This window comes from Petromyzon marinus, chromosome 44 (genome assembly GCF_048934315.1).
Source record: "Petromyzon marinus isolate PM22_M1 ecotype Great Lakes invasive population chromosome 44, UKy_Petmar_22M1.pri1.0, whole genome shotgun sequence".
NCBI classification, from domain to species: Eukaryota; Metazoa; Chordata; class Hyperoartia; order Petromyzontiformes; family Petromyzontidae; genus Petromyzon; species Petromyzon marinus.
The window spans coordinates 6,116,929-6,170,666 of NC_133710.1; the positions used below are offsets into that span (position 1 = coordinate 6,116,929).

The 53,738-nt window shown below is 49.9% G+C and overlaps 3 protein-coding genes and 1 long non-coding RNA gene across 6 annotated transcripts; 3 read left to right on the forward strand and 1 right to left on the reverse strand.

The window, feature by feature from the left end:
- Positions 1-466: 466 nt before the first annotated feature.
- LOC116951915 (uncharacterized) lies at positions 467-16,096 on the reverse strand. 2 transcript variants are annotated; one of them, XM_032970760.2, is made up of 5 exons: positions 15,975-16,096; positions 9,474-10,288; positions 7,864-8,013; positions 7,075-7,233; positions 467-5,931 (listed from the first exon to the last, which is right to left on the reverse strand). In XM_032970760.2, the coding sequence occupies exons 2-5, from the start codon at positions 9,979-9,981 to the stop codon at positions 5,219-5,221; spliced, it is 1,530 nt and encodes a 509-aa protein (XP_032826651.1). In that variant the 5' UTR covers positions 9,982-10,288; positions 15,975-16,096; the 3' UTR covers positions 467-5,218. The 2 variants fall into 2 exon arrangements, with proteins under 2 accessions (XP_032826651.1, XP_075930087.1); XM_076073972.1 differs by lacking the exon at positions 15,975-16,096 and adding an exon at positions 14,914-15,968.
- Positions 16,097-16,151: 55 nt separating this feature from the next.
- LOC116951911 (uncharacterized) lies at positions 16,152-25,153 on the forward strand. The gene is made up of 2 exons (XR_004404359.2): positions 16,152-18,736; positions 20,056-25,153. It is a non-coding gene; the product is annotated as an uncharacterized LOC116951911 (long non-coding RNA).
- Positions 25,154-28,430: 3,277 nt separating this feature from the next.
- LOC116951962 (uncharacterized) lies at positions 28,431-45,256 on the forward strand. 2 transcript variants are annotated; one of them, XM_032970893.2, is made up of 7 exons: positions 28,431-29,202; positions 31,288-31,767; positions 33,242-33,361; positions 34,417-34,542; positions 35,121-35,258; positions 35,971-36,120; positions 37,063-45,256. In XM_032970893.2, exons 2-7 carry the CDS (start codon positions 31,311-31,313, stop codon positions 37,839-37,841), a joined length of 1,770 nt encoding a protein of 589 aa, XP_032826784.1. In that variant the 5' UTR covers positions 28,431-29,202; positions 31,288-31,310; the 3' UTR covers positions 37,842-45,256. The 2 variants fall into 2 exon arrangements, with proteins under 2 accessions (XP_032826784.1, XP_032826785.1); XM_032970894.2 differs by lacking the exon at positions 28,431-29,202 and adding an exon at positions 29,209-29,337.
- Positions 45,257-45,387: 131 nt separating this feature from the next.
- Positions 45,388-53,092, forward strand: LOC142930890 (uncharacterized). Its single transcript, XM_076073977.1, has one exon. It carries the CDS (start codon positions 48,437-48,439, stop codon positions 49,148-49,150), a length of 714 nt encoding a protein of 237 aa, XP_075930092.1. The 5' UTR covers positions 45,388-48,436; the 3' UTR covers positions 49,151-53,092.
- The last annotated feature ends 646 nt before the right edge of the window (positions 53,093-53,738 follow it).

The window sequence follows — 53,738 nt, forward strand, 5'->3', positions numbered from 1 at the left end:
ATTTATAGCAGCAGCCAAATACTCTAAAACGCGTTTACATTTTAATTGTGGCGGGGAAAAACCAGAAGGCATGGAGAAAAATCCACGCGACTGCAGAGAGATACTAAAACTCCAAATATAGAGGCGTTATGGTCGGAATTGAACCCACAACCTCCTGTATAGCAGGCGAGGTAGTTAAGATCTCGCTACAATGGCCAACACCACGCACGCCCGGCCGCCTTTGTCTCCCCAGTGCTAATATTTTATACAGACCGCACCAGGTACTCTCTTGCAAGGCCGAGTAGACCTAGGGGAGGCCCCCAGGACCGGTTCAGATATTCATCGCCGATGTTGTTGGCCGTGAGCTGGAAACCCACCACTGGTCAGCGCCGGGTTTTGTCGCGCAGTTTCGCTAACCGCTGCGCCACTGTTCCTCCAAAACCAACGAAAGCGACACAAACACTCGCGCACCAAACGCCGGCCGAAGTCTTGAAGTGTTATCATTTAATTACAGGAAATGCATAACATCGTCGTTTTCACCCAGAGGCGACGGCGCCCGTACAGATCCTCCTATGCGCTGCATCAAATGTTCGGCACACATGCAGGAAAAACAACGTAATCATACAAAACAAAATAAAAACACAAAACGTGACATTCGCTCGACACTTCATCATCGTCGTCATTAGTAGTAGTAGTAAACAGACTCTAGACGGACTAACTTGACATAAAGTCCGTGCCAATCTTAGCATTGTCTTCATCAAGTCATTCAAAAACGTGTGCTAATTATTAAAGATCGTGATTAGCATTACATGATCGTCAATGAATAACATTTTCGAGTGAGCAGAGCGACTTTGTGTCAATTCGCTAACACCGTATAAAACACAACAGGCCCAGTAGTTCGTAACTTATTAGTGACAAAACTTCAGTGACATCATTAACACAAACCAACTCCCCCCAAATACTGTAGACTGAAAAACCAACAAACTCAAAACGCAAAGGAACAGCCGGCGAATATTTAACGAAACTCAAAACCAGTGTTAGACAATTCACAGACACGGTAACCAAAACGTTCGTTTCAGCGATTGCCAAATAGACACACAAAAAAGAAACCCCCACAATTCAATGCAAGCGCCGACCACAAAAGCATCACCAGCCCCATCCAAACCAGCCGGCGTAACCGAACTGCACGGCCCTCCCGGTACAGTACCACGTGACCACGTGCACCGCTCCACGTCCTCCTCGCTTTCAGAAAAGTCTCCAGGCACGCGCAGCGAAACGTCGGCACGCGCCGCGTCCCCCACACAACGTGGCGGCGGCGGCAGAACCGCCAACGCCGCAACAACGCAACCACCTACGCAGTTATTTATTGCAGTTCGATCGCTTCACTACAACCGGGACTTTCATAAATAACAGTTGTGACCATTTGTTCCGGTGTCGCGCGCTGGCAATACTGGAGCAAGGCTACGCGACTATCGGTAGCCACACGGCCATTGGCGAGGTATACTTGGGAGTGCCGGGTCTGGGAAATACCTCATCGACAACCACCGCGGGACAGACCCGGCACAAATAAATGCAGAAGCCCTTGCCGTCACAACAGTCTCGTGGCCCCCTCCTTCACCGCGGCACTAAAAACTCATCGGCGCTCACGGTAAAACGGCTCTATTATTGGTCCTGCGTGAGACGAACTTTTAGCCCCAGAGGGCAAAAAAAATTTCTATGATTTTTTTTGGTAACAGCTTTTTGTCGAAAGTTAACAGAAGATTACGGTACTTTCCAGAAAACGCACGTGGGCCCCCACCCCCCTCCCCGCTCCCCCGCCCCCGTTGCATACAGCCGATCGTGGGAGGAGGTGAGAGTCGCGGCAGATTGGGACTTGGGTAGAAGGCGGCGAGCCCGTGGGGTTGGTGGATCATGCAGAGATGCCCGCACCCCCGCCGAAAAGCAAGGGCCGGATCACGTGGCAGTACGGCAAGTGGGTTGCTTGCTCGTTCCACTCCTGTCGGATCCGCGTGATGGGGTTTCTTCGGGTACTCTGCCTCCCACACGCAGCCAACGACTCGTACATTTCAAATCGCCAAACATACCAATGTGTAGCAGCAGGACCTCCCTGCAAACATATTCTTGAGGCTCACTGAGGCTTTCCTGCGTAAGGAAATATGAAATTATTATAGCTCCAGTGGGGTGCAGTGCCGGCACAGTCGTTAGCGGACTGCACTATGAACCCAGTGACCCGAGTTCGATTCCCGGCCATGGCTAACATCGGTGATCCCAGCGGGTCTCGGACCGTGGCACCCTGCATCGAGTCACATTGACCACCGTCATGAAGTATGGTCAAACATTCACTCCCACGACCGACATGGGGTGGTGCGAGGCCTCCATCCAGCAGTGGAGTGACAAAGGTCTATAAATTATTACCATTGTAAGGCTACAGTATTCACACTGGCCAGAAGATTCACGCACACGAGATAAACTTCACCGATCACACGGCATGCGGCGACTCACCGACTCGATTCATGGTCACGATTCGGAGTTTGCCGATCGATTCGTGAAACCGATTTGGCCCGGTTGCTCACAGAGTGTAGTCAGGGCCACTTGAGTCGGAACAACCGAGACCTGGGTTCGACTCCAGGTTTTCGCGGATGAAACAGGGATCTCCAGCGCCCTGAGTCGATGGGGGCTATCAGCCCGGTCACCAATGACCACACGTTAATAAAAACATGAGCTTAGTTTCTCAACGAATTTCCCCGAATTGTGGCTCTGGGAATTAAACGTCGTTTTTATCGGCAAGTGAAGAGATGGATGGATAAAGAGGTCCCCCCCCCCCTACTGAAGTGACTTCAGAAGTAGTTCTACGACATCAACTTCTCGGGCCGTTCCCTAAACAAAGAGGGTGGGAAAGATTTAAACAAAAATTAAAATCGACAGAAGAGAAATGCTTTTTAGTCCGGCCTTAATTGTCACGACTGAGCAGACTTCAGAATCGGCAGTCTACAGACTTCCGAATGGGAATTTATATCTCCCGACATGCCGGTCGGATACAATTGGCAGAGGGTAGTGGGGGGGGAAGGATCGATTGTAATTATTGTCTCACCCACAAACGTCCAAACTAACTGCTGCCTCTGCTGGCCAACATTGTTTCGGCACACTGATTAGGCCGATTCGACAGATTAGACCAAAATAAATCTCTCTCCGATGTGCTTTCGGGGAAAGTAGGGGGTTATACCTTGTGTTGTTCGGCACAACTGTCCAACATTCTACTCCTGGCCCGTAAACTTCCTAATGGTGGTGAAGGGGTCGTTGTGGGGGGGTGGGGGGCAACAGGACAGAACGAGAGACCTCTTCCACCAAGCGGAGGTCAACCGAATATTCGGTTGCCGAACGAGCAGCACGTGGAGCGTTTCCGTTGGATGCTGTGCCGAGCTAGGTATGGCATGGCACAGCGTCTCCCCAGCATCGCGTCGGAGTTCCACGCAATGGCACGCCGCTGCTACAAAACCCCCGCCAAAGTCGTGGCGAAAGTCGGAGGCGTTGAGGGCCTCCGCCCGCGTCCGGTGAATCGGCGCGCCCGGTGAATCGGCGCGCCCGGTGAATCGGCGCGCCCGGTCAATCGGCGCGTGCCGAGCGGTGGCGGCAGAGGCCACGAATCCCAACGAGCATCGCCGCTCCAGCCGCCGGCGCACACCACCCACAATTCAAACGGGGAAAAGTAACCAACATAAAAAAAACACACTTCATATCCACGCTTGAAAACGAAAAAGCACTTAAATTTCGATTTAAAGCTTTCATGACTGCAGTAATTCATATTCTTAGCTCTTTAGGTAAAGTCACGTTGAAGGGAAACAATAAAATAAATATAAAACAATAAAAATTCTCACGACGTTTCGACCATAACACAAACGGTCACCAAAAAGATGGATTCTGGCTTAGCAATCATTGGAAGGATTTGATAAACCATTTCAGGTCTTAATTGATTGTTCACGCTTACGGTGGTTTTCAGACAGCATACATTAATTTTTCGTCTCCCCCTCCTCTTTTCAGAACATAGATGGACTCATCCTTCTAAACAAACTGCCAAATCGCTGCCTGTGGTGCTAACGTTTTTCAAAAATAAATGAATACAAACACCGTTTGAAAATAAATAAATGCAAACCGCCACTTCTTTCAAATGTTTCTTGCCGTTGGTTTTCACACCTGATGATGACCGTTTGTGTTATGGTCGAAACGTCATGAGAATTTTTATTGTTTTATACATACTTTATTATTTTATTGTTTCCCTTCAACGTGACTTTACCTAAAGAGCTAAGAATATAAAAAAGCACTTGCGATGATTTCCTTCATCCTCCTGTCGCTGTCGTGTCTGTGTCCTTGGACACGAAGTGTGCACACAGTGATGCTCAGTCGGTTTGTACTGGCTTCGTAATGAGGCTGCTCCGGATATCCGCGCGGGCGCAATATCCCGCGCCTCCGGTTAGCACGGTTGGCTAGGTACGGGGCGAAAGAAGTTAAACACACACATCCACAGCGGACCCGCCACGGACAACCGCCACGCCTTGCTAGCGGATCGCGCAGCGGTGACGAAACCGCGGTGGGGTCGGGATCGACGAGCTGCCTGGTGGTGACAGTACAGCAAGTAGGCTGTGACGTCTACACGCCCACCCCCCACACCGCCCCATCTCATCTCGCTGTCTCACTCTACTCCCCTCCTCTGCTGCACTCCAATTACCAAGGCTTTCCGTCGAAGCCAGCTGTGGCTCGGTGGGCGGTCGCTCATTCTCCTCTGCTGCCGCCACAGTCTAGAACTTCCTTTCCCCAGCCATCCATGCTGTCGATTCCCTGCCACTTTTCATGTACAGGCTCAAGAGATCTTTCTCTTGGGCCATCAAATATGCCCGGTCGTCCTGTGCAACGTCTCAAGCTATGGTGCCATCCATCGTATTTCGTCCCAAAAGGCTCCTGCTTTTTAGACATTCAACCACTCCTGCACAGCGCACGCAAGCCTAACAACCTACTTGCTGTAGTACCGCCTTTAAACTGCGCTCACACCACCTCGCCAGCTTGCCGTACCCGATCGATCGACCGTCCGCACGTGCGTAACGTACGGCGATCGTCAAGAAGAGCGCGGCTTCCCTCTCCATCCCGGCGGTGGCATTGCCATCGCAGCCCCACCACTGTTACCACCACCGCGACCACCACCACTGCCACCATCGCAACCAACCACTGCTACCACCACCGCCGGCACTCAGAAGTGCGAGCGCCGGTGCTTAATGAAGTTGCTGGAGACCGTGAACTTGCGTCCGCACACGTCGCAGGTGTACGGCTTCTCGCCCGTGTGCGTGCGCATGTGGTACACCAGGCTCGAGTTCTGGCAGAAGGCCTTGCCGCACACCTTGCACGTGAAGGGCTTCTCGCCCGTGTGGCGTCTCCGGTGGCTGGTGAGCACCGCCAGGTGCCCGAACGAGCGCCCGCAGAACTCGCAGTTGTACGGCCGCTCGCCCGTGTGCGTGCGCCGGTGGATCGTCAGGTACGACGGCGTCGAAAACTCCTTGCCGCACTCCTCGCAGCGGCTCGCGTTGCGGCCGAACACGCCGGCGCCGCCGTCTCCGCTGCCGTCGCCGTAGCCGCCGCCTTCGCCGGGCGCCAGCGCGAGCTGCCCGTTCCACTCGTCGGTGGCGGCGGCGGCGGAGGTCGGGGCGTCGTCCGGCGCGCCGGGGCGCGCGGCGATTACAGGGCGGTGGTGGTGGTGATGGGTGCCGCCGGTCTCGCCGAGTTCGCGCGCCGACAGCGGGTAGGGATGCGACAGCGGGCGGTCGCCACTGCGAGCCGGGTTCCTTGCCGGCGCCGGGATGCGGCGAACGCTTGCGACCGGCTTGATGTCTGCCACCACCTGCTGCTGCTGAACATAAAGGGCGCTGGCGGGGTTCCAGATTCTTTCGGGTTCCCTGCCCCAGCCGCCTGTAACGAACAACAACAACGGCATCAACCGGCGGCATCGACCAGGAGAAAGGAGAGGAAACGTAATTTGTTTGTAGAGGATAACGGGTGGCTTAGAAGTCAGAGTGCTGTACTGGCCCCTCTGAGATCCTGGGTTCTGATCCAGGCTACAACCGGGCTTTCGCAAGTGTGGGGGGGGGGGGTTAATGGCCTGAGCCCAGTCTCCAGTCATTCACACATCAGGTTTGGTCTTGAACTTCATTTTGGGCTGACTTTTAACCGTCATGTCAAGAACACGGCTCTCTGAGTTAATCACAACTTCGTCAACCACCGCACTCTTTTCACAATCGCGATTGCAGGCAATCCTCGGTTTACGTGCTTTTGCGGTACGCCAATTTTGGAATAACGCGGCACGCTTTGTATTTAGACCTTTCATTTACATACAGCGAGGCAATTTTGGGATTAACGCCATCCTAGCCTGGCACCGCGACCCAATGACGATGCCAGCAGCCAGTGCGGTACAATAATCGGTGTGCTGTGCCGTACAGCATCACGCCGCGTGTACATCGGCACTCTTCCCTTTGTCTCTCGTTGTGATCGCACGATGTAAAGTTGATTCCGCCACTCTCCCTCTCTCGTTCTCTCCTTTACTCAACTTCTCTCTTGCGCTTTCTCTCTCTCTCCCACCTTCCCTCCAGCAACTCCACCCACTCTTTATCCACGCACGTGCGGCTCCTCAACTCCAAGTCTGTCTCCCTCCTCGTCGTCTCCATCCATCCTCTCCACATCGCAACTCCGGCGTAGTTACAAGTAAAACTGTTTTTCTTTTTTGAATTTACTAGGAAGTATATCGGAGTTTACACGATTTTCCTTTTTAATTTCAAGTATTATATCGTGTGTAGTTGTATTGTATTGACATAGGCTCAGATAATATAGGCGATTATGTCTGCGAGTGGGAGTGAAATCCCCGAACCTCCCTCCTTGACCATAAATTTCTTATGAGAAAATTGCTTTTCACGTAACGCGATTTTGAGATACGCGCGCTTTTCCGGGAACGAATCTATCGCGTACGTCGAGGAGTGCCTGTACATCCGTGTCACCGGGGGCCCAGTGGCGCCGCGTGTAAACGCCGATCGATTGGCAACCTCCGGGGTGGAAACTCACCTTCGTCCAAAGCCTCCGCCTTCACCACGACCTGGCCGGTCTCCAGCTCCGAACCGCCAACCTCCACCACCGGGGGAGAGGTTGCCGAGGTCGCCGAGGTCGCCGAGGTCGCCGAGGTCAGCATCTCGCTCATCCTCAGCAGGGGCCCTTGCGCGGAATCTGTAACCAATCAGTGACGCCCGTTATTAGTCTGCCCGCCCACCCGCTCGCTCACACTTAACTCTTTCCCATTCCGAGACGTTCACCGCTGACTCTCGGAATGCGCAAGCAGCTCAGCGTTATTTTATTTAGAGAGGCGTAGTGCCGTTGTTTTTAAAGACACCATGCTCCCCGCAGGCGCCAAACTGTGCCAAACACCCTCCCGCATGGCCTTGTGGGAGCCTCGTTACCCATAAAGTTATTGTATTTTTGCTTTTTTTCCGGTTTCCTTTTGATGACATACACGTACGTCATCGGAACAGGAAATGGATAAAATCGAAATCAGCCTCCCGGTCTCTGTCAGACCTCGAAAGCTAAGCAGGTGTGAAATGGGGAGGGGGCCAACACTCCCGTGAAGAAGGAACAGATGGAGATTACTCAACACTTCGCCGAACCGCCTTCTTCCTGGCAAGCCAGGGTAGGGCACATCCACGATGCCCACGGTGGGGGAGGGGGGGGGTGAAGCAGTTTCACGACATCTGCGCGATCCACCAACCCTCTCGCTGCTGCCCGCACAGCGGTGGACTACAGGCAGCCAGCGTACAGCAGCGTGGCCGCCACCACCACCGCCCGGCGTCGCCCTAACGTTACCTGCAGGGAGCTTGGGGTAGGTCTCGGCCACCTGGTTGACTCTCCATCCCGAAGGCACTTCCACATCCTCCTCCTCTTCGCCGTCGTCGTGGTCGTCCACCTCCTCGGCTGGCATCTCGCACACTTCCTCGGTGCCGTGGTCGGCAACATCTGGGCACGGGCGTCCATTAACTCATTATAATCCCTCGACCGTTCCGATGACGTACGCGTACATCATCCGTTTCATCACGAATCATAGGAAAAACTAAAATAAAATAATTTTATTGGTACGTCTTCACGTCGCAAGATGTACCGAGGCTCCCACAAGGCCACGCGGAAGGGCGCGTGGCACAGTTTGGCGCCAGCTATCATTGAGTGCGGTCATGTCGCTACGGTTCTCTGCGGTGAGTGCCATGTCTTTAAATAAATCGGCGCTACGCCTCTCTAAATCAAATTAACGAGGAGCCGCTTGCACGTTCCGAGATCCAGTGGTGAACGGGACCCACACCCTGCCACTTGCAGACGCCTCGGAATGGGCAAGGGTTAACGTGTTTGTTTTCCCCTCTACCCCACCCCACCTACCCCCCCACCCCAAAATGTTATCCCAAAGGTGGCTATCAGCATCGCGTCGCTCTAAGCGGTGGGGGTTTTCTCCGAGCTCGCCAGTTTACTCCCACGCGGAAGCCAAACTCTCGTGAACCGAATTCATTCGTGGCCAAACATTATCCCGATGTTGCGGGACCCCCCCGAAGAAGAGAAAAGAAAAAAAGGACGGCCCTGTGGGAAGTCAACAGGAGGCTGTCCTACACAACGACTGCCTCCAACGATAGGAATGTGGAATTTCCACTGCGAGCTCGGAAACCACAAAATGAGCACGACGCCATCACACTGCTTGTTCCAGCGCCAACGACAGTGACCCTTAATCCTTGCCCGGTCCTCAAAGACTTCGGAACTAGGAGAGCTAGTGGGGCAGCGGTTAGCTCACAGCACTATAAACCCAGCGACCGTCGATTCCCGGCTCCGGCTAACATCGGTGGTGCAGTGATATATTAACCGGTTTCGGTCTCCCGTCATGCCTTCACCATTCCTGACTGACCAGTATGGTCAGTGAGGTCTTAACTATTTTTTATTTTACCAGGTAAGGACCATTGAGCTATATAGCTCATTTTCAGAAGAAACCTGGCCACAATGATAGCTCAATGAAGTGGCTTATCACGTGGACATTTACAGCAGCCATATACCCTAAACGCATGTTGATTCCTAAATGTGGAGGGAAAAACTGGAGGATCCCAGAGAAAAATCCATGCGGCCACGGGGAGAGAGAAGCAAACTCCAAATATACAGCCGTCAGGGTTGGGATCGAACCCACGACTTCCTGTATACCTGGCGAGGTAGTTTACGTCCTCGCCACCATGGCAGCCAAACAACCTCTACGACTGACACACCGTGGGGAGGCCTTCCACCAGCAGCGGACTGAAAAATGCCCTCAAATGACCGACAGCAAGCTGAGGGAAGATGTCACCTGAACCGCTTCATTAACAACCCTCCACTGCTCTCCACATTCCAAGCGTTCCAAAATGCAGTCGCCCGTTTCCACGCGACGAGGATCCTCACCCCACCCCCATGCTCACCTGAATAGCGGTGCGTGCCGCTACGACGCTGGCGCTGCCGTTGCCTCTGCTCCGACGCTTCTCCGTCGCCGCTGCCGGCGCCTCCGGAATCGGCAACTCCGTCTCCGTCCCGGGGCGTGCCCACGTCCAGCGCGCTCAGCTTGTCGGCCGAGCGGAGGAGCTCGCGGCTCAGGCTGCTCAGCGTGTTCACGAGCGCCTCCAGCAGCGAGCCAAGGCCGGGGCACGATCGGCCCGACGCGGCGGCGCCGCAGTCGCCGACGCGCTCCGCTGGGAACGCCGCCACCACGCGGCGCAGCACGGCGTAGAAGCCGAAGGGCAGGCGCTCGCGGGCGACGCAGAAGAGCTCGGAGCGAACCTGCAGGTCCTCGGCGCAGGCGAGCAGCACCTCGTAGTCCCGGATCCCCAGCTCGGTGTCCATGGCGAGCGCGATCTCGGGGCTGAGCCCGCGCGTGCCAAGCCACGCCGGGAAGCCCCGGTGCGGCGAATGCAGCCGCTCCTCCACGGCCATAGTAACCGCCGAATGCTGCGGTCTCCTCCTTACGCTCCTGCCGTGTTAACGATCCCTCCTCCGGTATTCCTAATGCCCTTCCGCCCTCACTTTCTCCTCTGCCTCTCTTCCTGTGTTCCCACTTCCTTCTTCTCCCGCGTTCCTAATCCTCCTCCTCCCGTGTTTACCGCCTCCTCTTCGCCCCGTGTCGCTCCTTCCACCTCTTCTCCTTCTGGGTTTCCACTCTCTGCACTTCTTTCTTCTTGTCTGTGCCTTTGGAAAGGTCTCGTCCTCAAGGCTCGGCTTCTTGTCGCGAACAGTGCGACACCTGCTCACACATGCATGCACAGAGTGGACACGGTGACTCTCAATTGCCCGCGGGCGAGCGGCCAGCCCGAGTCACCCACCGTGCAGATTAAACCTGGATTTCGATTCGCACTTCTGCTTTGATCGTCCGCTGCTCCTCAATCGTTGGAGGGCCGGCGGCCCAGTGGCCCATTGCGACCGACCGATCGCTTTAAGCAGCGGTAGGAACGGACGACGGCATTCTATGTTATCACCACCCCCCCCCCACCTCCCCATTCCACGTAGGTAGACGATGGATGTGGTCTTATACGTGGGCTTTAACCGCCAATATTCTAATTCACAATTAGTTTGTTTTGACAGACACGGGCGTTTTCCTGACCTAATATTAACACGGTTTGCGTTATCCGTGGTTTTGCTTGATCTTGGTCGCTGCAAAGATGACCTTAGCATGGAGTAATCGGCATTTGAATTTTCAATTAATTCTAGAAGTCAATAGGTGGATCATCGCATGTGGATCCTCGGACCCATGGGAACAGTGGGTTTTATTATTGTACGGGACGTAATGGTTGGCCTAATGTGATTGATGTGATTAAAGCCTTTGTATTGAATGGGGCTGCTTGGAAGGGTGAATGAGCCTTTTGAATACAATACAAAAGGTTGGATCAGCGTGTCCCGCATTCCGCCGTGTTTGAATGGGGGCCATGCGGAACTCCAACTGATGATTTAAAAAAATACGTGTTCTTTCGCCAAATGTGCAGCCTATGAGCAGATCACTCGGAATTCGCCCCATCTCCATCAGATCTCAGAAACCAAGCAGGTCCGTGCCTGGAGGGTTGCTTTGATGGGAAAGGTGCTCATGAATAAAATTCACATTCATCAACAACAACGTGCAGCCTTCGAAGGGGGAAAAGAAATGTACATGACAGGCGACATTCTCGGCAATGGCAGATGAATAAAAACAGGTTGGTATAGGCGTTGGGGCAGCAGAGGACAGTGTGGCCAAGTTAATAATAATTGTACCACATCTACGCATCTCGCTTTCACCAATCCGAACTGACCCAAGAATGGCCAAATAACCCCCAAGCCCACACGGGGGGAGGGTGGGAGGGAGGCCCTCATCCGGCAGCGGCTGACAATACCACAGCACACGCACCGTCCAGCAATGTGGGGCAAGGCTCGCTGTGAAGATCTGACGCGCGCAAACACCGCCGTGGACACGTTTCGCGAGTTGCTCGTCAGAATGTCGACGATGGTTGAGACCCAAAAAAGGACAGTGGAGGAGTCCCTCCATCCAGCAGTGGATTGAGGAAATGAGCTGCACACGTGCAAGTGCAGACACAGCTCCTGCACTGGCAGCACACGAATCAGCGTCGACACCTTCCCAGTAAGCATGCCATTGGGTCAATGTTGGACCAACGTTGGCCCAGCATTGGAACAAACGTTCCATATTTACGCTTCCTCAAGTCAAGAAACGCGCCTGCTCACATCCATTACACCTTTCATCCCAAACAGTGCCGTTTGTTACTGCCCACTCGGCGTTTTGGACCTGTGCTCGGCCAACTGAGAGTTTGAAACAATCACCACACCCCAGGACAAAGCCTCCGTGGCCGTGACTACACATGGCTCGGTTGTCCAACTCCAGCAAATTCAATTTCGCTCTGGCACGCGGGGGCAAGACTCGGCTTGAGACTCAAAGTTATTCATTCGCCAGTAATAGACAGGTGAACATTTGGCACATGAATCACACCACCACTACCATCACCACCGCATTACTCACCAATGTAGAGTACCATGCCCAGACAACATCGTGAATTCGCGACGTTGTCAGTTGCAAGCGTCACTCGTGAACACGAGCCGTGGCCTATCCTCTGCTGGATGAAGGCCTCGCCAAGACCCGTCGCCATCTCGCGATGCCACGATACCTCAAGTTCCCACGCAAGAGACGGATCTCATGGTTCCATCTCCGCGGTGGCCATCTGCTCGGGTTTGATTCCCTCCTTTGGCAGCCAGTCCATCACTGGTCTCGCCCAAAATTCAGTTGTACAAATGCACTCCACCCTGCGGTCGTCCACCTTTGTATCATCGTTTCTGATCCGACCCCGATAAAAACACAGAATTTTAATCTGCATCAACCACCCTCTGTAAAGGATTGCTGTGCCAAGAAATGTTTTTTACGTAATCACTGACCAGGGTTTCGTCCAATCACAAACCTTCCTTAGGACTGAGTTGATTAATTATGAATGCCGTCTTTGTCCATGGTTCAGGGGTTAAGGATCGGGGGTTTAGGGTTAATGGTTCGAGTTGACGATTTAGAGTTTGCATTTAGTTGTTATGGATAAAATGATGGTCTAGAGTTCAGGTTTTTGGTCAGGGGTTAATGATAGGGTTGAGAGATAGGGTGTTTGGGGTCTAGGATTAGGAGTTAGGGGTTGGCGAGAGGTTTAGAGTTTAGGATTATGGTTAGGGTTGAGGATTGGGGTTAGGGAAAATGTTAGGGGTTAGGGAAAATGTTAGGGATTAGGCGTAAGGGTTGGGGTCTGGTACAGCAGTAGTGCCTCGGATAAACTTTTATCGCCACGATTTTGCGAGGACAGCACTCTCAGCCATCTGTACCACTCTAGGATTAGGCATTAAAAAACATATAGCGCTTCAAAGTTTAAGATTTTGCATTACAGACTCAACCCATACCTGCTAATGATCCACTACCTGAGATCATTAATATACTCAACTCAAGCGACAAAGCGGGTGTGGACGGTGGCGCAATGGTTAGCGCAATGCGTTATGAGCCCGGAGGGGCTAGGTTCTATTCCCAGCCACGGCTAACATCAGTGGCGAGTGATGTCTAAACCGGTCGTGGCTCTACCCCCCCACCCCCCAAACCGCCTTTAACCAACCCGCACTGACCAGCGTGGTGAAGTATGGTCAAAGAAGGACCATGACTAATACACTGCTTGAGCATTACGGAGACCCTTAGTCTCGAATTTGTTTTATAATTGTTGTAGTAAGGTTCTTACCTGCCCCGACTGGACATCTATGAAAGAGAGCATTACAGCTCATCGGATTCTGTAAATAAATATTCCGATTCTGACAAATCGCTCGAAATCACTGTTATCATCACAAACAGATCGTCTTAAACAGCGCCTAAGAATTAACAGCGGTTCGAGACAATGACTGCTTGGTTATATATGAATAGCCCTCGATATTAAACCACGAACCACCAAACATCAACACCAGTCAAAAAAACGTGCCCCGCGACAATGTTTACCAGTCGAAGGGGAACTCCTCTAATCCGCGGGGTTATCACAGATTTTACCCCCCACCCCCCTCTTTAATCCGCGGTCGGGGATAACAATTCTCAGATAACCCTGCGGAAAAATTGATTTCATATGTGGCCAAAACCATCGCGGATGCTAGATCGAGGATATGCCATCCCCGCAAATTCGACAAAGTCACGGTCAATCGCGGATAACAGGAAGAATAGGACCAGTGGACAACATTCTGTGTTTCGCGTAACCCACGTTTGCCGAGGGAGGATATTGTGGCCACGGTCAAGAGTTCTCGTCTGTCGGTTATTCACAATATACATACCTCTCAAACCCTTGTCAGTGCCCTACCTGATTACAGACCAATTCAGACCACCTTATTGCTCACCCCGTGCCCATTATAAATCTCAACGTTCATCCTACAAAGTCTCCATCACGAGGGAGAAACACAGACAGACACAATTTGCCGTTGCCCGTTATTGAAACGGCTGTTAACGCCGTATGGACCCGAGTACTCAATTTCCCTGTACAAGAATACGGGTGGGTACACCGTATGGGTTGACAAGTTATGGATAAGCCAAACCAAAGTTACTTTCACGGTACGCGCGTGCACGTTCGCTGTTGTCGATCCACTGCTGGACGAGGGCCACTCCACGCCAACGTGCGTCGAGGAGGTTATTGGGCTGTGACCATACTTCACCACTGTTGGTCAGTTCGGGTTGGTGAAGGCGGGCAAGCATAGATGACTTGGGCAGCAGCATAGCACAGTGCAGTACAACAGCAGCAGCATAGCACAGTGCAGTACAAAAGCAGCATAGAACAGTGCAATACAACAGCAGCATAGAAGTGCAGTACGTCGTATTTTTTTAAATGTGCACTACGTCGGCCCTCAGCAGCACAGCCTATAACACCCCCACCCACCCCGTTGTGTGTAGTGGCAGCCCATTCAAACAAAACTAGACACCACAAAGGAACAACAACAACAACAACCACCAACACCCGGGTTTAGCTTGCCGAAGATTGTCGCAAGCCGGCGCGGATTGATCACAGGCGGTCACGCCACCACCACCAACAACAACAACCCAAACACCACCACCACAACCAACAACAACAACCCAAACACCACCACCACAACCAACAACAACAACCCAAACACCACCACCACAACCAACAACAACCCAAACACCACCACCGCCACCACCAGCAGCCCAAACACCACCACGCACGAGACAAGACGCGCGTGTGTACGTGTGTCCGCACACTTGTAAACGTAACAACAATGCAACGACGTCTTCAGTTCAAAACTGAACGAACATTCAAAACCCCGTGGGCGCCATTCAGGGGGACGACCACGACGACGACGACGACGCGGGGTTTTGGTTACCTTTTGGGGGCTTGGCCCACGGGCTCCCTCGCACACTGGGGCCTGGCCTCACGGCCGCCTCACGGCCGCCTGTCCACCACCACCACCACCCCCAACAACAACAAACACGGCCACCACAGCTTCACGAACCCAACTCCACCACCCACTCACGAAAAAAAAACCCACGACCGCTCTGCTGCCGCTCCTACTGCCTTCCTTTTGTCGCCCTCACCTGCCTCACAGCAAACCCCCCCCCCACCAGCCCGCCTTTGCGAATTATTCACGCGGAGCGAGTAACTTTAGACGTTACCATGGCCCGTTCGTTCTATCCGCTCCTGAGAGAGCGTGTGTCGTGGTGTAGTAGTAGTAGGAGGGAGCGGGGGGGGGGGGTAACAAGCGAGCGTTAACAGAAACCGCGGGGTTACTATTCGCGTTAGGGGGGCTCGACCACCACCAACCAACCAGCACCACCACCCACCACCACCCACCACGTTCAAATCCTGCCCCTGGGTTTAGTGTTCAACAGTTCAATTGGGAGCGCTTTGTCCGCGCCCCTGTGCGCATGTGTGGGCGGCTTTAATTGTTTATTTAGTTCGTCTTTCGCGAGGGGTTTATTTTATTATTATTTGTTCGCGACACACCAAAGATCCCCCGTGTAGCCTCAGCAGACTGTTGGGGGAGTGGGGGAGGGGGCAAGTGCTGTTAGCGAGCTCCTATAAAGGTCGGCACGGCACACGAGGGGGTGGGTGGCCAGCACCACGCCCGGCCGCCTTTGTCTCCCCAGTGGCGATGTTTACACAACGCGCCTAGGTACTCATTTGAGTCTACCTAGGGGAGGCCCAGGACACACCACACACTATAGATAACACACCACACATAAAACAAACACACTACACACATAACACCCCACACTAAACACACCACACACACAACACCCCACACACACAACACCCCACACACAAAACACCCCACACACACACAACACCCCACACACACAACACCCCACACACACAACACACATAAAACACACAACACAGTGTGGGGTGTTGTGTGTGTGTGTAGGAGTAAGAAGCGTCTCGTACCGAACGGGAACCCGGCCTCCGAACCGCACGTGGTGCCCCCAAACGCACACAGTCGCCGGAAGCCGAGCCTCGTCACGTGGGCGGCACGGATTCCAGGGGACCAATCACGGGGGGCTTGGGCGCGGAAACGCTCCGCCGCCCGGAAGTGAAGTGGATGGGGGGGGGCGTTGTGGGGGAGGGGGTGAAGCGGTGAAGCGGTGCCGACGATGTTAAAGTTTAACACACAGAGAGTAGTCGTAGTCGTAAGTAGGGCCTTCGCGACCAATGTCATACGTGATATATGTTTTTTTTTGTTTAATTAGACCGCGTACATATACACACACGTGTCGATAAATCCACCACCAGCCGACACAGCCGGTCAGCAAGGGGGTTTGTCACGTAAACAGAACGTGCCGATTCGTTGCGAGCACAGCGCTACACCGCTTGTTGTCGGAGCTGCAAGTCGTTCAACAACTTGCCTGATGAAGCTCGTTGTAATTACTGGCGAAACGTCGGACTCTGATTGTAAATGTTGTGGATTTGCTCCCCAACACTGTACTACAGGGGTCGGGAACCTATGGCTCGCGAGCCAGATGTGGCTCTTTTGATGATTGCATATGGCTCGCAGATAAAACAAAATATTCTCACTTGTTTTAATCCATCCATCGATTTTTCACTGCGCATGTCCTGTTCAGGGCTGCAGGAGCAATTGTCCATTATTTTAATTGGATGATACTGGCCTACGTTTGCCGTTGCTGGGTAAAACAGGTAAACGCCCCCTTTTGAATCAGTCTGAGACTGCGTCTGCTCGGTCATTAGCTCAAAGCTAACCCTTCGACGAAGAAGATGGCGAAAAGAAAAAAAGACGACGAGTATCGTACATTTCAGGACGAATGGACCGAAGAATTCGCCTTTGTGGAGAGAGCGGGTTCTGCGGTGTGTCTAATTTGCAATGACAAAATTACATCGTTGAAACGGTCGAATGTAAAGCGGCACTTCGACACGCGCCACGCTACCTTTGCATCAAAATACCCTGCGGGAGACAGCAGAAAGAAAGCGTGCCAAGAGCTGAGCAGGGTGCAAGCTAGCCAGCAGCAACTCCGCGTATGGACCCGGCAAGGTGACTATAATTCGGCTAGCTTTGCTGGTTCTTTAGCAATAGTGAGGAACGGAAAACCATTCACAGATGGCGAGTATGCTAAAACGTTCATGCTGGATGTAGCCAATGAACTTTTTGATGATCTTCCGAACAAAGACAAGATAATCAAACGGATACAAGACATGCCTCTGTCGGCAAGAACTGTTCATGATCGTACCATCGTGATGGCAAACAAAGTGGAGGAAACGCAAGTGAAGGACATAAATGCAGCGCCGTTCTTTTCTCTGGCTTTGGATGAGTCAACAGACGTGAGCCATTTGTCGCAGTTCAGCGTGATTGCAAGATATGCTGTTGGTGACACACTGCGCGAAGAAAGTCTTGCTGTTCTGCCATTAAAAGGGTCCACAAGAGGTGAGGATTTATTCAAGTCTTTCATGGAGTTTGCTCAAGAAAAAAGTCTACCTATGGATAAACTTCTCTCAGTGTGTACTGATGGTGCTCCGTGTATGGTGGGGAAAAACAAAGCATTTGTGGCGCTTCTCCGTGAACATGAAAATAGACCCATCCTAAGTTTCCATTGCATTATACACCAGGAGGCACTTTGTGCTCAGATGTGTGACAGGCAGTTTGGCGAAGTGATGTCGCTGGTCATTCGTGTGATCAACTTTATTGTTGCCCGAGCCTTAAATGATCGCCAGTTTAAAACACTGCTGGATGAAGTTGTAAATAACTATCCTGGTCTGCTTTTGCACAGCAATGTGCGTTGGTTGTCAAGAGGGAAGGTGCTTAGCCGTTTTGCGGCTTGCCTGAACGAAATCCGGACTTTCCTTGAAATGAAAGGCGTCGGGCATCCTGAGCTAGCCGACACCGAGTGGCTCCTCAAGTTTTACTATCTCGTAGATCTGACTGAACATCTGAACCAGCTCAACGTGAAAATGCAAGGCATTGGAAATACAGTGTTATCCCTTCAACAAGCTGTATTTGCTTTTGAAAACAAGCTGGAGCTTTTCATCACGGATCTTGAAACAGGTCATTTACTACATTTTGAAAAACTGAGCCAATTTAAAGATGCATGCACAGCAAGTGAGCCCATTCAAAACCTTGATCTCCACCAGCTAGCTGGCTGCACATCCAGTCTCCTACAGTCCTTCAAAGCACGCTTTGGAGAATTTCGTGAGCACACTCGTCTTTTTAAGTTCATCACCCATCCAAACGAGTGTTCACTGAACACAGCCGACCTGAATTACATCCCTGGTATCTCCGTCAGAGATTTTGAAGCAGAAGTGGCTGACCTGAAGGCCTCAGACATGTGGGTGAATAAGTTCAAGTCACTGAATGAAGATTTGGAAAGAATCACACGACAGAAAGCGGAGTTGGCGAGCAAGCACATGTGGACAGAAATGAAAAAACTCCAACCCGAAGACCAGCTGATTCTCAAAACTTGGAACGCGCTTCCTGTCACATACCACACATTGCAGCGTGTGAGTATTGCTGTATTGACCATGTTTGGATCTACGTATGCATGTGAGCAGTCATTCTCACATCTTAAAAACATCAAGTCCAACCTACGATCACGTTTAACGGATGAAAGCCTCAACGCTTGCATGAAGCTTAACCTCACCAAGTACCAACCCGACTACAAAGACATCAGCAAATCCATGCAGCACCAGAAGTCGCATTAATGGTGAGTGTTATAACAACATTATTTAAAAGAATAAATTCAGAGGCTTATTATACTGACATTTAGTTGAATTCACTTTTAAAATATATTATATGGCTCTCACTGAAATAAATTTCCAAATTTTTTGCTTTCATGGCTCTCTTAGTCAAAAAGGTTCCCGACCCCTGCTGTACTAGTAACGAAATGGCCACGTTCTGTTGACGTGACACACCTTTAATTTGTATGTGTCGGGTGGTGGCTGGCTTCACGACACAGAGACGCATAGATGCACACAGATGCATAAACTCATAGAGATGCGTGGAGGCACACAGATACAGTTACAGACGAGTCGCAGTGCAATTGTGAATCATGCAATCACAAACTTTGGACCAGGGTAAACCACTTTAGTGTGCACCCCTTCAACGGATGTACTCTGCTGTACAATATAGCAAAAACTACACAAACTCAACCCCGAATGCAGACCTCGACATTGGCATTTAGTTCCCCACCATTACTTCCACACGCAAGAATAAGAACATACTTCCGTACGCAATAACTAAAAAAAATAGTACTTTATTATTTTCCTCATGACATTAAATTTGGTTGTGAGAGTTTTAAAAGGTTAATTTTGGTGTTAAGTAATTCCTTTGTCAAAGCAAAAACGCTTTGACAAAGGAATTAGCATAAAAATGAGCATGATGTACTTCGGAGGTACATGGACCATGATGGTCCCCACCCGCGCCTGGTCCATCATGGTCCATCATGTACTTCCTACATACATCATGCTCATTTTTACGCTAATTCCTTTGTCAAAGCGTTTTTGCTTCCTCCCACACAGCTTAAAGGACGCGACCTGGGCTTGGCTGTTTTCACTCCAACGCTGTCCTCATGACAGCACGGTCCCTTCACCTGATGAAGGCCACTTGTGTTGTGGCCGAAACATCGTGATTTTTGTTATTTTATTTTTTACCTACGTGACTTTACCGAATAGAACCAAAGAGTATGGACGTTACTCGTGTAAGACATATAATTAATTGTACTCGTATTTGTAGCGTGTTTGAGTGCACATGGGGAGTCTTCTGTTATAACAATCAATGGATGAATGGAATACTGGTGATAAAACAAAAATAGTTATTTTGTGATGAGTTGCTTTAAGTTCGTATCGTTTAATTCTATTAAGTGGTAAAGCTTAGGGCTCAAAATGGCCGCTCGGCAGCTTGTGAGATAAAAAAAAAATTACAAATTCGCATTGGCGACGATGTGGATTTAAGAATCGTCTCGGCGTGGCGCAAGGATTTTCATCAGTGAGGCGTGAAGTTGACAGCACATTTATCTCGTTGCAGACGGTCCGACATGCTCATGCGCTGGAGAGGCTGGTTCAATATACCCACCGTGTGAACCGAGTCTCCTGGATTCATGGTGTCCCATGCATGGAGAGCAAGAACATAATGCCTGCAGAACTATTGGTTTTTATTTTGTTACTTACTGTTGACCAACCCACGCTGTACCAAAGAGGACGATCACGGCCAGGAAGAACTGAGGCACAGGTGTGGCACGGGTCACGCTGGTGCCGTGACTCGGATTATCTTCGTCTTACGGTTCTCAATTCACTTTGTGGGGCCCGACGTCCACCCCACCGCCCTCACTAGGCAGGTGGGCCGCGACTTCCGCCCGTACCGCCCCCTCCACCTTGTCGGTCGGCTCCCGCCGGGCCCCCCGCAGACCCGAGTGATCGGGCCCCCCGCGCTAGGGCCCTCTCTGAGGGACATACTCGTGCTGCTGGCTCGTAGCCACGGAGTTAAACCACGCACCCGTGCACACCACAGCTGTCGCTGACGCAGGGGGGGGGGGGGGTACGAACGCGCTTGTACCTGCGGCCGATTATCTCTAAATGCGCGCCCGTGCACACCGCAGCAATCGTAACAGGTAAATGCTAGGTAGAGCGCTTTATTCATCTATATATATGTAAAAGGGAAATTTGTGAATTGGTGTCTGTTAGAAATGTTTAGCATACTTCCCAACATACAAACTTGAAATTTGGCATGTGGGCAGCTTCCAGACTGTACACAATGCAAATAGTATACAAATAGACTTTTGTAGTTGGTGGGGGGGGTGGCGCAATAATGGATGCGCCACGGAGGTTTTAGCGAGCGGGAAACAAGGTATTTACCGGGTAATATTTCACGCTACCTTTACCCTACCGGGTTATTCTTCTGCGCTACCTTTACCCTACCCTTTACCTTACCCCTTGAGATGTCGACACCTTTACCTTTTACCCGGTAAAAAGGGTAAATCACCTAACCTTGCCGAGGCCTACTCCACACAGAGATCAGAGACACCACGCCTATGCTCTGCACTAACTTTTATTCTCGGCGCAAACCCTGCACTACCCGGAGGCATCGCACGGACGCTGTGATAGTCGGAGGGAAGAGGACGAAAAAACCTTGCCTACCACTGCCTCGTAGTGGCACTCGCTGACGTCACACGGATGCTGCGAGCGGCTCGAGAAGGCAGGACGGCAGGGAGTGGGTCTTGGCGGCCAAGAGGTTGAAGAAAGTTCTGATTTGAACGAACACCAGGCTCCCCTTTTATCCTCCTGACTTCAAAATCCTGGGGTTGCGTTGTACCGCGCGGCCAATCGTGCGTCTGCCTGTGATTACCGCCCGTTTTTTTTTGTCCTTACATGGTGCTTCTGCGACCCATTGCCTGTCCGTCCGTACTCATTAATTTATTACTCACCCTTGTTAATCCAGAATGACGCTCGACTGGCGAATACACACCTTGCAAGTGTATTCGGTATGGAGGTCGGGGGAGGTCGTGGCGCTGCAATCCCCTGACCTCATGGTCTGCCCTTCTCGCTTAATATTCCACCCCAGCCCCTCCCGATGTCGTGAATGACTCATTGCGGCTGGCCTGGTGAACCTTTTTGCACCCATACAATATTAAACCAACTCAGGGGCACCGCAATGTGACCTGTCCTGCGAGGGTCGGCCAATCTACTGTCACCGGGAAACCGTGGGACTTTCCTCCTAGGGACCCTTTGGATTAAAACCCGTTGTGCCAGGCAATCCGCCGCCAGGACACTACGTGTGTGTGCTCAGTGTGGGGGCCAGGGGGGATTCGTGGCTCTTGCCAGGTTGCTTCGAGGCCGTGGCACCACAACTACTTCATGTTCCAAGCTCATGTCTTCATGTTCCAATTCACTTCTTCACGTACCAAGTTCATGTCTTCATGTTCCAAGCTAACTTCTGGCCACATTGAGAAGCTGGGGTTTTCTCCCTTGTGGATCTGCTCATGCCTATCTCATACTTGTGATCATTTAAAAGCCTTCCCATACATAGTGTGCTTGAAGGGTTTCTCACCTGAGTGTGTTCTCTGGTGAGTACGAAGATTTCCTAGCTGTGTAAACGCCTTCCCACTCACCGTGCACTTGAAGGTCTCACCTCTGTGTGTTCTCTCGTGATTTTTAAGATGCAATGAACGTGAAAATGCTATCCCACACACTGCACTAGAAGATATTCTTGCCTGTGTGTGTTCTCTGGTGCGTGTGAAGAGTTCCTCTCTCTGTATATGCCTTTCCACAAACTGTACTTGTAGGGGTTCTCACCTGTGTGTATTTTTTGTTGATTTTTAAGATGCAATGAACGTAAAAATGCCTTCCCACACACATTGCACTTGAGTTTTTCGCCTGTGTCTACGATGGGGTTCACGCCATGATAGGTATTCAAGAAAATGAGACCTGGTTAGTAGGGGTCAGCCTGGGCTGATTCAAGCTCCATCAAAAGATCTCCAAGCTCTCATAACCTTTTATTGTCTCGACCAGAGATTTTTGGAAAGTTCTGCAACTTCTTGAAGAGAGCCTTCTCAATGGTTTCTGGGCTACCATAGCACTCCTCGAGCCTCTCCCGCACCGCATGCAGGCTTGAGGCAGGGTCGTCTATGTTTGCCGACCGGATCCTCTTTGCGTACTCTGCAGATTCGTTTCCTAACCATTTCACCAACAGGTCGAGTTCTTCACTTGCAGATATGTCTGCATTTATGATTACATTCCTGAAGGTAGATCTCCAGGCTCGATAGTTATCAGAGTGGTCATCAAACTTAACAAGTCCTGTGTTGATTAGTTCGCGGTGAGCCAAGTACCTAGCAAAGTTCCCCTAAGCCTGCTGATCCAGGGTGTGTCCATACTGGCGCTTGTGAGGTGCCATTGTTGGCTGCATTGCCTTGCATGTCGTCATTCGCGATGGCGTTGGATTGTGAGCCCAAAGGGTTTCGATCATGTTGGTTTGAGCCCTTTATGTGACTGTCTGGAATGTGGGTCTGACTTGGTGCATCCATGTCTGACCCCACGTGTGCGACGCTGAGTCGCCGACTAACTGCCAGGGTAGGATATGCATTTCCACCATTCCCGTAGGCAGCATTCATGTTCACTCGGTATGGAGATGGCGATGCCTCAACGTCCACCCTTTGTTCAGTATCATTTGGTGGAGGAGCATTGGTGAATTGTTCAGACCAGTCCAAAATATTTTTTCTGGTAAGTTGATCACGGTCCTTGACAGGCATCTGAGTGTCAAACTCACTCCAATTCTCTTCCTTATCCAGATTGGCTGCTGCTTCGTGCACCTCTGCTTGGGCCCCATACATAGTGTGCTTGAAGGGTTTCTCACCTGAGTGTGTTCTCTGGTGCGTGCGAAGAGTTCCTATCTCTGTATACGCCTTTCCACAAACTGTACTTGTAGGGCTTCTCACCTGTGTGTATTTTTGTTGATTTTTAAGATGCAATGAACGTGAAAATGCCTTCCCACACACATTGCACTTGAAGAGTTTTTCGCCTGTGTCCTCTTGTGCTGGGTCATACCGCTTCTCGTGCATACCGTATGGACAATGGTGCTGTGACTCGGATTGCGATACGTGTGTCGTGTAGTAGAACGACACTACTGTGTTGGCTCGGTATGGGGGCTGTAGGTGGGTGTCACGGAGGTCGTGTCAGGCCGTGACACTCTGCGTGAACCCAACAGGACACATGACTGGATAAAGGGGGGGCAGGGGCCCCAAGGGGGTCACGTGGTTGGGGGCTTGGGCCTTCCCAAAGGATCGGGAAGGGGGGCGTGGCTTGGGGCGGAGCCGCCCACGCCGGAGTGGTTATAAGCGGGGCGTGGATGGAGAGCTGGGCTGTTCTGTGCTGTCCTGCTATGCTGCTGGGTCATCTCTGGGATGAAGCTCTCCGGTATCCGCTAGTGGACCAAGCAGCGTGTTGGGCTGTCCTGGTCCAGTGATGTAGTACCCCCGTGGGTTAGCTAAGTTGTGAACGGTGGCTACCACCTTAAGTCGTTATGTTAAGTGTTACCTGTTGTGTTAGCTAAATAGTGTTGCCTCCAAAGTCCAGTGTGCGCCTGCATTTAACCCACCACATATATTGCATTGCGTGATTACTGCGCTGTGACAGTTCAAATATTCACGTTGCTCAGAATTTTTTTGACATTTTTTTCTCATATTCGGTCGTCATGTTGACATTGTTTGTCGGGCTTTCCTGTTCGTGTTGGTGATAAACGCCTTGTCGGAAGATGGACAACAGCAAATTGGGAAAATATGTCGATGAGCATTTAACAACGGATTCGGGATATGGGAGTCGCAGAGTGAGTTTTGGACGGGGCACAGCCACTTTGCGATGTGTTGATTCCACGCAAGGTGAATTGGATAAATTAGAGGGTCCAGGCGCCTGCAGTACTGCAATGGGACAGGCAGGGGAAAAGCCAAAAGTCTCAGGAGCAGAGAGATGTCGTAAGTGATTTGGTCACTCAGATGGCACTGCAGATTGGCCAAGAGGTCACAATGCATCTAGAAGGTAGCTTCTGACAGGATGGTGCTAATCGTTTACATCTTACCGGTGTTGCAGATCAGGGACAGCCTGCCCCCATTACCTTTACAGGGTGTATGACTGATAATCCGGCCAGAAGGCGGAGATCAGGCGCGACCAGTGACCTTTGCCAGCAAAGCACTGACATGGGCACAGAATAGATACCCTGCGCATTGACTGGAATTCCTTGCGTTCAAGTGCAGTGTCTGTGAGAAATGTAGTCACTGGCTGAGGGGACACTTTCACCGTTTTCACTGGCAACAATCTGCTGACGCATATCATGACAAAGCCAAAGTTGGATGCTTGTGAACAACGTTGGGTTACCAAGTTGGCCCTATATGCTTTTGATATCAAGCACATACCGGGGAAGGGGAACGTTGTCGCCGATGCTCTAAGCAGGGCTCCAAATGGCCGCTCAGCAGCTTCGTACAGATTCGCATGTAGTTATAGATTTGAGAATCGGCTCTGCGTTGCGCAGTTGTTTTCATCAGTGGGGCGTGAAGTTGACAGCACATTTGGTCGTTTAAGATGGTCCAATATACTCGTTTGCTGGAGAGGCTGGTTCAATAAACCCACAGTGTGTGAAAGGTATCTGCCTGGATTCCTTGTGTCCAAGCATGGAGAGCAAGAAGATCACGTCTGGAGAACTATTGGTTTTTATTTTGTTACTTTTTGTTGACCACCCCCACTGTGCCCAAGAGGACGATCACGGCCACGAAGAACCGAGGCACAGTGGGCACGGGTCACATGCAAGATTGTCCCTACGTGTAATTTAGACAAATTCAATAAAACAACTTTCGTTCAGTGGCCGGGTAGCGCGGAGGTCAGAGCGCTGAGCTGGTACAACCTCGGTCCTGGGTTCCAATCCGGAAACTGCCGCCCAATGATTAAAGCATGTTTTATGGTTGAGTTGATCTCCGTTTTTTTTATTTCAGCCTGATAATCAATGACTGCACAAAAGAAGCAATCGCAATGCAGGTTTCACCTCCCTTTTACGCAGGTTCGGTTTGTGCCATTTCGCGTACGTGCAGTTAAACTTATTTCTACCCAAAATTATCTATGCATGAACAGAATTGTTTTCAATTCTAGATTTGAAGCTTTCGTGACTGCAAGGATCCATACTCTTTGGTTCTATTCGGTAAAGTCACGTAGGTAAAAAATAAAATAAAACAATTTTAAAAAATCACGACGTTTCGGCCACAACACAAGTGGCCTTCATCAGGTGAAGGGACCTACGTGACTTTACCGAATAGAACCAAAGAGTATAGTATTGTTTTCGGTTTGAATTCACTCATGTGACTGCGGTTGGACGTGGGACAACATTTTGTGTACTGTATGGGCTCCTCTGCAGGCATCTTGTGCGGTTTCACTTCGTGCACTGCCTATTTTGGCACGCATCTTATCGCATTAAGCGGGGAAACCATTACGTTATATTTTCCACTTAATTTTGCTAAATGCCAGCTCAGAGAATCAGTTACCTGTCACATGGCCAACATTTTGGCTAGCCATTGAACAAAGACGGCCACTGCATCGCGTGCTTTCAGATGCGCGTCTGCGACCTGGAATGCTCTTCCGATAATCGGAAGCCATTGGTGCGGTGCACTTTTAATTATAGATTGATAATGTATTTCTTTAGACCTGCCTTTTGTGTTTAGTGTGATGCCCTTCCCCCGCACCTCCGATTACCATAGTTGGCTACGTACGGTGCAAAAGAAGTTTAACACATACATTATTCTCAGTGGTGGAGTGGGTGGGGAAAGTGCCTCCCTTCACTTTGTAAACCAGGTGATTTGATCATAGGATTTTTCACCTCAGATGGTACTCATTCCTGCTCTGCCCGCACTGCCCGATGAGAAGGCTGTTGGCCCGTGGTATTGCTACTTCTCGCACCTCCGATTAGCACTGTTGGCTACGTTCGTACAACATACGTACATTGAGTATGCAAGTGGTGCACATGCAATCAGGGTCCATGAGCTGGAGGGGCCTAGGCACAGGGCTAGAAAGAGGGCAAGTTGTACAGAGGGCCCCATTGCCAACCATGCTACGTCATTGTTTTTGATCTGTGTGAGCAGCACTTCCCAATGAGGTTTTTATTTAAAGGACTTGCTCCCAAGGCTAGTCTGCTGGAGTCTCGGTTTAATCGGCCACACGTGTGCGCAGACAGCCAATACATCTGTAAATGCTTTCACTTTCAGATTGGGGCGCAGGACTACATTTGGACGCCAATGTCCCCATTTACACCACGTGTAAGCCCTTAGTGCCGTTTCGACTTGAGTGGCATTCAACGAACCGGGGTATCGTGAGCTGTTTGGCTTCACTGTTTCTTCTCTATGTTCCCTATTTGTAGCCACAGCAAATACGCTCAAGCTCTTCTCTTGCAAGTATACTCCAGGGTCTCCCTTCCAAGAGACTGCTTTCACAACGGTTCTGAATAAAGGCCACTGACCAATTGATATGTTGTCAAGCAACCATACATCCTGTTTTGGCCGGGACAGTCCCGGTGGTTTCAGAAAGGCTCTGTCGGTGTGCCCTCCCCTTACCCCGAAGCATTTGCTAAAGATGGGAATTTGTCCCAGGTGTAAATGTTCTGGCCGCATGCCCGACTCAGGATGATGGCGGGGGTCAATGTGGGGCTGAGCACTGGGCGGTGGTTGGATGCGGAGTAGGCAGGATCAATATCAGAGCGAGTGGGCAAGGCAGAAAGGAGGGGGCTGCAAAAGCTCACCCCTGTGGCCCAGTTGAGCCGTCCAGATATTTGGTGGCTTGTATTTATTGGAACAAATTCTAACAGCTCAAGTCAACAAAATGTCTGTGATGCAGTGCTTTGGAGCCAAAGGTTTGTGGATCATACAGAGGTAGAAAAGAAAGTTAATAAAAATGTTTTTTTTATTAATTTTATTTTCTATCTGCGTGACTAACGAAATAACCAAAGAATATTAATTCCTGCAGTCACAAGTTTTAAGTCAAGATCATACAGAGGTTTGTGAATCTTCCAAGCCCTCTTGGCTGCGAGGTGGTCAGGCTGATGGCAGCACAGAAAGTGGTACATGAACCTGTCTGTGAAACGGACATTTTAGTGTTATGCTCTCATATCATGGTAGATTTTCTACGGGTTCTTCGGTTTTCTCTCGCACAAAGTCAGAAGCCTATCGGGACATCAACCCAGCGCCGCCTGTTCACCTAAAATCACGGCACGCCTTCTGGATCGCAGCAGCCTCACTCCATGCCACAAATACAAATGAAGGCGGGAGATGGTAGCAAGTCTGGACTGTGGTCGACGCGAAAGAGAAACATCTCGTATAGCGACCCTACCGTGGAACCTCCCGGTTTCAACCTTACACGCAGCGAACGGTCGACCATCAACCGAATCAGGACCGGGCATGGCCGATGCGGCCACGTAGCGCACAAATTGGGCATCGAAGATTCGGCGGCCTGCGAGTGGTGCGGCCACGAATCGCTAAACCGTCGACCCTCATCGTAAACACTCCGCCGCTGTTGTCTTTGCTCCTTTAAATTGTGGAACGGACGAGATCCACTCTGCTTCTGAACAGACAGTTGAGTTGACAACAAATCTAAATTAACTTATTTAATCTGCTGCTATTAATCTGGATTTGAAGCTTTCGTGACTGCAGGAATCCACACTCTTTGGTTCTATCGGTAAAGTCATCACGTAGGTAGAAAAAATAATAGACTACGACGTTTCGATCGCAACACAAGCGACCGTCATCAGGTGAGACAATCACAGCAGGGAAACTGCTGAAACAGGCTCAGCAGTTTCTCTCACCTGATGACGATCGCTTGTGTTGCGATCGAAACGTCGTGATCTATTATTTTTTTCTACCTACGTGATGACTTTACCGAAAGAACCAAAGAATATGCTGCTATTAATCCATACGAAAGAAGAATAGCATTGGCCAAATATCCCAATTGTGGCAGGGATTTCAGAGGATCGCACCGCTGAGATACGAATGGACGCTTTGTTTAATGACGCGGCTTTAATGGCACCATCTGAGTGACATTTGTGAAAGAGCAAAACTTACAAAAAGCAATTCTTACGTGGCTTTAACGAAATACCCAAAGAATATGAATTCCATACAAAGAACAGCACCAATTATGTTACACATTTTATATGTCTAAGATGTATAATGACCGCTATTAGGACCAATAAATGATTAGGATAAATATTTCTCTCATATATTTATTTTTATGTTTTAGCTTTTTATTCGACTTAAAAAAATTGAAACCCATACATTGTTGATTGAGTGCAGTGCAAATGATAAATGTTGGGCCAAGCCACTAATTATTCCTGGCCACTCTTACTCAAAGAGAACACAGATAAGGCGAAACATAAAGCTAACTGAAGACGTTCAAACAAAGTGTACCATAACCACAATCCGCGGTTATTATGCACTTAACAAAATAAAGAACAATAATAATCAGAAAAGGGAACCCTAAGAATCTCGACGTGCCCCCCCCCCCCGCACAGCGCCCAAAGTAGTCCGGGGCCCTTTAAAAGCTCCGCCGGTCGCGCTCACCAATCGGAGCGCGCCTTGTTGAGGCGCACGGCGCAGCTCGTCCAATCAATGCTCGGCTTGCTAGGGCTAGCGGGGGGTTCAACGGCAGGGAAGCGTCCATGGTGAGTGTTCGCGCCGACCCGATCGCACACACACACACAACATTTAGCTTTAATAGTTTTAATGAGAAGAACACAATAATAAGAAGGGGTGTTTATTTGTTTTGGCGCAATCAAAGACGTCCGCCGCTTGCTTGGGTAACCGTTCGAATCGTTCGCAAAGCTCGCCTGAAGTGGATCGCTGCTGATGCTGCTGCTGATGATGATGACGATTTTTGTTTGAAAAAAAATTGCAGTCCTGCTTTTTAAGCGCGCTGCCATTAAAATGTGGCCAATTGGTAATTTGGCAGGCGACGTTGTCAGTCCGCTGCCGGCTTGAGGGGGAGGCTTCGACCACAAGCCGTGGCATCAGCGCTCTCTTGACCATACTTCGCCACGCTCGTCGGCGCGGGTTGGTAGATGGATGGGTGGGTTGATCCCGGGACTCGTTCAGATGCGCGTGTGTGCGTGTACAATGTAGTCTCTCTCTATATATAGTGGGGGAGCAGTCGTGTGGCGGTTAGCACGCTACGCTACGAACCCCGGCGACCCGAGTTCCGATTTCCCCCCTCACGGCTAACACCAGTAGTGACCATTATTCGAACCGGTCCTGCGCCTCCGCTAGGTTGACTCGGCCTAAAATGAGTAGCTGGTTGCGGTGTGTACAAAAAAAACATCGCCGCTGGGGAGACAAAAGCGGCCGGGTGTGGTGCTGGCCACCCACCCCCTCGTGTGCCGTGCCGACCTTCATAGCTGCTGCTCGCTAACAGCACTTGCCCCTACAGCCTGCTCAGGCTATACGGGGTGGGGGGAGGTCTTTGTCTTTGTACAGTATATACAGTATAGTGATGAGCGGTCGTGTAACGGTTAGCGCGAACCCCGGCGACCCGAGTTCGACTTCCCCCTCACGACCAACACCAGTAGTGACCACGATTATCTGAACCGGTCCCGGGACACCCCTAGGTTGACTCAGCCTCAATTCACTACCTTGGTTGCGGTGTGTAAAACAAAAACATTGGCACTTGGGAGACAAAGGCGGCCGGGCGTGGTGCTGACCACCCCACCCCCTCTCCTGTGCCGTGCCGGCCTTCATAGGTACTGCTCGCTAACAGCACTTGCCCCAAATAGTCTTTTACAAGCTATACGGGGATCTTTATTTTGACGGTATTTATCTATAACGCGCCACTGATGTTAGCCGTGGCCCGGGGAAGGCGACCGGGTTTACAGCTCGGCGTATTCTAGCCGTGCGTTGGGTCATTGTGAACTTTCGTTTGACTAAAACCCAGGAACTGACATATGCAACAATAATTTAAAAAACGCCTCCGGTTGTTCACAACCGTTAGTTACAATCCCGCCCTTTTGGGGGTGGTGGTGGGGCGGTCTATAAAATTATGACCCGCTTGGTGGTCATTTCAGCAGCGGTTACCATATGTACAGACTTGCTCCCGCCATACAAAATTGTACAATGTCGCCAATTCTTCCTGGCCAAATTGCTCGCTGGATTTCAACCACTTTTGTGTAAACCGTTGTGTCGGACCGCTGCTGCGCACGCCGTGTTGGTCTTGGGGATTGTTGGACCGTACTTCACCATGCTGATCTGTGCGGGTTCGTGAAGGCGGCGGAAGAGGGACATGGGTTTGGCACAACAGTGGGTTGTGCTGCACGTCGCTCTGCTGCTCACGCATCCAGGCACTGCCCAGGCTCGGCTTTCGAGATCTGACGAGTTGGGGGAGGGTGGGTGGGCGCATTCCCCCAGGCAATTTGCTCACAGACGCTAAAGCAGATGGGCATTAATAACGCCACCCACCTCCACAATGAGTCTCCGCAAAACATTGCGATCTGATACGTTCTGGATTCATAAAGCATCTAAAAGCAACACTTTACAAATAAAATATTCACGTCGTTGAGTGTCCATTTCATCTTACAAATATGGTACATTTGCGTCATGTGCACACTTTTTAGTGGTGTAAAAACAAACTGGGAAACGCCTTAGAATTAATAGAAACTTTAATACAGATTGCATGATGATGATGATAAAGGCAGTGATCCATTTAATATAAACGATGATGAAGCCAATGATGATGGTGACTATGACCCCACCCGTCGCAGCCCACACCTCGCTGGCGGGCGGAATGGCGTGTCCCCTCGTAGCGGATCCACGCGGGGACTTCCCCACGTGGCTCGCCACCCAGGGCATGAAGCTCAAGTTCGCCGAGGCCATGGAGCGCGAGCTGGGCATCAGCGACTACGAGGAGCTGCTGGCGTGCGCCGAGGACACGCAGGTGATGGCCGAGCTGTTTGGCGCCGCGCGCGAGAAGCTGCCCTTCGCCTTCTACGCCGTGCTGCGCCGCATCCTCAAGGCCGTGTCGTCGGGCAAGCGGGGCAAGGCCAGGCTGGCGCAGTCGGTGATGGAGGTGGCCGTGCACCCGTTCATGAACTCGCTGCTCGAGGCCATCGTGGGCACGCTCAACAGCCTGAGTCACGAGCTGCTGCAGTCGGCCGACCGCTTCAGCTGCCTGGAGCCGACGATGTACACGGGCGAGCAGGCGGAGGCGGATGAAGCCCTGCGCTCCACCAACAACTCCTCCTGTAAGGGGGAGCATTCGGAGGGAGCATCTGATTGTTAGTCACCTTGTCAGTAAACTTAACTGTTATGAGACCTCCTTTGCCAGTAACAAGATATAGTAATAGGTTTTTACCCTTTTATCTGGCACCAAAACTGACACCTTTATACAAGGGATCATGTTTGCAATAACCACAACACAAGCAGTCAAAATGCAAACAAAAAGAGACAACTCTGATAATGATATGCACTGTCCTTGAAATTGATTGGTCCACACCCGAGACAGCTTTTCTTGGAGCCTAGTCTCCACTGGTGTTAGACCAGATGATGCCTTTTGGCTTTTTGGCGTCATCTGGTCTAACACCAGTGGAGACTAGGCTCTAAGAAAAGCCGTCTTGGGTGTGGACCAATCAATTTCAGGGACAGTGCATATCATCATAGTTGTCTCTTTTTGTTTGCATTTTGGCTGCTTATGTTGTGGTTATTGCAAACATGATCCCTTGCATGAAGGTGTCAGTTTTGGTGCCAGATAAAAGGGTAAAAACCTATTACTATTAACTTAACTGTGTTTAGTTTTTTGGCCTTCCCAACGCACCTCCGATTAGCATGGTTGGCTACGTACGGTGCGAAAGAAGTTCAACATACATAGAGGATACGACACAGTGCAATGTAATTCCGGTGTATAAAGTGTTTAAATGTGATCCATCTCAAGACGCCACGCATATATAAGAAGAGGGATTTTTTTTATCAAATCATTGGGAATGAGAGGTAGCATGCTGCAGGCTTGAAAGAGAAATGAGATGACACCAAGGCAAACGTGCAAAATGAAGGCATTTGATAGAGACTTTGTGAATCAAATTGGCACGGTTGGCTACATGTGGTGCGAAAGAAGCTCAACATACATATAATCACAGGCGTATTAGTTGTTTTCCTACCTGTTAGCCTCAGAAGCAATGAGTGATTGCTGCTTAACTCGCTCTGCCTTTAAACTAAAACTTAACTTTTTTTTAATTTACCAGGTAAGGCACACTGAGCTTTATAGCTCTTTTTTAGAAACAACCTGGCCACAAATGATAGCTCAACAAAATGGCTTATATTCTTGGTTCTTTCGGTAAAGTCACGTAGAAGGAAACAATAAAATAATAAAAATATAAAACAATGTATTTTTATTATTTTATTGTTTCCCTTCTACGTGCCTTTACCGAAAGAACCAAGAATATGAATCCCTGCAGTCACGAAAGCTTTAAATAAAAAAAATGGCTTGTGTATAAATTAATAGCAGAAAAATACTCTTAAACGCATGTTGATTCTAAATGTGGAGGGAAAAACCGGAGGACCTGGAGAAAGATCTACATGACCACAGGGAGAGAGCGCGAGACACGCAAACTCCAAATATATAGCAGGCGTTATGGTCGGGATCGAACCCACGACTTCCTGCATACCAAGCGAGGCAGTTAACATTCCGCCACCGCGGCGCCCCTTTTGTCTGTGTCTGCCCAGGCGTGGTGGAGGAAGCCCCCGTGGAGGACTCGGCATTCCTGGCGGAGGAGGATCCAGCCGAGACGTGGGAGCAGGGCGTGGAGCACGCGTGGGTGGAGCGTCACTCGCCAGCCTCGGCCGGTGAGGCTCCACGCACCGCTGCCGCTACCGCCACTGCCCATTGCCTGATAGTTGTCCGACTATACTTCGCCGTGCTGGTCGGTGCGGCTTGGTGAAGAGCGGAGGTCCCGCGACCGGTTACAATGTCGCTCGCCGCCGGCGTTACCTATGGCCAGGAATTGACTCAAGTCGCCGGGTTCGTAGCGTAGTGTGCATAGTTGTGCAAACTGCACGGAAGTGGAGTGCTCTAGGTTGGAGTTCTCTGGACACACAGACTGACTCGCCGCTTATGTAGTAGATAATTGCAAAAGGTAAAAGGTGCGTCCCTGCAATTTTTTTGCTAATGCCGCCGCTGGTAATGTGTCTATCCTTCCACATTGACCAGATGAGTTGGGAAGACATGGGCGTACCCACACTTTATCCCACAACACGCAACCTGCTGATTGACCGTGGCGTACCCGTTTTTACCGCTGGGTGGACACAGGAGGGGCGATTTAAGAAACTCACCATTTCACCCGCCCCTCTGGACAATGGACTTGAACCAACGACCTCTAGATTTCAAGACCAATTTGCTAACCGTTACTCCACGGCAGCTACAGATAATGAACATGACACGGCCCAGTGGTAGCCTCTTCACCATGTTGCATAAGTTTTCGGTTTAGAAACAGCAGGCCATCCTGGTTATTACTGTTGATGTATTAACCCTATAAAAATATACGACGTCTGCACACAGGGGACGTTAAAGATCCCCTAAAATTGCTCGCAAAAGTTTTTACGGCATTATGGTCCAAATTTTCCAAATACTAAACATGATCTGCAATAGGCTCAATTGGTTTGCATATCGGAATCATCGCCCACTGTTTCTAGACTGATGCCAGCTTGCAGGCCGTGTGTTGAATTACCTTGTGACATATAGGGGCAGCTGCTACTGGGGGTGCCCTCCGAAAGTTTTGAGATGAGATTAAAGTCGCTTATCACGTGTACATTGCTCTACCACACCCTGGTGTGAGAAGGACGCTATTTCAAACACAAATTATGATTGTTGTTATCATGCACGTGTGTTGCATTTCACGAAGGGCCGTGGTCGGAGCCCGTGGAGTCTCAGCTGGATGTGCCTCCGGATTTCCACGAGGCGGAGAAAGAACAGCGATCACACGGGTCATGGGGGCGGCTCCAGGTCAAGACGGAGATCATTCCCGAAGGTGCGTCCAGTCCTGATGGCCTCCGTACAAAACCTTCACGCGATGCCTTGACGTAACCCTCGTGCGGTTGTCATACATGGGCTTGGTACATTTCCATAAACAAGGTCTTGACGCAAAGCTTTGATACAATACTTGATACTGTATTGTATTACTTCCTGATGTAATTGTATTGCATCACCTCTTTGCTTTGATGCAAATCATTGAAAGAAAGCCTTAATACAAAGTCTCAATTCATGATGTAGATCAGCGTTTCCTAACCTTTATGGACTCGCTGACCACTGACAACAGCTCAACATGTTTTTTGCGGACCACCGTGCAGTAATAATAAAACCATGGTACTTTGTAAAGAAGAAAATATATCTGCAAGAGTTCCCGCAGACCACTTCCCATAACATTGCAGACTACCAGCGGCTCGCTGGTCACGGTTTGGGAACCGCTGGTTTAGATTTACAACACCTTCACAGAGCAGAGCAGTGACACAAATGCTGCATGCGAGCGCCATCCATGAACACTGTGGGGCCTAGCTATCACGTCCTTCGCCACGCCAGTAAGCGCGCGCACGCACGCCTGTGCCGCAGACTTTGTGAACGCGACGCGGGGAGGGGCCGGTGAGCCCCCGCCGGCCCCGCCGTCGCCCGGCGCCGGCGCCCGGGACGCGGTGGATGCGGACGAACTGGATACGGTGCTTGGGGATGTCAAGAACGAGATGTACCGAGGTGAGAGGCGGCCCCCTTCCCCCACCCCGCATCCACCGTGCGCCACGCCGTCAGTGAGAGACACCACAAAATGAGATCGTAATGTTTGGCTCTGTTGACTTGGCATTTCTACAGGGTCGATAAAATAGAGTACCTCTTTGTACGGGATTCAACGGTTATCCTATGATATAGACTCACCCTCCCACTATAGGAATGTGGAATTTTCACCACTGCCGCAGGGCTTTAAACAGGAGGTGAGTGATGCCTCAATGATCATTTGAGCAGGAAATCACTTTGACTTCCACACACGGAGCCCTTTTGTCAATGGGTGAACCCTAACCCGCACCGTGTTGGTACTGGGTGGTTTTTTTTACCATACCTTACCTTTCTGGTTCATGGTGCAGTGCACGGACCACTGCAACACCACTCTACTGCCATGGATAAATAAAATGAGATTGTTATGATCAATATTCACATTTCATAAACACTCGCATCAAAAGTCAAAAGTGTCACCGTGCTCAAACAAGCAATGGGACAGTACTGACCTCCATTGGCTAGTAATTGTGCTGAGTTCGCTCGGTTCACGGCACGGTGTTGCCGATCACTCTGCCACCACGACAACGTTCCTAAATAATACCGAGCGTAAACGAGGCGCAACTGTAGCTCGCAGTTCTGCTCGAGAGCCTGCATCGCCCCTCCCTCGCCTCCCTTCTCCCCGTGGTTCACCAACCAGGTCTGCCTAAGGCTCGCGTCGGGAGCGATCACAGCGCGGGGCTGGAGGCGGAGGTGGCGGCGGAGGAGGAGGAGGAGGAGGTGGTGCCGGTGAGCAGGGCCTGGAAGGCGTTTGCCCCGCCCGACACGCCCAGCGAGCGCTATTATGCAGGTGAGCCCCGGAGACCGGCGGCGGCGCTTTAAGAGGCGAGCTCTCGCAACCAAAAACTAAAATAAAACGGGGCTCGGCTTTTTTTTAATTGTGACAGCGGCGTCGGTATGTGGAGATACAGCAGCTTCCGTCTGGTTCTTTAAAAAAACAAAACAACGATGGGTTCACCAGTCAAATTGTGCGCTTGACCAATTACAGTTAAGTGTGTCACGATGGCGCTCCGGTGATGTCACTGTGATGTCAGACGCACGTATTTCTTGGTAACAGCGCAGCGACAAATCATGAGAGCTCGCTTGTGGTGGATTTCCTTATTGTGAATTTAATTGCCGTTAGGTTTTGTCACGCATCCAAATGAGACGTATCTTGCGGCCTCACATCTTGACCTGTGTGTCCCAGGCTGTCTGAAGGGCTTTAGCACTCGATTGATTATCCAAAAGGTATTAAAATCATGCTCAAGTAGTCATAACACCCAAGTGATGTCTTCATTGCCGGTGTATTATACTGTACAGACGTGACATTGTAGTGATGTCACTGGCGTGCCCACAATTACTAATGCTGATGTTCATCCTCTCATTAACAAAGCTTAAATCTTGCGTTGGATAGCCTGGGACGCACAGAGAAGATATTTATTTACAAGTGCTCTTTGTTTTTTTGCATTGCATCTTCCTTTTAGATAAAATCAATGACCGATTGACTTATTTCACCCACACTTGTGACATAGACAAAGTTTGTTATTGTTGTTGAGTTAGTAATCAGTTGGCGGGTATTTAACACAGGCGAGAGTTTGATTGTGACTGCGCAGAATGTGCGGTGGCGTTACTGTGCTACCGCGTCACTCGCACGTCAGCGTGCACATCGCAGACGCGCACGCACGCTGTTGTTTATTCTTTTATTCTTGTGCAAGTAACGTCTACAGGCGTGTGTTCGATGTATCCCGCGCAGTGGTACACAACGCTAGCAGGGCTCCCTGTCAGTCGTTCGAAGGAGCTTTGATCGCGGACGCTTCTAATGGAGGCCTTAGCAGCCGCTCGCGCCACTATTTCCCGCACCGCCTAATCCCGCACGAAGACCAACATCATCAGCAGCAACAACATCATCATCAGCAGCAGCAACATCAGCAACAACAACAGCATCATCAGCAACAACAACATAATCAACAGCAGCAACAGCAGCAGCAGCAGCAACCACAACGGCGGCGGCGGCAACAGCACAACCAGCAACAGCAAGCGGACGCCAGAAGCCCGGCTTTGCTGAAGAGTTTTGACTCGGCCACTGGCACTTACCGGCTGAGCTACGACGCGGCGGGGGCAGCAATGGACGCGGCCTGCGGTGGACAGATGCAGAGGGCGGCGGCGGTTGTAGACGGGGGGATCGGCGGGACGACGGCTTGCCGGGACGCGGCCGGCTCGGGCGTCGCCGGGGAGCCGAGCCTGGTGTGTACGCTGTGCGGCAAGGGCTTCGGGCGCGCGCGCAACCTGCGGCTGCACATGCGCACGCACACGGGCGAGCGGCCGTACCGCTGCGAGTTCTGCGGGCGCTCGTTCGCGCACCCCTTCGCCTACTCGCAGCACAAGCGTATCCACACGGGCGAGAAGCCCTACTCGTGCGACGTGTGCGGCAAGGCATTCGCGCGCCGCTTCACGCTCTCGTGCCACCGCAACACCCACGGGGAGCGGCACCGGTTGCCACCGCAGCAGCCTCCGCCTCCGACGCACCAGTGAAGCGAGCGGCCGCGCACACGGCACTGCCGCCTCCGGGCCAGAGGGCTCGATGTGGACACGCGGCGGTGACTGAGGTGGCGGTGCGGGGACCGTGGTGGCGGTGCGGTAAGGCGGCGGAGGCTGCGTCTGTCACAGTCGGCCGATTTGGTTTGAAGGAACCTGTTCGTTAAAGTAGGACCGTGGAAGCGTTTTTTTTCTAACGGTGGGACGAATGGGACTTTTAAGATACCTCCGGTTTGGTGACGCATTAACGCACTCGGCTAATTCGCCCCTATATTTTTACACGTTCGGGCGTTCGCGACCGATATGATTCCTAATTGATTTTTGGGTCGGATCGCACGAGTTAAATGTGTATCATACACCCTCCTACGCCCAACGCAACCAACAAACGTGCCAAATTATTACTGCTTCGGCAGCACCACCGGTAATGTTGGAGATCAATCCACACACGGTTAACGATTGGGTACGACGTTTCGCATCATCAGGCAGTTGCCAGAGTTGTGAACTGTGTTTGGCATTGCCTTTGCTGACAAAAGTTTCCTCCCCGTAAATTTCACACGTAAGCCCCGATCACAGCAAGAGTCCGTCCCATTGTGATATTGATAACACTTTTGACCTGGGGTGAGGAAGCCAATGCCTTTGACTTTGCTTTATATGTCCTGTGGCCAAATGAGAGCTACTCCTTAAAATTAGCCCACAAACAATTTTCTGAACTAAACTTTTTGTATTTTACCAGATGTCGCCCACTGAGCTACGTGGCTCTTTTTCAGAAGCGACTTGGCCACAAATGATAGCTCAACAAAGTGGCTTATCACGTGGAAATTTATTGTGGCCAAAAACTTTTAAATGCATATTGCTAAGTTTGGAGGGAAACACCAGAGGACCCGGAGAAAAATCTATGCGACTACGGAGAGATCATGAAAACTCCAAATATACAGGCATAAGGTTCGGGATCGAACCCATAACCTCCTGTATACCAGGCAAGACAGTTAACATTTCGCCTCCGCAGCACCCACATTAATATTTCCACTGCCAGCATCTTGTCCACACTAATCAGTTTCCAGAGGGTGATTATCTTGACCGTGGTGATATTGTGTTCATCATGTTCGTGCACTCGGTCACTTCCGTCACCACGAGGGCCCCTTGCAGCGACAGATGGTTACTGAGGTATGTGTGTGTGTGCGTTAACACGTATCTTGCCAAAGGTATTTCAAAGTCCCCATTTGGCCCTCATTCAGGAAAAGGTGGGGAGCGGTGGTGCAGCGGTCAGCGTGCTGGGCTATGAACCCAGTGACCGCAGTTCAATTCCTGCTCACGGCCAACACCAGGGAAGATTATCTGAACCAGTCCCAGGCCTTCCCCAGATTAACTCAGGCTCAAATGAGTATCTGATGCAGTGTCTAAACATCACCACTGGGGAAACAAAGGCGGTCGGGCGTGGTGGTGGCCACCCACCCCCTGGTGTACCTGTCAGGCTTCATAGGTGATCCCTAACAGCACTTGTTCCAAAAATCTGTTGAGGCTATACGGGAGATCTTTGCCAAGGTTTTAAAAGTCTCTGTCTAGCCCTGAAGGAAAAGGTTCCTTACCGCTGCTTGGAAGCTCCGTTGTTGAAATGAGTGACGAGCACGTTTAATAAGTGGAGTCGCAAGGTTGAAAGTTCACCGCCAGCTCAGACTCGCAATGCCATCGGAGAGAGAATCTCCTAAGGCACAGGTGTAGGTTCGCCACCTGGCCGCATCAGACAACGCTCATTTCACTGTACGATGAGTACTCATGAGTGCCTACGCACTCTCGCTTCATACTACCACAGTTCCAGCTGCCTGGCAGTCCCGTCCAAGGATGTAAAAGTTATTTCTATCGCCAATACAAGGCTGTGTCCCAATATGCCAAGGGTTGGCAACCTGCAGCTCCGGCGCCACATGCGTCTCTTTAGGGACCGCTGCTTTGTGACATTTATTGACTACCGTTTCGTCTTCACCACGTGCATTGCGGCTCTTTAAATATTGTTACCGAATTCGAAAAAAATGGCTCTCATGATTTTGACGGCGATCATCATTCTTGGTGATCCGTAAGCCAGCGGTGGAAATTCCTCCATTCCTATGTAAGGGACCGGTTTTTAAACCAACAAATCACGCCTGACTTCCAACAACGTCTTCCTACTCCGGCGAACGCGAGGGCGGCGCTCGCCTTCGTTGCCAGTGGTGGACATTCCTCATTCCCATAGCGGGGGGTGGGTTACACTATAGCAACAACCACTGCTGGACAGAATGTGGGCGAAGTCATGAACTTTTGATCTCTACGTCGGGTGTCTTGGCGCAGTGCCGCAGTGGGCGATGTACAGAAGATAACGTTGCATGCAGGAATGAGCGCGGTTTGAAATTGCTACAGATCATACGTTGCGGTGCTTAAACAAAGCCATGCAGCCGTAGCAGAGAGCGGCTGGCATGCAGCGCTACGCACGTGGTGATCCGAATTCAACTCCTGGCCATGGCCAACATCAGTGGCGAGTGATTTATTTTATTTTAAATGTTTTTTTATTATTATTAAAAAAGAGCCCAATACAGAACACGCACGACGGTGGAGAGAGAACTCGATGATGCCCTCGGAATAGTGACCGGCAAGAGGTGACTGGGCTCACTACTCTTATTCTCATGGGGCAACGATCAGGAACATAATGTTTAAGGGAGGTGGCGGGGGTTGTAGAGAGAATGGCGAGCGATATCTTGACCGGTCCTGCGCACTTCCCCCACGCGTGCCGCCCCCAACTGTTCACCAACCCGTACGGACCCGCGTGGTGAAGTATGATCTGACAAATCCTATCGTCTGATACGGCGTGGGGTGGAGGTGGGGCAGGGGGCTTCATCCACAAGTGGATTGACAAATGGCTGCAAAGTACAAGCCAGTATATAGTCAGACTAAATTATTGAGAATGAATTGATGTTTTTTTGAGTTGTGCCTTTCTTTTAGATAATGCTCCCCAACGTGGTGCTGTACTGTGTGCGTGTGTGATTTTGGAAATTAAAATATTGGCTGGGAATGAACCACAAATTCAAGAACTGTTAACACTGGCGGCTTGTTTGGCACCTAGGTTTTGGCAATAATGATTAGGCCTCCAAAGAGGCTGTTAAATAGAATTATAATAACAATTTCAATCGTTTGACTGGTTTTGTTTGGTTTAAATTGCACAGGTTGGAAGATTGCAGAGTAATCATAAATACTTATCTTTTTGGAGTGTTTTTACAATTTGCAGTAGTTGTGCTTTGCATAGCAATGGAATGTCCATTTTGTAAACTCTAGCACTGAAGTTCAGTGTTTGATCACTTAAGGTATATCCTACAATGCATTCTTAAACCTGATATATCGCGTTTACCCGATCGCATAAAAGTACCGTACATTTTAACACTTCACAACAAACCCGTTGCATTTTTTGCTCTGTGTTTTTTGCCTTTTGAACTTAAAATACTGCCAGATCGGGGCATTCAGTGGTTGTGTTTCATTGTGGTCTCGTGCCCTACACTGACCGGAGGCATTGCAACGCCTCGAGTGACTACATCCCCAAAACGTTGGAGCAGCTTTAAATGAAAATCAAGTGGAGAAAGTCCCCACTAAAAGGAAGTAGAGACTAAAACTGCAAATTGTCACGATTTTTATTTGTGAGTGACGGCCGTCTCTCCGCAGATGAGGGACAAGGAGGGCAGCCTCTGGCGCTGCTGTCCCCAGAGATTGTTTTTGATTTATCCAATCATAGAGAAGATTTTTGTCCAATCGCAGACCTCTGATTAGCACTTTCCAGTTTGTGGCCTTTTCAAATTCCGGTTTCTTCCGCTCGCAGCTGGTGAAATATTTAGGGATACCGCCTCTTTATTTTCGTGTAAGGTCAGGGGTAAGGGCTTAGGGTTGGGGTCTTAGGGTCAGGGTTGGGGATTAAGGGAGTGTTCTTCATTGCAAGGCTCGCGGACCACTCGTAGTCCCTGATGGCCTTTAGTGCGGACCCAACAATACACGAATGTGAAAAGACCCCATCGTCGTGCTGCTGTCAAACCCATTGACTTAAAATGTGTGGTGGCCCTCACACTGATGATGTCTTATCGGCGAAGGTGGCCCCCCTCTGAAAATTAGTGAAGAACACTGGGTTAAGGCTTCCGAGTTTGACGGCAGGGTGGCACAGGGGGTAACACTCGTGCCACACCGCAAGAAGGGCCTGGGTTCTGTGCCTGAGTCGTGTTCTCCGGTTTCCCCCCACAGCTAAAAATATATTTGTATATATACACACACACATTGTAACCGACATTGGCTAAACATCTCAATACTAAAAATATGACTTAAGAATTACTCAATTGAGATTACACACAGCAGCAGCATGGCCCCCCAGTGCGAAAACTTGGCAGGACCCTCCTGAAAAAGTCTTGAGACTTGGTGAGGCTTTCCTGGGTAAAGAAGCGGAATGACAAAAAGCAACTAATCGAGGTAGGGGTTAAGATTTAAGAGTAAGGGTTCGGGGTTGGGGGCAGTAAGTAGTTCATATAATTTTAGAACGGATTTTTTTATTAAGTTTGTTGTCCTTCCCCTGCACCTCCTGATTGGCACGGTTGGCTACATACGGTGCGAAAGAAGTTCAACATACGTACATAAGGATTGCTTTTCTTATTACAAATCTGCGGGGACGGTCATGACGACTAATTGACATCATTACTCAAATAGCATCGGCTGGCAGCATTGAGGCAGCTGAATTATAACATCAATAATTTTTGCCCAGAACAAGCAACCCCCACTTCTCATTTTAAATTCCACAACAAATGCTATCGGTCTCCTTTTAACTTAATGTGGCTGGCTCCCACAATGCACCACGTGTTGTGACGTCACTGTAGTGCACGCTTCCACAATGCACCACACATCCCGACGTAGATGCAAGTGAAATGCAGGGCAGGCACACTGCGGTAAATTGAAAAGAGCATGCCTTGATATAGTCGCGCATCTGATCGTGAATGTAAATTACTTTATAATTAATAGCTTCAGGCTGCTGTTGACATATATACATCTATAAAATTGGTGGGGGAAACTGTTAATTTCCAGTGGCGGCCAACCGCATGTTTGTTGATACTAAACCTTATTCATTCCTAGCCCGTGTAAAGTTTAGTTGCCATTAATCTTTGTGCTTGGAACTACAGTATTTGAAACACAAACAGGTGACCTGACGGACGGTGTTGCTCACCTCGAATTCACTCCCATTCTCGTTCACGATAAGCGCAGCGAAGATGCCTCGCAGTGACGGATAAGTATCGTTTGCAGGCCGTTTCAAAGTGCCAGGCCTCGTGTGGTCACGGGCCTTGTAAAATAATGTCAGCTTACAGGTAGTCGCTTTCCCCACCCCTGATCTAGACGATAAAGAGCGATCCGTTTTCATCTGATGTCTTCCTTTGAGGTGTTTTATGCAAGCGGTATCAGTGGTGTCCACGCGGTTAGCCTGTAAATTTCGATTGTTTTGTTTGCAAAATGCCCACGCGTGCAGTCGTGCCCGGTCCTGCATCATATCACGTGCCCGGTCACTGCAAGGGCCCTTGTTTGTGATAATTGTGCCACGGTTCCTCCCATCGATAACAAAGACGGGGAAATGCTGTTATGGTTGTGGCATGAGAAAGTATTTTGACGCCTAGAATTTGGACCCCAGGGTAAGAATGCAATTGAGGGTCAGAGTGTCCGTCCGAAGGTTTTTGTTGCAACTTTCAAATTGGTTTTGTCTATATTAAAGTACCATAGACCAGTTCCCCTACAGTATTACATGGGTGAATGACCCGAACGGGCTGGCCGTGTCATTCCGCTTGCTTACCCGGCAAAGCCTCGCTGAGTGTCATGACTCGTTTTCAGGAGGGTCCTGCCAAGTTTTCGCAGTAAGGGGGGCTGGTGATTGCTGCTGTTTAGTATCATCCCAATGGAGTAAATTTGGCGGTAACTTTTAAAATGTATACCATGACGCCGGCACACGGCGGCCTCCTTGCGAATGACATAGCGGGTTCTTTAATGTCCACTGTGAAGTTTAGGGTTAATTCACAACCGCGGTGATAACCAGAGCGGCCGCAGGATCTCAAACCATGAACGTCTGCGACAAATTAAAAACTCCTAGGCCGTGTTGCCGCCCCACTGAGTTGAACGATCACAGTGGAGGATAAAAATACTATATATTGTTCTGACCCCCGGGGTCCAAAACCTGTGTGGGTCAAAATACTATCTTACACTTGCACGCAGCTCAGGTCCAGGGGACCAGTTTCCGGGCCACTTTTGCTGATGGAAATAAAAAAAAATGCATGCAGTTGTATTGTTGACCTTATCAGTAAACTCATCTGACTGACTGACATTCATATGTTCGCAACACCGGTTGTGTAAAGCTGTGTAATCATTAGCCATGTCACGACCCATCGATTCAAATCGATTCTTACCTTCCCGATGCGTGCATTGAATCGTGCACCCGAGTCCATTGTTTGTCATGTGCGCGCATTGCGTACAAATTGTACTGCCGATGTGAGGTTTACGCTCGCGGGAAAAATTGAAGGTGAATATTTTACGAGACGGGCAATACAAATGAGACGAGCGTAATCATGTAATCATGATGCCGAATCGTGACAATCGGATCGCTGGAGGGCGGCGAATTGTTACATCCCTCGTAATCGCACAGTTAAACAGCCCGATTGTCCATGGGCAGATGATGATCGGAGTTGCGTATTAACCGTGATTATGAAATAAAGAATTATTATTTTTAATGCGCCGCCGGTTTGAACGTAGGTCTTGTGTTCGGCAGGACATTGCGCTGAACAGCTCGCAGTACAACCCGACAGTACGTCTCGATGGTTTAAAAATCAGCTGCGCCTCACTCGGCCAGGGTCCGGGATTCGGTGCCCACGTGACCATAAACAAAGTCGGCAAGTTAAACCAAACACTTTCAAGAAATAAAAAAGTAAAATTATATTAAATTCGATATCTTCACCCTCCCCCCTTTCTCCATCTTGGGTTACATGCGTTCGTGTATCGTCTAATTCACACAAGCGCTTCCGTGTTTTGCTTTTCGTGCAGGATACTCTTAACCCTCCATTACCTCGCATATTCGAGAGCAGACTGTGATCACCAGAGGCAGAGGGCCCTCTTGCTTAATGATAGTGGCATCTACAAACACTGGGCAGCTCAATTAATTGGGGTGTCCATAAGTAGCCGTCTCTAAATACGTATTCACCTTTGCAGTGCCACGTGTTTCTCTCCTGTGGCCCATTCACTGTGTCACACCCGTGAAATATCGTCTCCTGCAACTTTAGTTTCAAGGCGTTAAAGTTTCCGCGTGTAAACGGTCGAATCTCACGCGCCTCTGGCCCCCTTTGGTGGTATTGATTTTAACAAATAATAAAAATGCACGTTAATTTCTTAAAGATACGTCATCATTATGTTGGTAATTGTTGGCGACAGTGTTGGTGGCTGGTGCATGTCTGCGATCCATTGATTCAGAAGCCTCGTTGGCGGACTGCACAAAGATCATTACGTGTGTGAGATTCCATACCCACTGGGCTACAAGGTGGCCAAGTAGCTGGCCATGCCGTACAGCAAGTAGGATACTGACCCTATCAGTACAGATTTTTTGTGTTATCTCCGCCTATGTGTGGGTTTTCTTCAGGTGCTACAGTTCCTTCCCACATGCAAACGCACCAAACATACGACCCTCATCAAACAGTCTTAAGACCCCGTGAGCCCTACCTGGTTAAATAAAAAAAACTTACGTCAGGTTGCATATTTACAAATCTCCCGAAATTCATCCGATCTCGTCAGATCTCGGAAGTTAAGCAGGGTTGAGCCTGCATGGTGCTTGGACAAGCTATGGGGCCACGGTATCAGCATAAGGACAGTGCACTGTGGTAATGTACTACACTCCATCTGCACTCCCTGCTTTCACCAACCCACACTGACGAGCGCTGTGAAGTATGACCCAAGTGGCATGTGGAGGTTATAATTTGTCTGTATGCGTGTGTGCCCATACGTGTGTGTACATTTACGCGTGTGCCCGTGTGTGTGGGGAGCGGTAGTGTAGCGGGTAGCATGCTGCGCAACGAACCCAGAGACCTGAGTTCGATTCCTGTTCGTGGTCAACACCCCTAGGTCAATTCAGCCTTAAATTAGTACCTGGTGCGGCGTGTAAGCATTGTCACTGGGGAGACAAAGGCAGCCGGGCGTGGTGCTGACCACCCACCCCCTCGTGTACCGTGCCGGCTTTATACAGTGAGGGAAAAAAGTATTTGATCCCCTGCTGATTTTGTACGTTTGCCCACTGACAAAGAAATGATTAGTCTCATTTTAATGGTAGGTTTATTTGAACAGTGAGAGAATAACAACAACAAAATCCCGAAAAACACATGTCGAAAATGTTATAAATTGATTTGCATTTTAATGAGGGAAATAAGTATTTGACCCCCTCAGAAAGATTTCTGGCTCACAGGTGTCTTTTATACAGGTAACGAGCTGAGGTTAGGAGAACACTTAAAGGGAGTGCTCCTAATCTCAGCTTGTTACCTGTATAAAAGGCACCTGTCCACAGAAGCAATCAACCAATCAGATTCCAAACTCTCCACCATGGCCAAGACCAAAGAGCTCTCCAAGGATGTCAGGGACAAGATTGTAGACCTACACAAGGCTGGAATGGGCTACAAGACCATTGCCAAGCAGCTTGGTGAGAAGGTGACAACAGTTGGTGCGATTATTCGCACATGGAAGAAACACAAAATAACTGTCAATCTCCCTCGGCCTGGGGTTCCATGCAAGATATCACCTCGTGGAGTTACAATGATCATGAGAACGGTGAGGAATCAGCCCAGAACTACACGGGAGGATCTTGGCAATGATCTCAAGGCAACTGGGACCATAGTCACCAAGAAAACAATTGGTAACACTATGCCGTGAAGGACTGAAATCCTGCAGCGCCCGCAAGGTCCCCCTGCTCAAGAAAGCACACATGCCCGTCTGAAGTTTGCCAATGAACATAATGATTCAGAGGACAACTGGGTGAAAGTGCTGTGGTCAGATGAGATCAAAATGGAGCTCTTTGGCATCAACTCAACTCGCCGTGTTTGGAGGAGGAGGAGGAATGCTGCCTATGACCCCAAGAACACGATCCCCACCGTCAAACATGGAGGTGGAAACATTATGCTTTGGGGGTGTTTTTCTGCTAAGGGGACAGGACAACTTCACCACATCAAAGGGACGATGGACGGGGCCATGTACCGTCAAATCTTGGGTGAGAACCTCCTTCCTCAGCCAGGGAATTGAAAATGGGTCGTGGATGGGTATTCCAGCATGACAATGACCCAAAACACGGCCAAGGCAACAAAGGAGTGGCTCAAGAAGAAGCACATTAAGGTCCTGGAGTGACCTAGCCAGTCTCCAGACCTTAATCCCATAGAAAATCTGTGGAGGGAGCTGAAGGTTCGATTTGCCAAACGTCAGCCTCGAAACCTTAATGACTTGGAGAAGATCTGCAAAGAGGAGTGGGACAAAATCCCTCATGAGATGTGTGCAAACCTGGTGGCCAACTACAAGAAACGTCTGACCTCTGTGATTGCCAACAAGGCTTTTGCCACCAAGTACTAAGTCATGTTTGCAGAGGGGTCAAATCCTTATTTCCCTCATTAAAATGCAAATCAATTTATAACATTTTTGACATGTGTTTCTCTGGATTTTTGTTGTTGTTATTCTGTCTCTCACTGTTCAAATAAACCTACCATTAAAATTATAAACTGATCATTTCTTTGTCAGTGGGTAAACGTACAAAATCAGCAGGGGATCAAATAAATTTTTCCCTCACTGTAGGTGCTCGCTAACCGCACTTGCCCCAACAGTCTGTTAAGGCTATACGGGGGATCTTTGTCTTTGCACATGTGTGTGGGGAGTGGTGCTGTTGTGGTTCGAGCCATCTGATACAACCCTGGCGACCAGAGTTTGGATCCCGGCCACTGTCAACAGCAATTAGTGTTAAGTGGTATCAGAACCAGTCCTAGATTCTCCACCAGGTTGACTCGGCATTTAATGAAAGTAAATATTTTACGAGACGGGCAATACAATTTACCTTCCGATTTAAAGCTTTCGTGACTGCAGGGATTTATATTCTTGGTTCTTTCGGTAAAATCACGTATAAGGGAAATAATAAAATAATACAAATCAAACAATAAAATTCTCACCACGTTTAGATTGCAACACAAGCAATCATCATCAGCAAGAAAATGTGAAAAATCCGCCACTTTTTTATTTTCTTGCTGTGGTTTGCACACCTGATGATGATTGCTTGTGTTGCAATCGAAACTTCGTGAGAATTGTATAGTTTTATTTGTGTTATTTAATTATTTCCCTTCTACGTGACTTTACCAAAAGAACCAAGAATATCAATTTACCTAAAAAGCAGGGGGACAAAGCAGACGGGTGTATTTCTGGCCACAGCACTTAACACAAAATATGTAAAAGGCTACACGTCGTACCGATGCCTCGTAGAGCGGTGAACTGATCGATGACTTCACCGAGCAGACAGCCTCGCTCCTAGTCTTGCACTTTGCCTTGCGTGTGAAATCTGCATGAGTCTTAACGCGTGTCCCCTTCTACCGTCAGCCGTCCGGCTTGAAGAGTGCCCTCGGGACCCCAACACCCCTCACCTGCGCGGCCCTCCCTGCCACCCAGCCTCTGCTCAGCTCCCTACCGTCTCCTCAGCGGCCCCCCAGCAACAACGCGGCACTAGCTGGCTGCGGCACAGGAACGTTCCGCACCCGCACCATTCCGCCGTGCCGTTTGATGGTCAGCCCAGCTGTGCCCAGCGATCGGCCTACATCACCGCCACCGCCACCACGCTGCCCTCGGATCCAACCGATCGCGGCGGCGTTGCGGGTAGCGTCGGACGGCGCACCCGCCCGGACGAGAGCCCCTGCGCTTGCGCCGTGTGCGGGAAGGTGTTCACGCGGGCGCGGGCATACGCCCGGCACGCGCGGACGCACACGGGCGAGAAGCCGTACCGCTGCGAGCAGTGCGGGAAGGTGTTCGCGCTCAGCTCCTACCTGAAGCTGCACGCGCGCACGCACACCGGCGAGAAGCCCTACCGCTGTCGGGTGTGCGGCCGACGCTTCGCGGCCACGTCCAACCTGGCGCACCACAAGAAGAGACACGCGGGCGGCGGCGGCGGCGGCGGCGGCGGCGGCCACCATGCGAGGGCGCCGCACGCGACGCTGCCGATGATGGCAATGGGACCATCCGGCCACGGCAGTCACGGCAGCCCGGGTCACGGCTATGAGCAGTGATGACAGCCGGGTTCGGGTGCCGGAGCTGTGGGCGTTTGTAGCGGGTTGAGCCATGTGTGTGTGAGTGAGTGAGTTACGCGTCGTGCACTATTCAAGTGAGATGAAAGTCATCAAACGACCTGCTATCAGAAAGTCTATCCCGGTGTTGGGAGGAATTTTTTTTCCGTTGGGGGTTTTGCAATGCGTTTATTCTGGCCTCGTGCTCAACTAATGGTACAGGGAAATAGACGGTGCTAGCTGAGTCGTGGGTGGGGGTTGGCAGAGGAGTAGGCAGGGCGAGTGTCAACAAGAACCTGGGAGGCCACTCGCTGTGTGGGCAAGGGCTAGTCGTAAAAGTGGGCAGGGCTGAGGGAGGTCAGTGTCTGCCAGCTTGCCACGTGTCCTGGTTGAGCTTCCCAGAAATATAGTTTCATAGCGAGATGGGACAGGAGGGTGAGTTCATGGTGCACTACAGATTGTGCGCCTCTTCTCAGTATGTGCGGTGTACACGGTGAAAAAGTGAGCGCGTGAGGATTGCTTATTTATGATTTATCCAACGTGCATGCAAAACAGTAAGTCACGGAACGAACGAGGCAGGACAAAACGAATTTTTTTTTCAACGGTTTTATTTAACTTCACTTGTGTTTGTCGTGGTCAAATATTGGTATCAAAAGTTAGTCTACTTCCTGTTGTCCAATCAATTCCAAATTTTGCACACGGTACTCAGATCCGGAGACAATGCACGCCTGTATCAAAATCGGCATCAAATCATCAATTAATTGCCTCCTTTGAAGCAATTACAATTTTTGGTATGGACGGCTTATTAATTATATATTTTTGTGTAGGTCAAAAACGCCGCGGTCTCTAAACTGTGAAATCGGCTCGCACACAATGTGGGCGCCGCGTGTCCTCAGGTGCCATTGACGTCTCCTCGACCGCGAGTTAAACGAAGTTGTTAATAAAACCGTTGCTTTTTAAAAAAAACTTTTTTAAGGCGTTTATTTTAAATCGCAGAGACAACTATTTGTTGTTGTATCGCGACGTTGGGATTGTTACCGTTCCATAGACTCGTGAAGTGGGGGTGATGATTCGTTATTGCCGGGGTTGGACTTAAAGAAACAAAAGTGAGCCATGTGAAAAATGTCGATTGTCACTTTTGTTCAAGAATCGAATGCCGTCTCCTTTATACTTTCGGTCTCATCCTGTATGTATTGTTTGTCCCGTCATCTTTGTCCTGTATGTATTGTTTGTCCCGTCATCTTTGTCCTGTATGTATTGTTTGTCCCGTCATCTTTGTCCTGTATGTATTGTTTGTCCCGCATCTTTGTCCTGTATGTATTGTTTGTCCCGTCATCTTTGTCCTGTATGTATTGTTTGTCCTGTCATCTTTTTCCTGTATGTATTGTTTGTCCCGTCATCTTTGTCCTGTATGTATTGTTTGTCCCGTCATCTTTGTCCTGTATGTATTGTTTGTCCCGTCATCTTTGTCATGTATGTATTGTTTGTCCCGTCATCTTTGTCCTGTATGTATTGTTTGTCCCGTCATCTTTGTCCTGTATGTATTGTTTGTCCCGTCATCTTTGTCCTGTATGTATTGTTTGTCCCGTCATCTTTGTCATGTATGTATTGTTTGTCCCGTCATCTTTGTCCTGTATGTATTGTTTGTCCCGTCATCTTTGTCATGTATGTATTGTTTGTCCCGTCATCTTTGTCCTGTATGTATTGTTTGTCCCGTCATCTTTGTCCTGTATGTATTGTTTGTCCCGTCATCTTTGTCCTGTATGTATTGTTTGTCCCGTCATCTTTGTCCTGTATGTATTGTTTGTCCCGTCATCTTTGTCCTGCATGTATTGTTTGTCCCGTCATCTTTGTCCTGTATGTATTGTTTGTACCACCGTCTCTCTCGTACTTGTTCTCACTTGTACTGCCGGTATTGGTGTGTACTGTCTGCCTGATTTGTTACTGGCAGTCTTGTTCATACTGCCCATCTCGCTTGTACTGGCAGTCTTGTTTGTACTGTCTCAAGCGTACTGTCAGTCTCATGTGTAATGTCCGTCTCGTGTACTTGTCCGAATTGTTTGTTCTGTCAGTCTTGTTCATCCTGTCCCACATTGTGTTTTTTTTTTAATCCCATTTGTGCTCTTGTTCTCACTGTTAGAAAGTATGAAAAAAAATGCGTAACATTTTCATAAATCTAATTAATTAATTATCGCATACGCACGCAATTCTGTGCAGGTATCACACGAATATTGGAGTCTAATTTTCGCAGTCGAATTGTCACGTGCCTACCAAAAGCCCCTTGTTCAACCTCGTGAGCTGCAGTTAGTCTCTGCCAGGGCAAAATACATAGAGGGGCTGTAAGCCATTTCGTTGGAGTTGCAAACACTGTGGCTCACTATAGTAAGCCCTGTGACCTTGTTCATCAGTGCCATCCACACACACCCTGGCAGTATCGCTGCAATCCATACAGCGTCCACTGCCGCCTTAGATTGGTTGAATGATCATAAAATTCAACTCAGAACCATCACGGTGGCTAGGAGATGTTAACTACCTCGCCTGGTATACAGGAGGTTATGGGTTCGATCCCGACCCTGACGCCTGCTGTATATTTGGAGTTTGTCTCTCTCTCTCTCTGGGTCCTCCGTTATTACCTTCACATTTAGAATCAACATCACGCGTTTAGAGTACGTGGCTGCTATATATGTCCACATGATAAGCTATAATTTATTATACTTATATCTGAAAAAGAGATGGATAGCTCAGTGGGCCTTACCTGGTAAGATAAAAACAGCTCAACGTGACACCAATAGAAAAAGTACGGTAGTTATCTCCCCACTCCATGTCATACGAAAGTAGAAGATTGACATCAAGCCTGATCCTGCGATCATCTTTCTCTTACTAATCATCAAGACTCCAAACTGACACCCAGTCTTGCAGAGTAAATGATCCTTATGGCGGTACCCCGGGGTGCCAAATAATACTAAATGGCCGAGACAATTAAATATATTTTTTCTGGGACACTATATTTTGTCCAGGGGTGTTACTTAACTCCACGACTGGGGTAACCAATCAATCCGAAATTAGTGCCACACTCCGCGATGTCGAAACAAAGCGAGGACGATTGCGCTGATACCCTGAACGCTTGTACGCACCGTAGTGGTGCATCGTGTACAGCTCGTAGAGATGAGTCGATTGCCGCATCGCCGACCATCAACATACTAAAAATGACTGCATCACGGACATTATGCGAGAGCCGGGGTACTATGGTGACCTCGGATACCGCCATAAGGTTCAAGGTTCAAAACTCGGATCCTCCCAAAAAATTCCCGATCTTCTCCAACTCTCAATCAAGACTCCGATTGTGGTACTGGTCTCCACGAGTCTCGATTAAATCACGGCTTCCTGCAGATCAGCAGGGAAGGGCCTGGGAAGGGTCTTGTCCAGGAGGTGTATGGACCGTGCAAGAAATTGTGTCAATTGATAACCCTGGACACCCTTGCGTATGAGATGGTCCAATCTGAAGGGGTTATCGAGGTGAAACATCGTTAATTAATTAAAGGACGGTCGGTGATTATCGTAAGGTGAAACGATGACACGGGGCAAGCTGTTTGGCTCTGCTTCAAGTAGCACCCCGAGCCTGGAGTTGAGGCGAATGGGACAAATCTGCTGACGATGCTGACAAGCCATGTGACACATTTACGATCTAGCCGATCACCGTTATACACATTCACCGCACTGCTCGCTCGGGTGCGAATTGTTGAAAATTTGTTTCTGGGTTGTTTGTTTTATGTGCCCCCCCCCACCCCCGCGGGCTCTCATTTTCGCAGTCAACCTTAGGTTAACCCCCTCTTTCTCTCTATCAGCAGTGTTATCGCTCGGGTATAGCTTTATAGAAGGATGTGTTTGAGTACTGTACCTCGTCTGTGTAACTTGCATAGTTTCAATAAAGGAGAGCAATTATGATTTTTTTCTCGCTGTGCTTTACTGTTTGTTTCTAAGTTCATTTTGGTCTAAAGGTGTCAAAAAGAGTTGCATCAATTCTGTTAAATCATCGGTGGCTCTCCTACCAAGTGACTGGGCTCTTGCCAAGGGAACGTGGAATTTCCACCACTGGCTTTCACGATTGATGGGGGCTTTTTGGGGAGGCCTTCATCCAGCAGTAGAATGATGATAGCTGCTGCTGATGATGATGCTGGTGGTGATTCAGGGCTGCCAGGGCAGATGACCACAGTCCCTACCGCTCTTTTGAGAAGTGACTGATGCCATTATCAGCCGTGGTCTATCCACTTCTGGATGAAGGCTTCCCCAAGCAGTCACTACCCCTCACAGTCTCACGACGTAAACAATCCGTATGAGCTGGAAACGCGCTAATCTCGTCGCTCCATCTCCTCGGAGGGTGTTCACATGGGCACGTCCCCTGCCGCCTCACCCCTTGATTCCAACTCCGTCTTTCGTCGCGACCATCCCTTACAGCGACAAGTTCTGCCCAAGCACTTGCCCCCGTCTCTCTTCGCAACCCAAAATACGGCGTCTCTGAATTGCAATTGTTCTGTGATCCACGCGCACGTTCAACTTGCAGTGCGTCCGCTGAACTTCATTCGCACCGTAC

What these genes read in the sequence shown, in the direction of transcription:
- LOC116951915 (XM_032970760.2), bottom strand. Translation starts at nt 9,981, where the DNA reads ATGGCCGTGGAGGAGCGGCTGCATTCGCCGCACCGGGGCTTCCCGGCG. An exon ending in CGGCACGCACCGCTATTCAG is followed by an intron (nt 8,014 to 9,473) that starts GTGAGCATGGGG and finishes GCCCGTGCCCAG; the next exon opens with ATGTTGCCGACCACGGCACC. An exon ending in CTACCCCAAGCTCCCTGCAG is followed by an intron (nt 7,234 to 7,863) that starts GTAACGTTAGGG and finishes GATTGGTTACAG; the next exon opens with ATTCCGCGCAAGGGCCCCTG.
- LOC142930890 (XM_076073977.1), top strand. Translation starts at nt 48,437, where the DNA reads ATGAGTCTTAACGCGTGTCCCCTTCTACCGTCAGCCGTCCGGCTTGAA.
- LOC116951962 (XM_032970893.2), top strand. Translation starts at nt 31,311, where the DNA reads ATGGCGTGTCCCCTCGTAGCGGATCCACGCGGGGACTTCCCCACGTGG. An exon ending in CAAGAACGAGATGTACCGAG is followed by an intron (nt 35,259 to 35,970) that starts GTGAGAGGCGGC and finishes TTCACCAACCAG; the next exon opens with GTCTGCCTAAGGCTCGCGTC. An exon ending in CAGCGAGCGCTATTATGCAG is followed by an intron (nt 36,121 to 37,062) that starts GTGAGCCCCGGA and finishes TATCCCGCGCAG; the next exon opens with TGGTACACAACGCTAGCAGG.